The sequence below is a fragment of the Lutra lutra genome, chromosome 3 (genome assembly GCF_902655055.1).
Source record: "Lutra lutra chromosome 3, mLutLut1.2, whole genome shotgun sequence".
Lineage (NCBI taxonomy): Eukaryota > Metazoa > Chordata > Mammalia > Carnivora > Mustelidae > Lutra > Lutra lutra.
In genome coordinates this window covers 139,001,384-139,062,331 of record NC_062280.1, presented here as the reverse complement: position 1 = coordinate 139,062,331, position 60,948 = coordinate 139,001,384, and the positions used below count along the sequence as shown (strand labels likewise).

Here is a 60,948-nt window from a genome sequence, read left to right as displayed (position 1 = left end):
ACCACCTACCAGGGTTCATGGTCTTGGGTGGGTTTGTTCTTGCTTACAGCTGAGCTAAAGGACTTTGAAGGGAAGTACACAGGGGAGGTAACAAGAATCATGAGCTGGATCATTTTCCCTTGTCCCTGCTCTAGCAGGGAAATCACTTACTAAGAGCATTAAAAAAAAAAAAAAAATCCCACCACTTGAAAAGGGCTTGCAAAGTGTGGATAACTCTTCTAAATGCTTTGTGTATATATCTGACATCCCTACGAGGCAGGTTCTCTAATTATTCCCATTTTACAATGGGGACACTGAGGCGCAGAGATGTTAAGCAACATTCCCAAATTCACACAGCTGGTAAGTGGTAGGCCCAGGATTGAAAGCTGGCTCTACCCAGCTCCAGGGTCCATACCTCCAGACTGTCCTGAATGTTTTTTTTTTTTTAATTTTGTTTATTTATTTGACAGACAGAGATCACAAGTAGGCAGATAGAGGCAGAGAGAGAGAGAGGAGGAAGCAGGCTCCCCGCTGAGCCGGGAGTCCGATGCGGGGCTTGATCCCAGGACCCTGGGATCATGACCTGAGCCGAAGGCAGAGGCTTTAATCCACTGAGCCACGCAGGTGCCCCTGTCCTGAATGTTTTGATGTCCCAACATCGAGCAGCATGTAACTTGCTCAGGCACTTGGCCAGCAGTCAGCCATGTAGTCTCAGGCTACTGGATCTCCCTGAATTTGTTTCTTCATCTGTGGAGTAGGGCCTGGAAGAGCTGACTTAGTATGGGATTGTTGCCAGGAACAGAAGTAACGTGTAACATATATGAGGCCTAGCATGTGTTTGATGGTTAATAATTGTTAGTAGCGACATTACTGTGAGTCTCGTGGTCCTATTTGTGCTCTAATATTTTACTGAATCTTCACCAAGAAAACTTTGGAGGTAGGTAGGACTGCTGTCACTAAGCCTGTTTCATAGTGGGTGAGGCTAAGTTACCAAGATACTGAGCAGTAGAGTCAGGACAAGAACCCACATCTCTGGACTCTGCCCCTTGCACTCAGCATACCCTGACTCGCTGTAACCTTGCTGAACTATGGGTCACACCTGCCTGTTGCCAGACACAAGACACAGTTGCCTCCCGGAAGCCTGGGGTAAGGAATTCAACTCTTGTTGCCTTCCCATCCCCTTCTGCCCCTGGGATTAGCTGGGGGCAGTCAGGTCCTGCCCATGCTTTCCTGGGAATGGTTGAAAACACTTAATGCCTCTTGGGCCAAGTAAGGTCCTAGTGAGGGTGAATCACAACATCACGTGTGCCTTCAGCTTTTCTTTATTATCTAGGTAAAATAGAAGCAATTTTCTATTCATCCCCAAATGCAGATGCATAGCCCTTACCCACATCTCCACTTCCTGTCCGCTCCCCTCACCAAGCCTCTGAGAACATCCCAAAACTCTTTGAGGCAGAAGGTGTTTCCATCCCCACAGAGAAACGCCTAGAGGAGCCTTCTGGGTCCTGAAGGCAACTGGCTGAGGAAGCTGGGTGTCTTGCTGTGTTCTGCTTTGCTTCCCTATCTTTCCTAGCTCTGCCCTTCCTGTGATTTTTACATTTTCCCCTCCATCTTACTCTCAGAAAAGCCCTGGGGAATGCCGCTTTTGTTCTATTGCTTCACATAATTCCCAGGGCTGGGAATTAAAATTATTTCCTTTCACAACCCCTGGCCGGGTGCCTTTCACATCCCGGCTGTGTTACGGGGTGATTTATAAACTGCGGGGTCTGGGGCTCTTTCCTCCGCCTCCTCTTCCCCCTGTCCTCCCACCATCATTTAAAACAAGACATTGCACACGAGGCGCTCAGAGGTCAGGATGTCCTCTGAAGTTGGCCACTGGGGCTTTTGCTCAGAGGCGAAGATTCAGTGGAACCATAGTGATGAGAGCATGAAAGCCACTCACCCCTGGTAGAAGAAAACAGAAAAGAGGCCCCACAGCCGGACTTATCATCTGTGGGAACAAACAGGACTCAGTCTCAACGTCGGGGGTGGGGGTTGGCTTTGAACTGAGAATTATAAAAGCACATTTTCCAAACTTGTCAGGATTGTGTTTCATTTCAAGACTTTTATTCTCAAAGGGACCATGAGGAAGAGACGCAGCTTAAGAAGTTTTGAACTGAAAAATGAAAAGAAGTTACTTTTCTTTGTCTCCGTAAAACCGAGTAGGGGAGAAGTGAAGCCGGGGGTTCGTTTTTCCTGCATCACAACAGAGCACAGAAAGCAGATGGCAGAGCATCATTAGGAAAGTGAGGTGTCTGTGTCCACTCTGAAGACGGTTGTCTGTCAGCAGCCTCCACAGAATCCTGCCCTGTCACTGAACTCCCTTCAGGGGTCAGTTCCTCAGAAGCTGAAACGAGACAATGAGGTGAGCCAGTCAGTCAAGCTTCAGACTGGTCTCGGTGGTCAGGGGGTTTCTGTCCCAGCCAGACCCCAGCAAACAGTGTTGCCACCCTGGGTTTCTTCTCCTACCTTCGGAGCAGGATATCATCTTTGGAAGAAGAAGTCCATACAGACCTCAGCCTCGTCGGCATCGTATTTCTTTTGTCCCACATTGTGTCATCTTCTTGGTCACAGACCAGCTCTCTACTTGGACATAACTCACAGAACAGCCCCAAGCCTCCAGACTTTGCTGGTCCTATGATTGTCTTTGAGGTCCAAGCATCAGAATCATACAGGCCAAGGGTCACACCCAGCCCGGCCACGGTCCACGCTTAACCCCTTTGGGCCTCATTTGTCCTCATCTGAAAAGTGGGGAGATGCTGATTACACCTACCTCCCCAGGTTGTGGTAATAAGCAAAGCAGATGATTTACAGAAAGTGATAAACATAATGATAACACAGAGTACAAACTCAAGATGCTGGTTCTTATTCTAAGTTTGGAAGGGAGCCCAGAGAGAAGGTACTGGAAAAGAACTACCTCGGGGATTGAGCCACACAAGGAAGGAGGGAGGGAGGGAGCAGGACTCAGAGAAAAAAAGGAAAGAAGAAGGCTGTTGGAAGATGGTCTCCACTTCATCCTGCTTGCCCTGTGGTGTCACTTGGAAAGGTTAACATCTAAGATTTTCAAGTCATGTATCATTCCCGCTTCTTTTTCTTTCTTTCTTTCTTTTTTACACTGATCATTGTTCCAGAGACATTTGAGTTCAGAGAGGTTCACATAATAGATTTGTGGCTCTAGTGCTCTAGAAATCAGGAAACACAGGAGGAGCTTCTCACTTCAGCTGTATGTTCCCAGATTAATGAATGATGTCTTTCACCAGAAGGGGCTCTTAGCACTTCAGACTTCTAGAAACTGGATCAGTGATTCACCTTGTTTTCAGATCCTAAAAGCTATGGTTGGTTTTCAGCACAAATAATTTGCTAAGGTACTAGTCCCTAAGGAACATGTGGGAAAATTGGGGCTGCTGGGTCTGTCCCCAATCTCTCCCATCTCTCTAGCCCAGGATGAGCTGAGAATTTGGGAAAGGAGCCTGGACCGCACAAGAAGGGAGATCATGGGCCACCTAGAACCAGCTCACTGGGCCAACTCTGGGTGATGAGTCATATGGAGTACACCACTCATGCATACGTTAGGGCTACTCTGACAAGGAATCAGGGTTCGGAAGACCCTAAAATGTGGCATTTTTATAGAGTCTGGCCAAAGGGGTGTTCCTTCAGTGGAGATGTCACTGGCTACATATTCATTTGAGCTCTGTAGTATGTCCTCCCCCTCCTCCCCCTGAATTGCAAAATACTGAATCATGGTTAGCAATATTTTATGCTCTCCAGAAACTGTTAATTATATGGGTGCTTTTGGTTTTTTTGTTAATTCTCTATGAGTTTTATTATTCCCAAACCATTTATCCCTTTCACTTTGAATCAAAGTTTATTGTGATAATGGCTTTTCTTTGAAAAATAAGCACTATTACCATTTTTAAAGGAACACAATTTTTCCAAAATGGAAATATGCAAGATTAGTGATAAGGACAGTGTGTTTGAAAAGTTTGCGATTGGTTTCATTGTGGTATCATGGCAAATAGAGGGGACAAGTGTTGATTACAGGTAGAAATGTAACTATTTCTGTTGAGAAGACATGGCTACCCCTGCTCTGTCACTGCCCATCAGCACTAAAAGGGGCAACTGAACTCTCCCCATCTAACGTCCCCCCATGCCTCAGTTTCTCCAGTTGTAAAAGGATTACTGCACCATACATTTGCCTTCCACTGAACTCCTAGAGTTGTTATGAGAACCTATAAGAGAACACCTCCACGAGATAGTATTGTGAGTGCCGAAATGTGGTTTGTGTCTTTGGAATTGTACAAAAAGTGGGAGTCACCCAAACAAAAATACAAACCAAACAAGAAAGGGTTGGAGTTACTAAAACAAGGGATTCCAACAAAGGAAACCTTTTTCTTTAGTTATCCACAGGCAGGCTCTGTGTATGATGTGCCCCTGCTTCCAGAAAGCACCACAATTACTTTGTGGTGAAGACGACTCATCTGTTTTCTGGCTTTACCTCTCACAAAGAATGGAAGTAAACTCAACACTAGGAAAGAATATCTCACAGACCCTTTAGCCTCCCTGTTATTCAACACTTTCTCACGTTTTCCTTCCTCCTAATTTCTCTTCTCAAAAAAGTTTTCAACTTACTCCCTCCCACCCCCCACCCCTTCGTGTCTCTTGCTCCCACAGCATATTTTTCTTTCTTCTAACCAGGCCTTTTTTTTTTTTTTTTACTTCCTCACTTGTGTCTTAATTGTGGTCCTCTTTCTCTTCCATTTCTACCCATGTTTCCCTTGCACTTTTATTAAACTCTCTTCTTTCCCTTTTCTGTCCTTGAGGAAAAAGTCCCTGACGGACAAGGAGAAAAAAAATGGCCAGCTAGCCTGGTGTTGGGAGAATAGCGATAGCATTATTGAAAACTAACTGACCAAACATGACCTTGTCAATTTGAGCCAATGCCACCTGATGATTCAAACAAGACTTGATCAGTATGGAATTGCAAGACTCTCCTGGAATTTCTACACATATATATATGACATTTTACCCCAATCAATTCCACACTCCAGATGGTGGAAGAATTTCCTTGTTGGAGATGAATTCTCACTCATCATCTTTTACTCTTAGAAGACTATGGCTCACAACCCCCAAGGACCAGCCTATTAGTGCCACCATCTTGCTACAGTTAAAGCTCATTATTGGGCATACTTATAAAATGTGGTGTCATCATTAATTAAGTTTTCTGATTGAGAATTCCAGTGTACATCTTCTATCTAAACACTAAAACTCAGGTTGAACTTGATTAGTCTCTCTCCAAAAATTCAGAGGAAACGTTAAGACTCACAGAACATCAGAGACATCCCAGATGTATTACAAATTTTCAGAAGTGCAAAATAATTGGAATTTCCACTTGATGCGATGCAAAATGTGACTTGAGATGTGCAGCAAACAGCATGAGTCACGTGGGAAAAAACTGTACCACATTGGGCACATCGTGTCTTCTTAGTTTCCCTCTTCTGTTTTGAAATGTGTTTAAATGTTCAAAGGAAAGAAATTCATGACCTCCCAAATTACAAAACAGTGTATGTGTGACAATCCCAATCACACATGCACCATGGGACCCTCACATACATAAGTTTGGCAGATAGGCCCCCGAAATTTGGTATTAGTCTCTCCAGGTGATGGAATTATGGGTGATTTTGCTTTCTTCTTTGGATTTATCTGCACTTTTTGGTTTTAAGATAGTAATAATAATTCAGTATTCCTTCTATAATATAAATGAACAAATAATCTTCAGTTGAGCAAACCAGCACAACCCAAGAAAGAATTAAAAGCAGCACAGAAACCCACTTCAATAGCTATTAAAAATGAATTAAGTTGTGGTAGAAGTCATCTTCCCCTGTTTGGAAAATAACCATTGCTTAGGCGGCGTTGTCAAATATGAAATTGGGGGATGTCATAGTTCAGCGGTGAGAACAAAGAGGAGTTTGGGGAAAGGTTGCTGCCTTGGGAAATACACGAGTACTTTGGGTCACTGGCTGGTCATTACAGACAGGACTCTATGAGTCATAAAGTCCATGACATGGGGTTATAAGAAGGAATTCTTACATTTGTGATGGCAATAATTCCTGGTCTGCCTTCTTCATCTGTATCTAATCTCCTAGATAGAGTAAGATGTGGGAAACCAAGTCTTGGTTTCAGTACTGATTTTCTATTATTGGGGTGAGGTCTTTGGCTTGAACCTTAAGTCTGACTCTCTGTTGGGTCTTCTCAGTCATCCTCAAGACTTCACCCCATTTGGATGCTTCCCACATGGGTCCTGCCATCGGGGGTCCCTTCCCACCTGTGCCTCTCACCCTGCACGCTTTCCGGCCTTTACTCTGAATGGTTGTCATGTGTGCAGAAACAGTTTATCTCCTCTGACTTGGTTCCATCTGGATTTATTTTCCAATGAATCCACCTGCTCTGGGGGGAAGGTCAGGCTCACCACACGGTACTGTTTGTAGGTGTGAACAGAGAAAGGGGCCACGAATTCTAGAAGTGAACTTTTTGAGGGGAAACTCCACCAGTGAGAGAATTTTAACCTTGTTATACAAATGGTGCAATGGGGTCTCCAGGTTTGGTGAGAGTGGTTGCCATTCTAGAATCACCCTCCCCTTTTTCTCCTATCTCTATCCATGGGCAAAAGGGGCCATGATCTGGAGGAACCAAATCTCCAGCTTCCAGAAGCCCCTGCATTCTCCAGAGATCAGAGCAGAGGCCACCCCCTTGATCTGCCTGTTCCTGCCATCACATATTTGTTAAGCGAGTGAATTCCTAATATTAGGGTCCCTAATTGACAAAGCAGTTGGCGCATGGGTCATGTCTTCCACACTTCACAGCTTCCAGATAATACACAGCATCTCATACATTCCTCAAAAGACTGGGTAAAGCGGGCATTCTGCTTTCGGGTTGAGAAAGTGAAGCAAAGAGGACTTGCCCAAAGTGACACAGTTGGTTACTGGGCAGCAAGCCGTGGACATGGGCCCAGGAATTCTGATTTCAAGCTAATTCTCATTCCATCATGATGGTGGTCCCCTAGCCTGGCAGCTCATCAAAATGCCCTTTGGAGATGGTTAACTAATAGACCAGAGTTGACAGACTCTCTCTGAGCCTTCTGAGTCACTTCTGGGGAGAGGCCCAGCCATCTGAGTCTGACAACTTGCCACCCATTGCCCTCCCATGCCGACCGACTCCCGAGGCCACATCCCCGTCGATGATATCAAGCCCGACAACAAAGGGCTTTAGAAGCCCTCCCTGCCGCTGACAGTGTCCTTCCATTAGTAAACTCCTCATTTGCCCAGAATTGGTTCATACGTCTCAGGATCTTCTACTTTCTTCTAGAAAGACTGAGGTTAAAAACAGCTGTGCCTCGGGGATAAAAGGCACTGCATAGGACTATCGTCAATGGTACTGTAATAACACAGCCTGGTGACAGACGGGCTACACAGGGGTGAGCACAGCGTAACGTATACACTTGTCCAATCGCTGTGGTGTACCCCTGAAGCTGTACCCCTGAAGTCAACTCTACTTCCATATTAATAAATAAATACAAAGACCAGCCCTCTAGCAAAAACAAACAGAACAACTCTGCCATTCGTCAGCCCCGACTAGAAAAGGTTGGGAAGATCTGACTGCCAAGCTTACGAAGGCCTTAGCAAGGCCTGCGGCTGAAAGGCCTGGGGGCCAGGAATACAGGCCCAGCCTCCTTACGCTGCCTGGCTCCCAACCAGCTGGGCCCCAGCTCCCCAGACATGTCTGGGAAAGGCACTTGTATTGTCAAAAGGCTGCAAAGCAAGGGACAGGGACCTGCCAATTAAGTGGCCGCAAACTCGGGCAAGACTCACTCACCAGGGGGCTTGCTGGGGGTGGGGAAGTTCTTCCCATTAGGATTTGAGGGACTCGGCAAAGCCCGCAGCAGGTAGACCACTGAACTCCGACTCCCACTACTAACACGCTCCAGAGGAACAATTAGGAGCGGGTGTAAGAAGTCCTCCAAAACCGACCTAGCCTGCCATGAGCCTGGCAAGGGGACCCCCCTGGACTGATTTATAAGAAGGGGTCACCTCCAGAGAGGAGCCTGGGCCATGTGCCTGAATGCTGCACGCAGGTCAGCCTGGAACCCATTATTCTAATTGTCGGGAGAATCAGGAGACAAGTTGAAGCAAGTTGAAATTTGAAAAACACATTAACAGGGGTCTGACGAGATGCCAGAAGAGCCTGCCAGCAGGGACAGCTGGAAGGCCAATTTTTGAGTCAATACTGAAAGGTGGTCGCTCAAATATCTGAGTCAACACACACTGATTTCTCTCCGGCTCAATACTCCCGGTTAATTGCTCCGGGGAGTCTCCCCCACTGACACATCTAACACCCAATTCCATAGTGGAATCAAAGAAAAGCATGGTATTGAAGTGCAAATGAGGTCCTGGGTGCAGCCAGCAGGCTTGGGTCCTGCTGGAGGGTTTCCTATCACCAGGGCAGACACTTCCTGCAGAGATGCAGTGAGGCACCCCCTTTGCAAGAGGGCCGAGGGAAGTGGTGAGCATCGCATCACAGCTGGCCCTCAGAGAGGGGTCTCTGGGGTTCCCGTCTCGCCTCTGCAGCTCCCTGTGCTGCTAAGGCCGACATATATGTTTCAGGAGTGGTGGTCCTCATGGGGAGCGGAGGCGGGGGGATGCCTGCTTCCCGCATCTGGGAACCAAGTCAGAGGGAAATGCGTGCCCCCGGAAAGGGATCCTAAGTTTGGCAAATTTGTGAGGCTAATGGCCAATGTGATTGATGAGGTGAGCCTAGAGTGTCTTCCCGAATGCTTAGAGGTTGGGAAGCAGGCAGATATCGGAGGCAGCAAGAGCCAGCAGCCTAATCTTCGGGGTCCTGACAGGTTTTGGCTACTCATGGAAGCACTGTCCCATAACGGGACCCACATAGGGGCCAGGTGGGATGGCCCCAAGGCTGGAGGTAAGAATGGGGGCTCCTGCAGTGACCGTCTAACAGCCCTCCCCTCCATCAGAGCTAAGCATGACATTGTGAGATGCAACCTAAAACCTACAAGAATTGAGATCTAAATCACAAGGACAAGGCAGGCCCTAGGAACAGGTGACATGAATCCTTCAAGGTGAGATTCTAGGTCTGCTGCCAATCATCACAGATAAGGAAGAAGCCTGTGCCATGGTAAAACAAAACTCAAAATTCCCTGGGGAAGCTGTGAAAAGCCATTTCTGATTTGGTAGGTCTGAGTTTGGGTAGCCTGAGTGTAGTCCAATGGCCCGGCTGGCTTTGTCCTCCTTTCCAAGCCTCTGGCTCACACCACAGTTTATCACTGACCCTCAGGGTATGAGTTGGTCCTCACTAAGAGGCCTGCGGATCACACGCAACAGCCAGAAAGCTGCTCAGCTGGGGCCCGGAGGATCCCAGAGTAACATGGCGGAGCCGCTATGAAGCCTGGGGGTCCATAAGCAGCAGCCTACCACCAGGGGGAACTGAAGTCCTTCTGGCCCATTGCTCACATGGACATGGGCTGCCTGAGACAAACAAGCATGAAGATCCAGTCCTACTTCTTTCATTTACTTCGTCTGAATGACACCACCTTTCTGAACTTCAGGTTTCTTACCTCTGTTACAGGGATAGTCAAGGGAGAGTTGTATCAAGTGAGATAAAGTGGGTAAAATGCCCAGCACTAACTAGTTGCCCAACAAATGCCTCTTTTCTACCCATCCAGTTTTCACCCCCAAACTGAAGTGGCCTCAGTTTCTCCTTCTGTGGTTGTTGATATTGGTTTATGTCCAGGGAAGTAGCAGCTGCAGGAGCTACTAAATCAGGAACCTGCCTGAGAAACTTCTTCTTTTTAAGCAAGAAGCCCAGCCCTGCTCAGACCTGTTGGTTTCTTCTGTAGAGGGATCCCCATGTAGCACAAGTCTGAAAAATGAGTTTGTTCATCTTCTTGGAGCATGAAGAGTTCTTAGACCTCCCATCCTGAGCTGGTGATGGAGCAGTCATTTCAGAATGCAAGTGCCAGAGACCTTCTCCTGGGGAACGTTCCCATGGAGTCCCAGCAGCTCCTTACCTTGCCTCTTACTTACTCTCAGACTTTCTGTATGTGACTAGGAATGTTCAAGAGCACTCTGACTTCCTCCCTTACCAATCCCTTCCCCTTCCACCCCTCTTTAGACACATGGCCTTCTTAGTCTTCTTTGAACTTGCTAAGCTCATGTTTGCCTTCAGCCATGGAGCTATCTGGAAGCTCCCGTGATAGCTGCATGACTGGCTCTGGTCTTTCTTGCACACTTCAGCTCAAATGCTTTGGCCCCAGAGAAGCCCTCATTGGCCCTCTTCTCCACCACTCAGTTTTTTATTTCCTTGCTAACATTTGTCACTATCTAAAGTGATCTTATTTTCCTACATGTTGTCTATCTTCCATACTAAAATGCAGGCTACATGAGGCAGGGACTCATGTCTTCAGTTCAGCGAGCACTGACAGATCCCAGCCTAGGGCCTGGTCTCCACTCTCTTGTCTCCCTGGAGCCTCAGCAGTTTTCTAAGAGATGCTGTTAAATGAAACTATGAATTATAATCCCATATGTAAGATGAACATTACAATCTCATGCTGTAATAACAGACTATAATAACATCAAAGAGCGAACATCACTGAGAACCATACAACTGTAGGAAGGGAGGCAATGGGGTGGGGAGGGCAATGCCTCCCAGTAATGGGAAGTCTGCTTAGAGCTTCTCATGCTCCAAAGTCCAAAATTCCCTGGGAGCCCCCGATCAGAGTAAGAGACGTTTTACCCTGTCTCCTCTCAGAAATGAATGGAAGGGTGCTGATCATTCCCTCGACTTCAGATTCTGGGACTGAACTGGAAGGAAGTCTTCAGGCATCGGGACAGCATCCAATGCCAAGGCCAAGGTCTCAGGCAACACTCAAAAGATACAGTCTAATAAACATAACCATAATGTCTCAAAAGATACTATCTAATAAAAATAATCAGCTCTTTAACAGACAGGCGCTGCTGCCTTGCCTCAAAAGCTTAATCCCCTCTGGACCCTCTTGCATGAGGTTTCCAGAAAGCAAGAGGGTGGCAGTGGCTGCACAAAGCCAGAGAGGACAAGTTGGGGAGGTGGCGGTGGGGTGTCCCTACAGCAGTTCCTTCTACAGACCCATCCCTGGTCCTTCATCACAGCTCTGTGTCCCCATCCTCCAAACCCGGGGGAGTCACTTCTGCAAACGGCTCTTGAGGAAGCTGAGTGGCTCACCGGGGCAGTTAAGAATAGGCATAGGTGGAAGGAAAACTCCCATTCCTACCACCTTCAGGGACAACCAGAGAAGAGAGTCATAGGGCCTACACTTTGTCACTGCTCCGAGGTCGCTCTGACTCACTCTGTAATGGAACAGTGCAGAAATCTCTGGCACTCCTTGTTCACAGGCGGCGTGCAACTGAGAGCATGGTGTCCAGACAAGCCTTGTTTCATGGGTACCGAGAGACCAGTATGCACTAAACAATCCTTTGTAGGGGGGCATAGAGAACCCTTCCAGAAGGAGGGCCCCCCGCACACTTGGGGTGGGGAGGTGGGTGGGTTGTGTTCAAGATGCAATGAGCAACCATCAGATCATCCTGCCTCAGGACCCCAAACTCCATCTGTCCCCATTTGGCTCTGAGCCACACCTCCGAGCCCAAAGATTCCCCCTCCATGCACCACAGCGCTGCGGGTATATGGAAGGCTCTGCGTACTCACCGTCTGCCTTGTCACTCGTCAGGGGCAGCGGCTCACTATCCTCGTACCGCATGATGGCAACAGTCTTACTGTCTTGACCTCCTGGAGCACTTGCGTCTGCAAACAGGCATGCGGGGAAGGACAGTGAGAATGGCTAGCCGGCTTCACGAGCTGCAGAGGTGGGGTCCTTTCTTTGATGCCTCTGAACATCAGTCTCCCCTTGGGTATTTCCTCGGGTGCCCGATGTATGAAGGACCAACTGGATAGTGGTTCCAGTTGCTGGGGGGATGCAGGACACTTAACATGCCTAATGCCTTCACCAGCTAGAAGATGAAGGAGCAAATGCACCTGCTTTTGAGAACAAAGGGGAGAAAGAATGGTTTGAGGAAGAGCACTCCGGGGTGCCATCCCTTCTTCTGTCACTTCCTGGGTGTCCCCTCATGCCAGGTGGGTGAGGAGCGCGGGCTCATGAGAACACAGGAGGGTCACTGCTGAGGCCTTCTCACCCTGTCCCCCTGCCGTCTATCCACAGATGAGTGCTGGCTGCACTTCCAATCTGCTCACACTCATTTTCTTGGTCTTCCTCCCACACCTCCCCCAAATCACCCAAAGAAGCCAGTGTGTGTCTCTTACAGAAGATCCTCGGAGGAAAGAAGCCAGTATGGGAAGAACAGTAGCATGCATATTAGTGTTTCTGCATCCCTGTCCTCCATCCCTGGCTTTGAGAGACTCAGTCTTGCTGTGTGGGACAAAGTCCCTTGGTCCCTGGAAGTAAATGGGGTTCCCGCTCTTGGGGCCCCAGCACTACACTGCAGTGGGGATGGGAGGAACAGGCAGTGCCTTCCCCAGGGCCAGGCAGCTGAGGCTTATCTAAGCAGAAGACCCTCGCCTGATGCGGAAAGGGGCAAGGGAAGCCAAGAGAAGCATGGAAAGAAAAGAAAAGAGGCCGAAATCTTTCCAGGTTCTGCACACAGGGTTGTGCCCTTTCTCTGCACAGAGATTCCTGGCCAAGAAGTTCAGGCTGGGGGCTGATATCAACCCAGAGGAGCAGGTGACTTTCCTTTATCATAAGCCATACCCGGAGGGTTACCTACCCAAAGTGGGCCTTTTCCCAGCTTGCACGGAGAAGCTGGTTAGGGTCCACAGGGGCTACCCGTCCCCTTCCTTCACCTTCTGAGTAGAATTCTGCCCTGTCCTGGTGTGAAAGCCTCTGGCTCTGTCTCCTCTCCCACAATCAGGTGGTAGAACACCTCTCCCCATTTATATTGTCCAGTTCTGACAACAAAAAAATTGCTCATCCCTTCCTACCCATCCTCCCTGTGGAGAGGGAGAAGGTGATGTCATGGGCGAGGCATCTCGAGCCTAGAAATTCAGAGGCCAAACACTCTGTTAAGAGTGGCTTATGGTCTTTAGTAGCCAAAGTTATTTCTAATTTTTAATTTACATCTTTATATCTTGGTGTCTTTAGCACTAAAATGTGGCCAAAACCCATCGCAGCCCACGGGGATATTAGCATATGCCAAAAACGCTATGAAAACAAGTCTAAAAGTTCTTCCAATACCCATCTCCTTACTGGTATAGCTCACTTTTTGAACTAGTAACCATGATTCATGTGTCCCAAAGAGACATCCTGCATGTTTTAGCAACGAGAAAACTCTGGATTTCGAGATTTTCTTTTGCAGGCCCCTGGATCAGCTAGAGATTAGCTCCTGTCTAAAGGAATCCATTTCCTCCTCCAGTTTGCTTCGGAGGCTCAGGAAGGTTTGCCTTGTGCTACTGGGTCTCCCCCCTGGGGTCAGCACCTCCCTGCGTTAACCAGGGCAGATGGTAAGGAGTCCCAGCCACTTGGGGTGGAGGGCAGCTAATGGGGACCTCCTCATCGGATTCCAGCTGCTGCTGTGTGTGAGTCCAGTGAGCCTAGTGGTGATCCCCGGGCTGGCTTAGTGCTCTGTTGTTTTAACCTAAACTCCCTCTCCTGTCATTCCAGGAGCTGGGTGAGTCACAGATCTCGTCCTTCTTCCCAGCTTTAGAAGCCAGCAGCAAATGAGGAAGGTTGTGAGGAAAGCCCATTCGAGGCTGGGGAACAGGGAGAGATTCTAACATTGTCCCCCAGCTGCAGGAGAGGCTGATGGGAAGAGCCCCTTTCTGGGGCAGGAGAGAAGCTGGAAAACAAGTGCAGAAGGGACCCTCTAGGCTGGGCCCATCAGCCCAGCTCAAGGAACATCAGACTAGCCAGGATGCAAGGGTTCATCCTGGTTGCTCTGATCCTTGGGATGTCGAGGGATAATACCCTTGCTGGGCCTGCATACTTAAGGGCCCCACTGAACACATCCCAAGTTGTTAGTGGAAAAAATATCCAACACCGAGAGGTAGCTTTTCCTTTATGCTCACCCTTCTGATCAGGCAGGCTTTGAGGTCTGCCCATGATCTCGTCCTCTGAGGCGTGCAGGTTCCGGATCAGAAAGTACGTGGTCATTTTCCCTTTACCTTTCACTTCAATTTCACCCCTCTCGATTATTTCAAAGCCTTGATTTTCCAGAGCGCTGCACAGAGGGGTAAAATATGCACCAGTTACCAAAGATCGGAGGTCTGCAACTTGAGAGTTGGCTACAATGGAGAGGGTGATGCAGGAGAAGTCTGGGACGTGGGGCACACAATGGATTGTGGGAGGGGAGGGTGACCGCAGGACACTGGCCAGGCTGGTTAAGTGGGGCAGGGAGGCAGCTGGGGAGAGGAGGGACCCTAAAGTGGCAGAGTGAGAGCACAGGGGACCCACCCAAATCCTACCCCACCTTCCCTCCCTCCAACACACTGCTCATACCCACAGCTGCATGTCCTCTCTGGCCACGCATGCACCAGCCCTGCGTGGTTATGAAACAGGAGGCTCCTTGGAAATCAGCTCTCTCCTTTCCAGCCTCCCCAAGCACCCCATTACCCCATGTGGTCAGCATGCTCATCCTCACCCCCCAAGCTTTCTCCATGGCTTCTGGCTGCCAAGGAACTGAAGGGAGGAGTATAGGGAGGGGACCATGAAAAGAGACAGAGCTATGGGATAACTGGAAAATGTTTGCTTGTTCATTTATTTACTCGTCGCTGCCGGGTATTGGAGAGAAACCACAGAACAGTGCGTACCAGCCATGTATCAAATTCACGGTCAGGTGGGTGCCTCAGGCAGCTCTTGGCACTCACTGACCTCCCCTTGCCCTTGACCAGTTCCATGGAGATTTCAGACTCTCACCATGCTCCTCTAGTTCCCCCACTTGGCACCTGCTCTCCTCACTCTGAGGTTTCTGACTCTGCCTCCTCCTTTGTGACCTTTGTGATTCTTCTCTAAAATTGCAGCCACTGATAGGCAAGACCCCACAGCTTCTCACCGCCCCCGGCCATACTCCCTTTTTCCCCAGTCTCTGAGGCTGAGATGTCTTGTGCAAGAGCGCCTGATCTCTACTCCCTTCCCACCACCTCGAGGGCTGGCCACATCAGCCACTTCTTCCCTTCTCTTCAGTTCCCACCATTTGCATCTTCCCCTCAACCTACTAGCCAGCTAAGGTCTCTTCCATCCTAAACAGAAGGAAAAAACCTTCCCACTTTATTATTTCCTGCTTTAATCCCATATACTTTGCCAATCCCTGCTTTAGATCAGAAGCTCCTTGGGAGCCAAGGTGTCATACAGGAGAGGCTCAGGAGTATTTACTCTCTGACACAGCGTCTTCTGTAATCCAGGGCGGCACGGAAGAAGAGCCATGGCTTTCCTTTACTACCTGCATCCCAAGGCGGCTAGGCACTCTGTGTGTTCTGGAATTAGGGAAAGTCAAAGGAAGGCATGAATGCACAAAGGGCTACCTGTAGGCAGTGGGGCTGAGGTGCACTTTGTCGGGGAGCCCATGACTTTCCATCCTAGAAGCTGTGTTCACAGTGTCACCAAACAAGCAGTACCGTGGCATCTTGTCTCCCACCACCCCTGCCAAGACCGGTCCCGTGTGGACGCCCACTCTGATCTGCACAGAGAAAACCTCCCTGAAACAAGACCATCGAATACTCCTGCTTTTCTTTTTAAACTAAGGTATAATTTATATAAAACAAACAAACAAAAAAGATCTCAAGTTATTAGCTCTGGGAGTTTTGACAAGAGCATAGGGCCCTGTAGCCACCACCGAAAATCAAACACAGCCTACTTTCATGACCTCGCAAGATTATCTTGTGCCCCTTTCCAGGGAAGCTCCAGCCCTCCTTGCAGGGGTGACCACTCTCTTCTTTCTTTTCCCAAAGGTGAATTTGCCTGTTCCTTACAAGAAAAGGAGCCTGTCCAACGCCGAGTACCTCCGCCTCATGCAGAGTACGACCTCATGTATACTGAAGGCTATATGAGTGAAATAATAGATTTCGAAGAGTCCTAATTTAAAAATTATTGAAACGGAGGCACAAAATGTTTCAAGTCCTTTTCCCTACTTCCTTAAATAAACCAACATGGTATGTTGTTTCTGGTGGAGAGTCAATGATGTGCCTAACCAGGTCCCTCTTATCTTAAACTTGATAACATCTTTTCCTGTTTTCTTCTTGGTAAATCCACCGGGAGAGTTTCCAGGAATGCATTGTTTAATTTCACTCTTATTGGTGTAGCATTACAGTCATCTCCATAGCTATCTCACACATATACGCACGCGTGCGCGCGCACACACACGCACACATGCACACACGCACACACACACACACACACAGATACACCCTATACACACACTCTATTTACACAGCAGTATATTTTCAATAATTCAGTGGCTTTATTTACAGCCCTTTAACCAAAACTCAGATCTCTTATCTGACCTTCTTATCTCATTCCCTCATTCCTTCCCATCTTGATTTTTTACTGGGGCTTTTTTTCCACAGATGTATCTGTGTGTTTACATGGACCGAGTATTGTGGTTGTGTCCTTCCTGCAACCACCTAAAGTCAGCTTTTGATCAGAAGGCTACAGTGGGCACGACCACCAGAACGTGCAGCATTTCCCAATGTCGGACTCATCGTGAGGGTGAGTGGAATGCGGCTTCAGAATCTACTACGGAGGGGCTGTTATTGAGAAAAATTGTATTCTATCTTATAGTTGTCTTTATTTACTCTGAGTTGGCTGGGTAGCTTATCTTGAAGATCTGACTGCCAGAAAGAGAGAAGGGATTACATTTTAAACCCCAGAAACACTGCTCTGAAACATCTCAGGGCTGCTAGGATCTGCTGAGCAGACAGAAGAGGATGCTTACTTTTCATCTCCAAAATTATCCATCTTTTAGAGTGTGAACAAACTTCCATACTTGGAAGAGTAGGTTCCTGGGAGAGAGGTGAGCAGATGTCTTGCTCAGGGCCACGTGGCAAGAGGAAAGCTATTCTAAATATCTCAGGGCACCCTGGTGTCTCAGTCTACTGCTGAGGGCATTTACCCACTTCAGCCTGACTCCTGAACCTTCGAGAAGGCATGTTGAATACACAGTTTCCTTTGGGGTGGGAAGGCTATTCAGCAAACCTGAAACACTTGTGGAACTGAATGCTTAAATTAAAAACCTGGAATTATTAAAAAAACAAAAACAAAACAAACAAACAAACAAAAACAGCTATCAAGATGGATTGAACCCTGCAGAGTAAATGGAGAGTTGAGCTCAACACTACAGACAAAGAAGCTTGCGGTCAATCACATGAAAGTTCCAAGCTCCAAGGCCTTCTCTGAAGTTGAAGAGAAGCTGGGATGATGATAACCTTACTATTATCTCAATGACTTAGAACGTGTGCAAGAGAAGACAAGAGGTGGAGAAATTACCCATTTTAACTACTGTAACATACCCAGTAACCATCTAAACAGACAAATAAGCAGAATTCTACTTTTTTGTGCATGAAATGCTTGGTATTCAGCAAAATACTCAGTTTCTCTCTACCTGGATGGGTTCTCCGGTAATAGGATTCATGACTTCTTTTGCAGAAATTCTCATTCCCAAGGCAAAGTTAGCCACTCTTTGAGCATGGCTTCCAATGGGCACCGGTACGCCCCCCACCACCATGTAGGCATCGCCTATGGTTTCCACCTGGAAGGGGAAAAGAAGCATTCAGCGTGTCTCCTTAATGCATTAAACATATGATTAAATATTTGTGTCATTTATCTTGCATTGACAGAAGGACTGCATTAAAGCTGGTAGTTGTTTGCCAGGAGGATGAGGAGCATGAGGGAAGGAGTGAGAAGAAAAATGGTTCCACAAACAACCATGACAGAGCCCAAAGCCCTTTCTGCTTCTGGCAGAAACAAGTTCCAGAAGATGAAGCTCCTGGGTTTGTGTATGACTATGTATTAGACATACGTTATTTAGATTGGACTTTTTGCTGAATTCAAGGGGTAGAATTATTCCCTGGGAAAACAGGGTACGCTTCAAAGATGCTTTAGTGCTGAGAATTATAAAAGGATTTCTGCAAAGACTAAAATTCCTAAAATAGCTCCAATCCCCTTTTAGCTCTACCTGCTGACCTCACTCCCATCCACACCAAACCGCAGACCAGGGAGGGTCCGGAAAGCTGAGTCCAGAGCCCCTGCCCTTTCTGGGGGTAGCACACCCCCATGGTTCACAGTCACTTACTTTGTAGACCTCGTGGACACTGGTTAGTCTGTCAAACTTGGAGTACATGGAATTCAGCATCTTCACTATCTGGATAGGTTGGCAGGCAGCACAGATGTTAGTAAATGTCACCACATCACTGAAAAGAATCGTGCATGTTTTAAACTCCCCTGCAATATAAACCAGGTGTCAGTGACAGCCCAGGATATGGAATAATAATGAAGTCTAGGTGCAGGTGTCCTTTGGAAACCAAATCTGACTGTGCCTTGGGGAGAAGGAGCCAGATGCCATTCAGCCAGCAGACCTCCCCCGAGTGCCCACTACGAGCCAGTCCTCATGCAGGGAGAATCACCTAACATGAAACAGACAGGACCTCGGCCCTTGAGGAGCTCACAGTCCAGTGGAGGAGACATACGTGTCATCGAACACCCTGTAAGGTGTGATGAGAGGCATGGGAGGGCAGAAACGGGTTGAGCAGGCCCTGGCTTACAGAGAAGCCCTTGGCAAGTGGGCTGAGGCAGAGACCCAGGGGCAGGGCGGAGTACTGCCCACCACGACAGCAGAGACTGGTCACCACAAGATGGTGAGTTCTGCTCTCCGCGTATGGCGAGAAGGCCACCATATCCTCAGCACGTGGTCCCAACTTGTCAGGCTGCTTCCAGTCCTGCTAATTTCCGTAGAGCAGCTAGACGACCTACTTAAGTCAGACCCCCAACTCCTCTGCCTTACATCCATGACTTCTATCACACTGAGACTAAAACAGAAAATGTTTACCATGGCCAGTGAGGGGCCTCCTCTGTCCCCACCACCTCTCTGGCTTCACGTCTCCACGCGCTCTCTCTGGTTTACTCCACTCCAGCCACACTGGCCTCCTTGGGGTTTTTCAAGTGCCTCCTGCGTGGGGTCCTGGCACTGGTTGCTTTCTCTCCCTGACCCCTCTTTTCACAAATATCCAAGGGGCTCTGTCTCACATCTCACATGTAAGCACCTTATGAGAATTTCCTTTACCACTCTATTTAAAATAACCGTCCGGAGACCCTGTCCTCTTAGCCTCATTGCTGCCCGCAAGCCCAAATGCCTTACATATGGGATTATATGGGATTGTTTAATTGCTCATTGCCTGTCTTCCTCATTGGACTATAAGCTCCATGAGATGAGAGACCATTTTGGTCTCTGCTATATTCCCAGTCCCTAGAGCGGGGCCTGGCACATAGTAGATGCTCAGTAAATATTTGTTAGATAACTGAATGTATGACTCCTTGAACACAGCTGGGTATTGTCTGTATTATTTATACCTTTGGTAATAATCTCCTGTTCACGTAACTTTCTCTTCCCTTTGGCTTCTGGCCTACAGTTCTTCTTCAGATTCTCCCTACCTTTCTGATCTTGTTTTATATATTCCAGTGACTTTTCTTCCTTCTCAAATAATAGGTGTTCCCTAAGCTTCAATGCCTAACCCTCTTCCCTTCTCACCTCATGGCCCCAGATCACCTTATTTATAACTCATACCGCCCGTGATTAACCACCACCCACATTCCCAACAACTTCTAGATTGATAGCCTACCCTGGAAATTTCCATTGAGTTTTCCCTACAATTCCTAACTACCTACTGGTCATGCTACATGGAGTATCCCATAGACATTTTAAACTCAGCTGCTCTAAAACCGACCTTACCATCCTCCCCTCAAACCTGTTCTTCTTTCCGGTTCGGCCTTAAAATAAATGTACCATGTGTCTCTATGCTAGAAACTTCACACTCAACCCTGACCCCTCCTCCCTCTTCCTTTCTCCTTTCTTCTTGGTCATGAAAATCCTGCTGATTCCCTTCCCATATGTGGGGTCTTAATTCAGGCATTAACCATCGCTCACCTGCACTGGGACAGGCTTTCTGTCTGTCTCCCTCTTGGGCATTCACTACCCTGCAGCCAGAATCATATTCATCAAACTAATCATGAAACTTTCCTTCTAAGTAAAAGAAACCTCAGGGAATCCTCCCCTGAGCCTCGCCTTAAGTGTCCAGCCCCACCTGGCACCGCTCTGCTATGTCCCCCCACATCCTAGGGACAGTCCCCTGCAGACGGTGTTCGTGCTGCCCCACCTTTGCTCCTGTCATCCCATTCTCCTGCAATGCCTCATCCTTCTTCTTTTTTTTTCTGAAATAGAATATCAAGGTTTAACTCAAGTGTCAGACACTTCATGTAAAGCCTCATGGCCCCTGACCCTGTCTTTCTCCCCGACTTCTACTTATTATTAACTTCCCTAGCATCTGTATTTCCATACCTTTGCAACACAAAGCATGAATTCTGGAGTTAGATGACTTCTAATTGATTTTCAGCTCGTTTACTCATAAACTGGGGTGAACATAAATTTACAAAGCTATTTGGGATAATAACACCCCCCTCACAGAAACGTTCAGAAAATTAAATGAAATGGCCTGTATGAAAATGTCTTTTCCAGATCCTGGAGCAATCAGGACTATTAACCCACACGAGTTTCCTTTTCTTTGGTTACCCTGTCCCCCATGAATAGATCCTGCGTATAGCTGCCAAACCCTCAAGACCATGAACTTCTTTGGGTAGAGACGGGGCAGCACCCTGAAATTCAGTAGCTTTCCTACAGATGTCTGGGGGCAAACACACACCCATGCCAGATGGAAAGGGAGTTCAGAGTAAACACTCCATTCTCTCCTCCATAAATGGCTTGCTCTCCCAGACTGGTCCTTCAAAGCACCCAATGACTTATGTAAGGTGCAGGTGTGTTATTCCTGGTCCGAGCACAGAACTTCACTCACGATCCCCAACAGACAGGCCAGGGTCAGGCCACACTTTCAGGTCTTAGAGAGTGTGATATAGGTGGGCATAGTTGACGGGCATTTTTATTTAATCCATATTTCACAACTGTGTTCTTTCCATTATTCTTATTGTTGGGAGAAGCAAACTGAGGCCACATGGCTTATGTAACCAGCCCAAGGTCATATCACGAACGAGGGACGGAGCCCAGTCCAGCCCTAGATCTGTGCGTGTTCAGAGCCTGCGCCCTGACCGCAGGGACGCACCACCTCCCTCGTAGAGGTCGCCCACAGGGAAGAGAAACTCTACCTGCGGCAACCTTCTTGCCCTCCTTCAGCTGGTTGGCCACGTGTTCTGGCAGCATGGCATAAAGCAGGGTCTCTGTTTTCTTCTTTTCTATGGCCAAGTGCTTGGAGAGGATCCGCAGCTCCTCTTTCTTCCTCTCCAGCTGGTTGGACAGCTCAATCTCCGCCAGTCGCTGCTGGTTCAGGAGGATGAGGTCCCTGGTGGTGTCGTGGGGGGCGATGTCGGAGAGGTGCATGCCGCGTTCCTCCAGCTCCTGCAGGCTGCGAAGCTTCGGAGAGCACATGTATATCATGCAGCCCATGGCCTCCATCCAGATCATCTGGCCTGCCAGTCATGGAGAAAAACACGACAACAGAGCACATCACTGACAGGGGACACAGCTCACCAGATCGCCACCCACACAATATGCCCTTTCATCCCCTGCACAGTCTCACGCCCTCCCTGTCAGTCCCATTTCTTGAGGGCTTTATCCATACTTCCTGTCTCCACTTACTCTTCTTCCCTGTCTCACGGGTGCCCTTTTTTACTTGGAGGTGGCCCCATCCCTGCTTCCAAGCCACTTACTCCAGCACAAGTCTGTCTCCCTCACCTCCTGAGCCCCCCTGCTGTTGGGTAGTGTCATGCAGAAACCCCCTCCCTGAAACCTCACTTCCGGAGACTTCCCTGACACTGCTTTGTCTCTGAGATTCCCCCGACTTCTTTCAATTTTCCTCTTTTTTTGCTCATCCCTTCAATGCTGGTGTTCCCCAGGGTTCTGTCTTGGTATTCTCTTAGGATCCCACAGTGGCACCCTACATCATGCCGACGAGAAATCTGAATTTCCAGAGAAACCCTGCTTCCTGGACTCAAGTGCATATTTCCTTAAAAAGAGATGTTTATTATTTCACTATAAAAAGAGTTATGCATGCATTGCAGAAAATGAAAGAAGTCAAAGAAAACAACAAAAGTCGCCCATAATCACACCAGTCAGGTAATTACCAAAAACGGGTTTTCTGCCATCTTCTTTTTGTAATCTGAATTTTGCATTTTAAATATATAATAGATATATATCCTTCCATAGCATAAATACAGATATGCATCATACTTTTTTTGCTGGCTGCATTGATTATACCATGTTTTATTCAAGCAACTAGCTAGCACTGATTATGTTATGTCCCTTTTATCAGTCTATAAACAGCATGGCAATGGCCAAGTCTAAGGTAAGTCATTGTGTATAATCATGCCTATTCTGTTAAGGATGTAATCTTAGAAATTGAATTACTGAGACAAACAATATGCTCACTTTTAATGTTTTTGGATGCATATTGCTAAAATGCCCTCTAAAATGATAGCGACAATTTATACTCCCAACAGCAGTGAATTTTTTTAAATTACTCACCTGTATTTACACATGGTTACAGCTGAACTCACCTTCAGTCCCCTCTGCAGATCTCCTTATTTCCTTGCTCCTCACCCCTGCTATGAGCCAGGCACACTATTCTAGGTATTAAGGAGTCAGCAATGACTCAAACTGGCCAAGTCCCTGACCCCAAGGAGTTCACAGCATGTCTTTTCAGCTAGTTACCCAAGTTACCTAGTTTTATCACTCAGTTACCCAAGCAAGAAAGCTAATCATTAGACTCAGTATTCTCTCTCTTTTGCAACCTCTACATCCAATCGCCAACTTCTACCTTAATTCTTTCCTGAATCTGTTCCTCATGTACCACCCCGGCACCACCGCTTGGGTCCTGTGGGGCTTTAAAGCTTCTCACCAACTCTCCCATGGCAGCCTCCCGCTTGCTATGCAACTTTTTGAAAAAAACAAAAACTCTGCCTTGTGCCTGTCTGAGCAATGGCCCAGATGGCAGAGAGCGATGGGGGAAGGGGTGAGTTCCTTACCTCGGAGTTTGAGTGCGGGCTGACTTTTCCATGCCTCAGGCATCCTTTCTCTTCGTGCCTTCAGGACAAATTGACTGTTGATAAATTTGCAGATGCTGAAAATGTTGAAGGTAACTTGGGGATGAATGATGGAGAAATACTCATCTAATCGAATCTTCTGGGTTTGGAGTCCTGGGACATACTTCTGAATATTCACTCCAGCTTGCTTGACCCTCAGCTATCCACAGAGGACAGATGTGAGACCAGGAAACAGAAAGCAACCTGCACCATGCACTTCCCCTTGGAAATACCACTCTGTATCCTCTGTGACTCACTAAGGAGGAGAAGGGGTCACTAATGGAATAGATACCATAGAAGTAATAAATATTATTTTAAAAATCAAATCTGTAGCTAATCTCTGAAAGAGGAAAGGATAGTATAGGGTGCTCAAAAGCATATTTCTTACTAACAAGAAGCAGATGTTCAAAGTCTCAACTGGGTTAACAGTTCTTCTCTAACTCTGTGGGATTTCTCTGTTTCTGTCTCTTTCTGTCTCTCCTTGTCTTTGACTCTTCTGCCTTCCCTCCCTTTAGAATCCATTAATAAAGAAATTAGCAAATTCTGTAGCTTAGATCTGACACCCAGACCCCAGGTGAAGGAGTCCATCACAGATGTGAGGAGATATCTTCCACTGCTGCCTCCAGGGGACACACAGAAGGAAGAAGCAAAATGAGTCTCCTGTACATAAAATGTCCAATGTCTACATAATCTGCCCATAATACTTAACATCACTAACCCCGGGCTGTCTGTTAGGCTACAGAAATTGACTTAACACTGTAGAATAACTATCATTAAGTTTTCTGTGATTCTTAAAAAGAAAAAGGAGTTTTCAAATACATCAGAATTTAAAACATTAATAGTAGCAATAATAACATCCTCGTAGCACCAGGGAAATGCCAAAGCATATTGCTTTATCATTCCCTAGTTGTTTCTTATAGGAGTGTTTGATTTCCTCAGTTAGATCGATTCTTTGCAAGCAGAGAAGACCCTCAAATGAGTAAATTTCATAGAACCCTTATCCAGCAGTCCACTGGAGGTGATGATTCCAATAGGTCTCTGATGATTCCAACAGATCAAATAAATATCAAAGAAAATCACAACTACCTGAAGGCATTTTAACTGATATTTTTGACCAAATTTATTTTGCCTCATTGCCCTTTAAATGAGCTTGTAATCAGTTGACATAATTTTAGCCAAGGAAATTGACAACAACCAAACATTTTCCATTAATGGTCATCCTTATAGCTCCCACAAAACTGTGGCATGAGTTGGCACAGACCTCTTCCCTGCTTTCAAGCTGTAGAAAGAGAAGCTTGGTGGGATTGAGCCTTCCATAATGGCCACAAGGACGGCAAGGACCCCAATCTAAAATTTCACCCTGTCATTACTGTGTTCTTTCATCTCTCGGTGTCGTGAATTTTGGTGTCATGTCTTTTTTCTCTAATGACAAACTTTCCCCCATGCACTCCCTAGTCTAGTCTCCTTGGTGCTGTCCCCAACCCATACGTATGGAGAAGATCCTGCACTCTGGTTTCTGGAGGACGCCAAAATGAAAAAGAAGTCAATGGCCCGTCACACCAGGCTAAATCCTAGTCTCCCAAACCCTGGGGACTCCTCAGGGACTTGAAAGTCCCCACCAGCCATGAAAGACTATACAACATATTCCCTTCCCAGCTTATTCCTAATCCAAGCGACAGAGGGAAGGGGCCTCTTACTGATTCATCGAACACAATGTGGAAAGGAAAAGCATTGCAGAACGTCTTCTGTTCAATCCAGAGCTGCTCAGGATAAACTGGCACGAAGGTATTCACGAGATGCCCTGGGTGTAGAAAAAGAGAGTCCTGCTCACAGGCAGCTCACGCCACCAACCTGGCACAGAGCAGAGCTCGCTCGGGATAGCGTCTTAAACGTTCATGGGCAAAGAGCAGTCCCCACTCTCTATCACAGGCTCCCTTAGCATCTCCAGATGGCCACAGCAATTCTTCCAAATTAAAACAAACAGAAAACTTGCTACCGGGTTGAGAAGTACCCCCCTATCCCCTGCCAAGTTTCTGCCCGACGCTGAAGAGTTTCTGGGCCAATTGAGTACGTCTCGCCATGCAAACAGAGCCGGCATTGAAACGGTGACAGCCAGACAATGAGCTAGCAGAGCAGAGCGTGTGTGCCCGGCCCAGCGTCAGGGACATTTGCCATGGAGCTTTTTAGACTGACAGTTTTGGGTGGCACATGAAAATTTAACCAACAGCCCTATTTGGCAGGGGGTAGAGATCCGAAATGGAGCCTTTTTGATATGAAAATCTCCGAGACAAAGGATGTCAATTGCGTGTTTGACTTGCTTGCCATGGCTTGAGGGACTCAGAATGCAGCCTTTTGAGCCCTGCAGACCTCCTCCCAGATGCATGTCACCAGGACCTATGGGGCAAGACGGGGAGGGCTCTAGCTCCGGGCTCCCAGTGGGGCGGGGCTCCCATTCTGGCTTAGTCATTAGTGCTGATCATGGGATGGGCTCAGTGTCAACAAGGGCACCTTCAGAGCCTGACGCCTTCATTTTTCATGCAGAAGATGGAGGACCTTGTTCAGGGCCATACAGCGCCTCAGGGACAGAGCCAGAAATCTGCTTTCTTGGCTCCTGATCCAGTGTGCTTTGCACTACTGGACACCATGGTTATTAACTGCAGACTTCTAGATCAGAAGTGCATCCCAGTCGCGAAGGCCCGAGAAGCTATAGAAAATGCATTGTTTTTGAGAATATGTCAGTGCTCATCCTCCTTCCTTTCAACACAGTCTCCACCTAGGACTGATACCCATCCTCTCTCCAGTGGCTTTCCCTGATTATCGGGGAGCCTGTGTCTCTGCGTCACCCAGCACAAAAGGGACAAAGGAAGGCAAGCTAGAGTCTGATGTCTTAAAGTTAAAAATCCTGCCTCCAAATCCAAGCTCTGCAGAAATCAATGACATCATAATCATGGAAGTCTTGACCCATTTGTGTGCACCAAGCCATTACTCTGCTCCAAGAGTCACAGTCAGGAAAACAACCCACTCACCTTTTCCAAACATGACTATGCTTCTCACAATTTCCCAGTGTGATTTCTTCACAGGACAGACAGAGACACTCAAATATTTCTCTTTCATCCTAAGGAAAGCCGCCTCCATGGCCTGTAGGTGACAAAAAGAGAAGCACGTGTGTCTGGTCATGGGACTGGTCATGTGCCTAGAGGTGCACAAGCCCCATTCTGCTGTAATCAGGACCAGTGGAACAGCAAGGCCATGCAAGGTCAGTTTTAGCAAGACTTCCTTATCCCTAAGATTTGTATCTAGTTAATCTTCCTGTTGCTTCTCTGCCAAAGGCAGCAAGGCCTTCTTACAAATCTCACAATAGGGCTGGCAGGAAAATCACATAAGAACATCTTCTCTTCTTGTGGTTGAAGATTCTGTAGCCAACAGACTCTGAGGGGGGCTTTGAATGCTCTAAGACATAAACACTGGGTGCTCCAGGAGACACAGAATCATCGGGATGCTTGCATAAGCTGTGTGGATATATGTAGTTCCTAAGTAGAAAACATTCACTCTACAAGTTGGAATTGAGGCAGCCATCACAGGATCAGGAATTGACTCCAGACTCCCAACTGGTCCCAACTCTAGAAGTGGGTGCTAAGGGCTTGAAAGGTCAATTTATTTTAGAAGGATTGCAAAATAAGCCACAAACCCAAATGTCTGGCCTTCATATCAGTGTTTTTAGAGGTGAAAATGTTCCAGGCTGAAGTTCATCCCTGAAAACCTCCCAGTGTTTTATCCAAGTTTTCTTAACCCAGCCGTTCTCAACCAATAATGATTTTGTCCCTACCACTGCCCTGGAGACATTTTTAATTCCCACAGCTAAGGAGTGGGGAAGCAGGGTCCTACTCATGTCTGGTAGGTGAGCTAGGAATGCTACTAGACGTGCACAAGACAGCCCATCATAACAAAGAATTATCTGGCCCAAAATGTCAATAGTGTTGAGGCTGAGAAGCTCCCCTTAAATCCACGATTAGAAAGTCCATTTGGTTCTTTTCTTTGCATCGATTGTTCTGAGACTGGCATTTCCACTAAGAGGATCTGTGCTTCCCAAAGACATAGCAAACCCAGTACCTCTTGGTCTCTCAGGATGTCCTGATTGTCTTGTATCTGGTTTGGTTTTGCCCTTCTCATCTCTCTGTGAGACTTCTGCACAACCAGAAACACAACATGCTCCTTCTTTCCTGTCCTCTCGTCTTCCTTACTCATGTCGAGAATATCCATGGTCACATCAGTGTCAAAAAAGTCTTTGGCCACAGCCTCAATGATACCTACAGCAGAAGGACACTTTACGGTGAGGGATGGCAAGAGGCAGTTTTGCCACCAAAAGTTATAATCAAGTTAGACTTTAGATGAATATCCCAGAGTTCACTAAGCCCAGGCCCTGCATCAAGACAGGCAACAGAGGACAGATTAATAAAATTAAAAATAAAATAACTTCCGGGTAGAGGTTTAAATTATATATGTCTGCATAACGAATATAGCCCTGCCACTCTAATTTCTAGTTTAACATCTATTCATTTGTTTGTTTATTTCAGGAAGGCATTGAACTCACTAAACCAACTCTAGAAATAATGTAAACAAAATCTAGTTATAAAAGCTTTAAGGACCATGTTCTAAAAAGAGGTGCTCTGGAAATCTATCCTGGGGTTATAATGTAAGCATGGGAAAATTGTGCATGAAAATGTTCACCAAAGCAATAATAAGAGAGTAGTATCGACTAAAAATTCAACAATAGGGGACTCATTATTTACAATATGGATTATCGCTCGGCAGTTGAAAATGAGTTTAAAGGACCATGTGGAAACACAGAAGGATGCTTTTTCTCCATAATGCCGAATACACAAAGAAAGGTTGATACAAAATAATGTATGCAGAATCATCATAACTATGTAAACATGTAGTTCAAAATGTTAAAATAAAAAATGGAAACTGTTCCTTCTCTTGGCACCTTGGGAACTTATTTTAATGGCCCAAAGTCTTTGGGAGTAATGATCAAGATGACAAAGAACCAGATTACGGAAGAGCTGGGTGGGCTATTAGCCATCCTGGAGAATCTGTGAGGAGAACTCCAGAGACGTCATATCTGTGGGGATGGTGGGGCTATTCCCATACCTGGTACGATGTGGCACAGACCACTCCTATCAGAGTAGTAATGGAGAAGCATTTTCCCATCTGCTGCTTTCTCCACGCGGAACGATGGTGCGTTCATCTCCTATTTGAAAGACATGACATGTTTCTCCCCGTAAACCCAAGTTGTTTAAATTATACTTCTAAGGCTTTGTGCACAACAGTACTTACCCATAACGACACAGAAAGCTATATCTCCAGCCCCTCTCCAATCATATAAAATCCACCATGGTTTTTGGCCCCTTTTGATATTATCCCTAATTCCCTAACCCACTCTATATGCAAGTATTAGCTCTCTTTTAAAGAGGAAGAAACAGGCTCAGTGGAGTCAAGGCTGAAGTAAGGGTGCAACAAATATGGACCCCAGTGAGCCTTCGCACACTGCGCGCTGCTTCTAGCCACACCCCATGGCGGGCCAGCTGCTTGGCCTGTGAGTGGGTGACCATGGGTGTCTTCGCCCTCCGAAAGATCAGGCGCTCAGAGCGACTTAGAGAAGAGTTCATCTCTCATCCTGGAAGTAACATGCTGTCTGCTGTGTAAGATTGCACATTTGGAAAATCAAGATATATCGGAAGAGATCATCTTTCTCTGGGAACAAATGTTGACATTCAAGTATGCACCATCTCATGGTAGCTATATGTCAAGAAATAAAGATGGGGACATTGCCTGGGGGAGTCTCTGAAAAGAAACAGCCTCCCCCATCCAACCTTGATTAGTAGGCAGCTCAACACCCAGGCTTACAGCTTGTGGTCCAAGTGAGGGAGGAGACTTAGGGAGGTGGGTTCCTACCATGATATCATGATATTTGCTTTCTTCTATGGTGGGAGGGTTTCTAGTTAAAATGAGTTTCTTTAAAAATATTATATATATATATATATATATATATATATATATGTATGTATATATATATATACACACACATGTATATATATAATTTTTAAAAATTTAAATATAGAAATTAAAGAATTAAAATTTTTTAAAGAACTTAAAAAGAATTTTTTAAAAATTTAAGAATATTAAATAAATATATATATGTATATATAAAGAGGATTTGAGGCAACACATATAAAAAGCATGTAATAAAATAGGAAATTAAAAGTTATTTAAAAAACTTTGCCCAGGCCCTGCATAGTGAAAAAAATAACAGAGTCTGGAAGGGCTAGAAGGAAAATTCACAGCCTCTTGCTATCACTTCCACCTTCAGTCCTCACCCCCAGCCTAAGCTACTTCCCAGAGACGCTGCTCAAAGTCTGTGCTTTTAATTCTACCCAACTCTCTGAATAGTAAGATAATACTTTTGTCTTTTTGATTAAAATAGACTTTTTTTATGGAAGTGGAGAATTAGGGCAAAGGGAAAATAATGGGAAGCAAACAAAGCATGATCTTTGGGAAACAGGCTTATGTGGGGTTGCGTCCCAGCTCGGCCACCATAACCTAGCAACTGGGGCAATTATTTGACCTTTCTGGACCTGTTTTCTCATCTATATCATGAGAAAAAATAAGAATACCTAATCTTAGGAGTGTAAGGAAGATAATTCAATGATTATAAATTACTTAGCCCAACGTCTGCCTCATAATTAGCACCCAATGAAAGTTAGCTAAAAAAAAAAAAACCAAGATTAAAGGCACAGCTATAATCAGAAACGTATGCCTTAAGGCTTTGACAGATGACTAGAGGCAGACATAAAGAAAAGTCAGCATTATCTTATTTTACTTGTGCCTAGAGAGACAATCTAGAATGTTCTGCCCAGTATAAAGCTCGATAGCTATCAGGTATCACTGCCAGTATTTAATTACAACTTGCATATTAAAACATTTATATTTTTTATTCATGTCATCATGTGCAAAATACCCTCACTTACATCCTGAGAAGTTCTATTCTTTTAAGATTTTATATATTTATTTTGAGAGAGGGAGAGAGAAAGAGAGGGTGAGAGGCACAGGCAGAGGGAGAGAGAGAATCTCAAGCAGACTCCCCGCTGAGCACAGACCTGACTTGGGGCTCGATCTCACGACCCTGAGATCATGACCTGAGCTGAAACCAAGAGTCAGACAATTAACTGACTGAGCCACCTAGGCACCGCTGAAAAGTTCTGTTCCTTAGCATTGGTTTGGGCACGTGAAGGAATGACAGATGGCTACCCCAGAGGAAAAGTATTAGGAGTTAGGTGTACAAACAACGGGCTGGGACTTCAGACCCTCAGTTCCATCCACCCTTATTCATTAAAGTGGGAGTAAATGGTGGGCACAGTATCTGGAGCATAAAAGACGTTCCATAATTTTTTTTTTTGGTTTAATGAATGAATGGGAGAACATTAACATTCTCCAGGACTGTGATTTGAGGTATTAGCCAAATTTACAGGTGAAAGATGCTATATTAAAATATGGGACATTATTGAAGGGGCCCAACTGTATTTCTTTGTATCCTAACAGCAGTGCTTTCGCTAAGAAAATTTAAAGGAAGTTGCCATATGAATTATTATCATTTTTTTAACTGGCCATATGGAACAGAGAGAAAAGGGAAAAGAAGGAAGTTATTATTATTTGTGAAATGCCTTTTCTAGACTGAGCACGATGCGGGGGACTTCCGCATGTGCTCTCTTATAATTCACACAATAATATGGGGGTGGATTTTTTTTTTTTAACTATTCATTCCTTTTTGTCTCTGTGTTTGCCCAATGCCTACAAAAGGCTTGGCACCGAGTAGATGCTCAATACATACTTACTAAATGAATAAGTGAGAAGCTAGAGGTCCATTGAGGGTACTACACAGCTAGTCAGCTGGTCAGACAGTGTGGTAGGCCCATATGACCCCATTGTCAGAGCTCCTTCTGTTCCCTCTGTCCTTGAGTAGTTCACAAGATAGCAACAGGACAGCCCACCTACTCATCCTACTTGAAGTCAGTTAAGGCTTCCAAGCTCCTTATTCTTTATGTGAACAACAGAGAAAATAATCATTTTCCCATTGAACACGCAGAAGGGTGCCTTATGGTTGCAGGGGCATTTAGCTTAGATACTCCCATTTTATCCCTATGACAACCCTTCAAGGGCAGTTATGAGCATTAAATATAAAAATAGGGAAGAAAGAGCTTGGTCAACTATCAAGAGTCCTAAAAAGAAATATAAATAATTTTATATAAAATAATCTATTATCAAAAAACAAAAAACATAAGTGCCATTTTGCCTATTTAATGGAGCATTTTCTTTTCTTAAAAAAGGAAAGGAGGTCTAGGCGTTTGGATTTCCAACGATGCCTACAAGGTAGAAAACCAAGGGAAGAACTCCAGAAGGATAGATCCCAGTAGGGACATTAGTTTCTCAACACCACAAGCAGCCACCCCGCAGGTCACTCATCGCGGGATGGTTTCCGACTGTGGCTCTGGGCCCTGTCAAGCCCTTCCTTCTGATACGAGAGAAAATGAATCTGGCTACAGAAGCTATTTATCAGCTCCATCCAGGCCAGGAAACCTGAGGAGCGATCTTGCAAATCCACCAAAACCTGATTGTTTCCCAGCCTTCGTTCCCACTGGGATCAGTCTTCCAGATTTCATTCCAAAGCCACACCAGCGACTGTTGGAAGAAGCTGACCTATGTTGCCAAGTTGACCTCTTCAGCTTGTCCTTCTTTGTTGCCAGCCAGTTGATCAAAGTGGCCAATAGGCATTCATTGTCCCATCCTTCCAGACACCAGTACCAAGGATTCTGCCCACCCCTGCACCTGCACCCCTCCTGGGGGCAGGGCGACGATGACCGAGGACTGCCTCAGGCATTTGCTCCCCCTTAGAGCAACCAAGATCGGCCTCAGATAGTCTTACCTGATAAGACAGTGCGAGGTAACTGTGGAGGGCATCAAGGTTTTCAATAAACTCCGTGAGGTTTCCGCCCAGTGTCCGTAACATCCTGTCGTAGCCAGACATCTTGCAGAATTTAAAGAAGTATTCTCCAAAGAGTTTCAGAATGGCTTCCATGGACACGCCTGTGGAACCCAAAGCATAGCCCCAAAATAAAAGCACCTGCAAAGTGTTCATTCTCATTCAGGCGATCTTCCTTGGGCTCCAAAGTGTTCACATCCTGCCCATGGGTTACTGAGCAGGTTCCAAAGGGTTCACTTTCCACCATGAGGAAGACAATGAGTCCTGACACGGGAACATGAGATTCTTCTAACCCTACCCCAGTCTTCTCTGTGGTCCCCAAGGCATAAATTCCTCTACAGTCCAGAAGCGACAGCTTCCCATCCCTATACTGGCTGACTCTGTCTTCCAGAGCCAAGTTTGCTCTGCGCAGGGCTGTGTATGGCCCCCTCCAATCTCCCCTACCACCGCTAGATGTCTTTAAAGACAACGGCTTGTAAATGAAATGAAAAGCTATCTCTGAGAAACAGCTAAGAAACAATATGGATGAACCTATCTTGATTTACCCAGAAAATGATGCCGAATGCTTGCAATGATCTCCCCTTTTCCTCTTGTCCTCTCCCCATCCCAGTTTCCCCATGGGGTGTACTTTGCACACCACAACCTCCATAAAGATTTCTCTGAATAGCCCACGCCACACTGGGTACTCTTCCTAAGGGTTGCATTTTACTTTCTTCCCAACTGTGAAATTCCTGAGAGGCAGTGACCTCATTCTACACATTTTCTGAGCCGGACACAAGGTAGGAGCTTGATAAAGACCTATAGGTAGATTGGTGGCCTTTGCTGGGGCTGCTGCCACTGTCTGCACTATTGCAATAGACAGAATGTGATTGTTTGCTTTATAGAAGCAGAAGTCTTTATTAAAGAAATTTTATAGTTCCTGAAATACTCATTAATCATTAAGTACTCAATAATCAAAATCATCAATTATTTTTCTTGGCGCATGCTGAAACCTTGTAGGTTAACTAATCTTATTATCATGTCCCCTTTTTTACAGGTGAGGTGTCCCCTTTTTGAAATTGAGAGTCGTCTTTGTTAATGGACCTAAACCAGGGGCAGAAGCTCTAACTCTAAATTTGGTGATTTCTTTTTCTTTTTTTCTTTTTTTTAAGATTTTACTTATTTATTTGACAGAGAGAGAGAGTGCAAGCAGAGGGAACAGCAGGCAGAGGGAGAGGGAGAAGCAGGCTCTCCGCTGAGCAGGGAGCCCAATGCAGGACTCAATCCTAGGACCCCGGGATCATGACCTAAGCCAAAAGCAGACACTTAACCCACTGAGCCTGCCAGGTGCTCTGCATTCAGTGATTTCTATACCACATCCCCCAGTCTCTAGAGCAGCAAATAAACGAGAGTTCTCCTCAAGAGTAAGGACTGCTTAAGGGCCGTCATCACTGACACAGGAGACAGGACATCCCTTGATGCTGGTGGCCTGGTGTGTCTGTGAAAGAACATTCTCTTATTTCCTGTGATGTGGCGACTCTGGGAGGTCTTGGGGTCTGGGACAAGGCCTGGAAAGCCCAGGCTCACGGGAGAACTGCGGAATTTACAATCACCACACTCCCTGGCTGGATCCTTGCAGGGCTCTGTGGTGCTCTGGCTGAATCTGGAATTCCCAGCAAGGGGCTTTCCAGGTCCCTTGAGCTTAAGGACAATTCCTGCAGGGGTGGCAGGGGATCAGAGGAGGCCTGGGTACTTCCCAGCCTCTGTTTGCTTCTTGAGATGATCAGAGAAGCAGATTCCCTATGGCTCATTGTTCACACCCAGACTCTTGGGCAGATAATTGTTTTGTAATCTGAGCAGGAAAGAGCCCTGTTCTGAATTGGTCTGGTCTTACCAAGGGTGAGTTACACATACATTCCAAAAATATATTACCCAGGTCTTTTGAATCAAGACAAAGCTTGGGAGGGTAGAGGGTGGTAATGGCTTGTGTTAATTGCCTCTTTTGGGTTCTCTGCTTCTGGGTCCATCCCAAACTGGATGCAGGCAGGCTTGTCTATAAGAGCAATCAAGGGCCACCTGCTAAGCCACAAAGAACTGAAATAAATTCCACTCAAGTCCTTTCCATTGCTTATAAGCCCCTGGGAGAAGAACTGAAAAGTGCATGGACAGGTGTGGAATCATTCTTTCCTCTTTCCCCCTTCCCCCTCCCTTCCTGCTAAATCTGGCTGATGCAAGCTGAGAGAAAACAACTGTGTGTGTGTCCCATGGGCTGGAGTGCTGAGCAGGTGCATCCTGTTACCCGCCAGGAAAGCACAGATCCCAGAGACCTCCTTCTCCTGGGAACCATACTCAGGAGGACACGGCTGTTGGCAAACCAAGCGAGGTATAGCAAAGTGACAGTGGCATCCTTGTGTGGAAAGACTATCTGACTTTTCTCTTAAATCTGTAAACCTCCAAAAATCCATGAAGATGCTTGTTCCAGACCCTGGTTATTTTGTTCCTGGGCACCCAGCTCTATTCATAGGAGAGGCCGGCTGGTTCAGAGACTAATGGTGCTTGAACACAGATCTCGAGTTTGAGTGTGGCCTCTTCTATCCGTGCTGGGTCTGGGGCTTCTTCTCGGATTTCTGATTGAGAGAGCTTGTCTAGCAGAGCACAGGTCACTTTTAAAAACCAGTGTTTTTAAAACATTGTGTTGTGTTGTTACACAGTTTCAGCTCAGTGAACTTAGGATTCCATGAGTTCTCTAAGTCACAGGGAGTCAGGGAAAAATAGGAAATGGCAAGAAAATGAGAAAACTGAAAGAGCCATAGGTGCCTTAACATATTTTTTGATGGTGCAAAGGAGAATCTGTAGTATGCTTAGCATTTTATCTTTTGTGTAACAGGTCAGGGGAAATACGGAAATATGCATTTATCTGTTTATTTGTGCAAAATGAAACACCAGAAGGATAAACCAGGGACTTTTGGGATTGCCTACCTACAGGGCATTGGTGGGAATGAGGTAGAGAGGTTAGAAAAACTGTGGAGGGCAGGGGACTGACATTGCTCTGAGCATAACTTTTTGGACAGTTCTGGTTTGAGGAATCATGTTAATGACTCATATACTGAAAATAAAGAAAATAAATACGGAATAAATAAGGATAGGGAAAGCTCCGAGATACAATTCAAACAGAAACAGATTAACAGAACAGTATGGTAACAGAACAGTTTTGAAAAATCTAATTACCCAGGAAAAAAAAAAAAACCAGTAACATCTGAACATAGGATTTACACTGCTCTGTCTTTAGGCTAAACCCAAAACCAAACAAACGAACAAAAAACTGTAAACAAATATTTAACTGTAGTTAGTAGGTTTCCTTCCCACAATGGTGTTGGTAAGCAATTCTGAAACGACTTTCTGAACATTTGAGGATTAAGGGTGTAAGTAAATATATTGTGAAAAGTGGGGAACAAGTTCCTCAGTGTATGAGAAGGCAGTTACAGTTATGGAAGGGGAAAGAACAGAATGAAGTCTGTGAGGTAGATTAGCAAATCTACCATAATAAGACAGTAAGACTCATCATGCTATTAGATGGATAGATGGAAGGATGGATAGATCTATTGATCAGTTGATCGGGGTGTGTGTGTGGTCAGAGCTCCTTGGAGAAACAGTAGATTTCAGAGCTGGGGCAGGGAAGGGCTAAAACAAGCCTATAACATCTAGTCATCCCAGAAACTAAAGAAATAACCAAAGAATCAAAAGGACAAAGAGTCCAGCTTAAAGGGGCTTCCACTGGTTCAATCTTGGAGAATTTGAGCATCAAAAGAAATAATGAAATCAAAGAATCATAACCTATTTAAAAAATAATAGCCAAGGGCTCATATTGATATAAATAAATGGGGAAGAGGGGAAAATCCTTTCTTTCCCAGTAGAAATCCAACTAATAAACATAAAAGGAACAATATACCATTTGGCCACCACCGTAATAATGGTTTCAGGCAAGAATCACCAATGAGGGGCGCCTGGGTGGCTCAGTGGGTTAAGCCGCTGCCTTCAGCTCAGGTCATGATCTCAGGGTCCTGGGATCGAGTCCCGAATTAGGCTCTCTGCTCAGCAGGGTGCCTGCTTCCCTCTCTCTCTCTCTGCCTGCCTCTCCATCTACTTGTGATCTCTCTCTGTCAAATAAATAAATAAAATCTTTAAAAAAAAAAAAGAATCACCAATGAGTACTAAAACTGGGGAGGGAGGAGTTTGAGAAGCAACTAGGTATTTGCATAGTCTTAAAGTATCTTCTCACAAACTACTGATTACAAAGGGAAAGACAGGACCGATGTGGTAGAGAAACCTGGCAGATCCCTCCTTAACCAAGCAATCAAAGTTAACACCAATAACAGGACAATGGGACAAAAGGACATCATATGTCCCCTGCTACAGTGACCTGGGAAGGACAAAACATCCCTTCTGTGGTCTTGCCACCAAGAAAGCACAATGTGAATTGAATCAAGAGGAAATATCAGATAATCCTGAGTTGAGGGCATCCTACAAAATAGCTGACCAGAATTTGCCAAAGATAGCAATGTTACAAAACCCAAAGAAAGATCCAGGAACTTTTCCAGATGTCAGAAGACGGAAGAGATGTGACAACTTCCGCAGTTCAAGGTTTTCTTTGTTCTAAAGGATGTCACGGAGACAACTGGAAAAATCTCAATAATTTCTGTAGGGTGTGTGATAGCCCTACATACACGTTCATTTCCTCAGTTTGGTAGTTGTATTACAGTTACGTAAGAGAATTTTCAGGGCTAACGAGACATCATATCTGCAACGTACTAACGATTCAGGGGAAAAAAATTACAGATAGAGAAGGATGGATCCAATATAGTAAAATGTTAACATTTGGGGAATATGGATGAAAAGTATCTGGGAATTCTTCGTGCTATTCTTGCAAACCTCCTGTGAGTTTGAAATTATGTCAAAGTAGAAGTTTTTGCTGATTGTCCTAAAAAGACCTTAGTAAATCTAATACAAAAAGACCACAAAGACCACATTTATCCATGGCCAGCTGAGATACAGCTGGATTCTGGGCCTCTGTAATATTATGAATTTTGTTAGGTATAATCAAGGCATTATGATTATGTTTTTAAAATGTCTTTATCTTGTTAGAGACTCATACTGAAATATTTATGGGTAGAATTATGGGAAACCTGAGATTTGCTTTAAAACATTCCAGCAAAAACAAAACCAGAAAAAGGGTGGAGGGACCAGAGAGACGGAACAAGATTGGTGAAATATTAATAATTATCGAAGCTGGGGCAGGGGCACACGTGCTTGAGAATACAGTTCTCTGTGTGTGTGTGAGAGAGAAAGAGGCTAAAAGGGTTGTTTGTTTTTGTTGTTTTAATGGAAGGCTTCTTTGCTGGCAGGAAAATCACTGTCAGGAAGTGTCCATTTTCTAGATGCTTGGCTCCCCAGAAGAGATATGAAGCCTTTGAAGTAGGTTTTCAATTGGAATGATGTCTAAACTCAAATTTTCTGACTTAACAAGCCTGGCTCTTTGACATCACCGGGAAATGTTACTTCTTCCTGGGTGATGGCTCAAGGGACTAGAAAGAGCAGAGGTGGGCTGTCCAGGGTGGGGGACATGATACCTGTCAAACCCTGCGTGAGGGCTGACGGGCAGAGGAAGGCCACAGAGCCACAGCTGCCTGAGCTGGGCCTTCTGGACACAGGGCCCACTCAGGGCCGCACCCCCCAAGACCCCTGCCCACCTCCCATCGCCTGCATACAGGGAACAAGAGCCATTCCTCAGAGTGACCCACCCGAGGGACCCAGAGAAGCACGTGCTCTCCCACAAGATGGGGACGTGTATGCAGTACATTTTAGAAAATTTTCCATCGAAAATGGAAAGACTAATGTAGCCAAAGGAATAAGCTTCTGATAAACTGGAAAGAGCCATTCACCTAGAATATTCTCCTTCTCAAATAACATCACCAAAGCCAGGCCTGAGATAATAGGAGAAATCTTGTGTGAGTAGGAGGAAGGAGCTTAAGAAAAGCAGGAGGGGCACCTGGGTGGCTCAGTGGACTAAGTGTCTACCCTCCGTGGCTCAGGTCATGATCCCAGGGCTCTGGGATCCAGCCCCCTGGCCTGCTTCTCCCTCTCCTTCTGCCCCTCCCCAGCTCTGCTCTCCCCCAACTACCCACCTTGTCAAGCTCACATTCTTGTTAGGGTGCTCTCTCTCTCTCTCAAATAAATAAATAAAATCATAAAAAAAAAAAAAAGAAAAGAAAAGAAAAGCAGAAAGCAGCTACACATGTGAGTACCACAGGTTGCAAGGAGGAAACAGACTTTAAACTGGGAGGGTGGGGGTCCAGAAGCAGCAGGACTGTTCACCAGCCCGCAGAGGAAGACCAGCTGGGCCATAGATGACACCAGCTCAGGCGGGAGGCCCTCCACAGCAGATCACGAGCTGCCTTCTTCCCGGCAAACTTGGGAGCAGAGGCTTGGCCTAGTCAGGGACCTCCCAGGTAGGGCCAGGGGAGGGGGACAGGGCGAGGGTCTGCTCTGTGGAGTATCTGCTCTGGGTGAGGCGCTTGGCTTGCGGTATTGTACTGCATCTTTAGGACAGGCGCTCTGACGTAGGGGCCGTGGGTGTCATGGCTGCTTACCGATGGGGAGTTTGGCCCAGGTTACGTTAGTTATTAGGGTATGGTACAGCTGGGGGGTCACCCCAGTCCGTCTGATTCCAGAGTCCTTGCTAGAGAGCCCATGCCCACCAGTCATCAGCTGCTTGGAGCTGTGCGCTTGGAAACTGGGCTCAGAACCTGCATGCCAGAGGTCAAGCCCTTACCATTGGGGGCGTGGTGGGGGGATCACCTTTCCGGGGCAACTGATCCCCCCTCAGAGGGTCATGGTAAAGATCAAACATCGTAATGCCGGATTTGGGACTTTGTAAATTTTACATTGTTGTTCTTATCTTAAAAGAGGCAAGTGCCAAGAAGGCTTGCTGGCATTTGCCGCTTGCTGACTGTTGAAACGTGTTTGACTATTGGTCTCTTAGCAAGCAGAGTCTAGACTGACACAGCTGTGCCAAATGGCTGTTGTGTACTGTTTTGCATTTTGTCACTTCAGATCACTAATAACCCACTTACACACTAAGTAGGTACTTATTCATACCCAGAACAATTCCTTATGCAATGCTTAACCTGCCATCTGGTCCTATCCTGAATTCTGCTCATTGAACGCACAGAGCTATGTGGTGGCAGAGTGGTCTGGAAAAGTCCCAAAAATTTGCTTAAAGGTAGGCAAATTGCATTCTGGAGCTCACTTGGAAAGCAAAGCATTGACTAGTGGTAACTGAGCGTGCTTTTCTCCTTTGTCTGAGGGAAGAGTTTGTCTCAACTGACCAGTGTCTTTTGTTAAACAGTTAAATGTCCTTCCTTTGGGGGCACCTGGGTGCCTCAGATGGTTAAGCATCTGCCTTCAGCTCAGGTCATGGTCTCCAGACCCTGGGATTGAGCCCCATCTTGGGCTCCCAGCTCAGCAGGGAGTCTGCTTCTCTCTCTCCCTCTCCCTCTGCCTCTCCCCCTGCTTGTGCTCTCTCTGTCTCTCAAATAAATAAATCTTTAAAAATAAATTGTCCTTCCTGTGGACTACCTTCTGACAGGCCATGCTCTCTCTCTGATTCATGGGACATATACATCAGTGTGTGTGTGTATTTATGTGCATGTATATATCGAGAGAGAGAGAGAGAGAAACCTACAATCCATGTCTCCCAGAGCCTCCTGATTCCAAGACGCCTGCATGTTATTTACTCAGTTTGCATCCCACCTTTTTCTTTTAAAGATTTTATTTATTTTTGTGTTTGAGAGCACAAGCAGGGGGAGCAGAAAGCAGAAGGAAAAGCAGGCTCCCACTGAGCAAGGAGCCTGATGCGGGGCTTGATTCCAGGGATCTCGAGATCATGACCTGAGCCACCCAGGCGTCCCACATCCCAACTTTTCATTTGAAAACACGCTCACCGTACTTATATGCAACTTGGCATAGGCCAAGAGATGTTACTGAGATAAGCCACAAGAAGTTAGAGAGGAATCACAGTGAAAGACTCTGGCTTTTGGTAGAAAGCCTCACACATTATAAAATCGACAAACGTCTATAAAATCACTGCTGCTTCCAAATGTATCGGGTTGGTTTGGAACTATGAAAGCCTGAGGGGCAGGCATGGGAAGACATCTCTCTGCGAACAGAACTGCCACCCCCAGCAGTGTTCATAATCACACACAGTTACAGAATGGCCTGGGCATGATATCAGACGCAGGAAATTGTTCTTCCTGGAGATGTGAAAACTTTCTCAAGTTCCTGCTTGTCTGCTCGGGCTGCTGTCACAATATACTATGAGCTGGCAGCTTAACCACAGAAATTCAGTTATTCCGAATTCTGGAAGCCTGAAGTGCGAGATTCAAGTGCCAGTGTGATCAGGTTCTAGAGAGTTCTCTTTCTGGCTTCTCACCATGTCCTCACATGATTGGGGCTGGAGATGTGTGTGTGAGAGAGAGAGGAAGCACATGCCCATGCTTCCTGAGAGAGAGGGCTAACTGTCTGAGACCTCTTCCTACGAGGGCACTAATCCCATCGTAAGGTTCCACCTTCGTGACCTCAGGGGAACCTCATTATCTTCCAAAAGCCCCGTCTCCCAATTCCATCACATCGGGGGTTTGAGCTTCAACATATGAATTTGGTGGGGGTTGAACATAATTTGATAAATAGTAGTTCTCAAGGAAAAGGGGATTTAACAAATCTTGACAAAGATCCACTCTCTAGAGCCTTAGGTGACAAAACTGGTTTTGTAAAGGGTAGATAGTGTTTTCAGTTTTGCAGGTCTCTGCGGCAACGCTTCAACTCTGCCACGATAGCTCAAAACAGCCAGAGACAAGATGTCAACACATGGGCCCAGCTGAGTTCCAATAAAATTTTGCTTACGAAAACAGGCAGGGAGCCAGATTTGGCCCAGGGGCTGTGTATGGTTTACCAAGCACTGCTCAGAATGGCTCCAGAACATTATACTATAGCCATTTAAGGCAAACACCAAAGCTCAGCCCTACTTTTAAGCGACAATAGCCAGAGACACCAAACCTCGAAATGTCCCTGCCCCCCCTTCAGATGCAGTTGACATTCGCTGAGTACCTCCTTTGGGTCCCAGATGTTGCAGAGGGCCTCACGTTTCTTGTCTCTTTCATCCTTTCCTTCCCATGACCATTTGAAGTCAGTATTTCTTTTCGAGGAGGAGATCAATGCTCCATGAATTTCTATCCCTGACCCAAGGTCACACCAGAAACCTACCCCTGGCACTCCTAGAATGGGGACTAGAGGCCCCCTTGGCAGAGGGCTCGGAACCAAACGGAGCCTGCTTGATGTAGCCACTACTGTCTCCTGCTTCTGGGAAGCCTTGAAAGAAAATCAAAGAAAGGATGAAGGAGAGCTTCATCCTACCAGGCAGCTCAAGCTCTGTTGCTCTTCTCTTTCCTAAGCTCTGTCAAAACTCCAGCTTTTGGGTCAAGTCTAGAGCCACCTCCCACCTGGTGATTTTTATTCCTTCTGTCGGAGAAAAGGAACCAGACACTCCCCCGACTTAGCTGGGAAAAGGGCGGCCACTATAAAGACTGAGATTTGTCCCAGAGGCCCAGCAGCCCCCACTCAGAATCAGGGCCGGCCTGCCAGACTGGGGGAGGGCTGGACCTCGCCTATGAGCGGATCAGAATAAGGAAGGCGTCTGCCCGCACAGTTTGAAAAGCATATGTAATGTCATAATCGCATGTTCTAAAATATTAAAAAGCAATGTTTAAGACAACAATCTCTTTGGCAGGTATGTTAAACAAGAAGGCCAAGAGGCTCACTCTGGTGTGGGCGAGCTGTGGTGTGAAGGCAAGAAGGCTGCTGCCTAGGAGGTGAGCTGGGTCTCGAAGGTTCGTCTCCAGGCTCCCAGCTCCAGGTGGGTGGCCTAACACTCTAAAGAGTACACACACTGGGGTCGGACTCCTCCTGAAATCCTGACTCTACCCACTTTTGGATAGCCCAAGCCCAACATCCATTTCCCCTGGCATCAGCTGTTGGGGACGCAGAGGGACTGGGGCTCCCTAAACAGGTCAGACAGGGTAGAGCTGCAGTTCACAGGTGCCATTGATGTTCCCCAGATCCTGGCCCATCTTCTTCCTAGAAACTCTCTCTGTGAACCTCTTTGGAAGTGGGAGGGGTGGTGGGTGCTCAGCTGTGATTCTGAGACGCCATGTGGGCCCTGTCTCTCCCCCTCCTCTGCCTGCCTCCAAGGACCGCTAGAGAACAAGGCAGGGCGTGCTGGCTGCTTCTGGAGCCTGAGCTCCAGGAGCTGCAGGAGCCAGTGAATGTTTCATTTCGGTACCTGATATCCCGGCTCGGGACACAACCTTGTCTCATTCCATTAGGAGGTGCGGCTGGCAGGTGACCAGGAGCTCAGCTCCCTGAGCCTCGCAAGCTTCCCCCTCCCAGCTTTGCGGACAGTTGGGGCTTCTCCCCGCCGCGGATACCTGAACAGTTTTCTGCCTCTGGGAATGACCAGGAGCATGAGCAGAGACACAGATGTCAATCAAACTGCCGTGATGAAACAAAGGGAAAACATGTGCATGAGGTTAAAGCTGGCACAATTTTTTTAATCAGAGAATTTCCCTAATAGTCACAGGAAAGAGAAATAAACTCAAGGCCTCACCCAACACCAGCACTTTACAAATCTGCGTTCTGGGGAAGCCACCTGTCTCTGCAGGCTTCATGTTAACGAACCGCCCTGACGTGTTCCCCAGCACATGTGCTGGGCTGGTCACTGTGTGCCTGGGGCAGACTTTTACCTGAGACCTCCCCTGGAGGAGGTCCCAAGGACAGAAGGCCAACTTTCAGGACCCTCAGAGACTCCATGACAAACAGCTGGAAACCACAGCCTCGGCTGCCTGAGCCCCTGGGGGCTGCATGGGATCCAGCCTTCAGCCTTGCTTCCAACAATTCTGTCCCAGGGTCTAGGTGTCAGGCGAGGAAGCTGACACACGGTCCGCCTGCAGTAATCCCTAGATGCCATCTCACCACGACCCAAGGCCACAGTGCCTGTAGGGGTAGCCTAAGGAAGTGCAACTAGGACCAGAAAAGAATGTTGTCAAAGAACCCGGAAGCACCAGGGGACTCTCTCGGCTTCCGGCACCCAGCCGCCTGGAGCCTGGGACAGTAGAAACTCCTTCCTCTCCAGGCCCCAGCTCCGTGCGGGTAAGAAGGAACGGTAAAGGAAAGGAAGGTGTGCTGGTTTGAAGTGTCCTCCAAAACCCATGTCTCCTTGCAACCTCCAAATGTAACCTTATTTAGAAATAGGAAATTAATACAGAGAGAAGGAAGGAAGGAAAGAAATACATTTCGGTAGCTTATTATTATGCCAGATAGCACCTCTGACATTTTCACATATGTCATCTCATCTAATCCTCAAAATAACTCTGACGGGTAGATATTACTATTCTCATAGATCGATGAGAAAACTGTAACCAAGTAAGTAACTTGTCTTCAGTCATTAAACTAGAAAGAGGCAGGACTGTATTCTCTCTCTGTCCTGAACCCCTCCCCATCCGGGCCTGGGGAGCGAGCAGGTTAATATAATAAGCCATCCCTTGCTGATACGTCCATGTGAGGAATCACCTGGGAAGTACAAGTGCATTGTAAGTGGAACCATCCACAATGGGCCCCCCATTATGACCCACGGCAGAGCAGATGGGAAAGAAGGCCCTCAGCACCCCCCCCCCCACAAAACACACGAGCTCTGTTTCCAGATAAACACAAGCATGGTTGGCCTAAGAGGATTCCCAGAGCTGTTCCCCCCGACACCCGGAGATCGTCACGGTGATACATTTCAAATGTATGACTATCTCTGTCAAGGCCATCATCAAGGCCAAGCATGAGAGTGCTGATACAGATGCTGACACTGAGAAGGACCCTCACGATTTTTGTCTGTAAGAAGCTCAAGCCTACTCAAATGGAAAGGATAGGTGACAGGATGAGGGCGGGCCCTAAATCCAATGCAAGAAGAAGAGGGAGATTTGGACATAGAGACATAGACACATGGTGGGGAAGATCGCACGGGAGGATGGAAGCAAGGAGCGGAGTTACGCTGCTCTAGGGAACACCTGGACCACCAAAACACTGCACATTTTCCACTGCACATTTTCCGCTAAAACGTGTCTGTAACCCCAAAATCAGTACCACCGAGCATTTGCAGTCATTTAGGAGCAGGTGCAGAGAAGCAAAAACTCTTCGTCCCCTAGCACACGCATTCCTAGCTAAGGTCTAATGAGGCAGCACTCTGCGTCCTTATCTCATTTCGCATACTGTAAATTAAGTGTCCTTTTTGCAATCCATTTCGCATGCTGTTTTTACACATTTGTGCTTTTTTTGCTGGTGGTGTGCTGCTGAAAATGCCCCAAGAACAGCATTGAAGGGCTGCCTCGTGCTCTAAATACAAGAAGGGTGTGATGTGCCTTTCAGACAAAAGATGTGTGTTAGAGAAGCTTCGTTCGGGTGTGAGTCATGGTGCTCCTGCCCATGGGTCCAATACTAATGATATATATGAAATAAGGGATCTTGAAACAGAAACACACAAAACAAGGATCTATAGTTAGAACCTGAGCGATGGATCAAGACTGCTAACTCGGTGTTCGCTGGGACTTAACCGAGCAGGATGGAGGATGAGAACTAGTTGTACTGTGTGACGGCAGCCCTAGGAAACCCCAACAAGCCCTCTTCCTCCTTACCCAGAACTCTGCAGGCCTCTTGGATGAGTTTGATGGTGATGATGTCATCATACACCGTGTAAGTCATGAAGGCGTCTTGCACTTCAGCAGAGGCTCTGAAAGAGAAATCACGGGGCGATGAAAACCCAGCAGCTGGAGCTCTGCCTCAAGCATATACCTGCTGACCGAGGAAGATATGAGAGAGCAAGAACACTCTTGATCGCCAGGAATGGGAGGCTGTGGAAGAAGTCTTCCCGGACCCCAGTTTGGGCCAAGAGCTCTCTTCTCACGGATCCACAGTAGACTACATGTTTCCCTAGTTGGTGTCAAGTCTGTCCTCTGGACTGTGCTCCTTGAGCATGGGCTTGTGACTTACATTGATCTTTGAACCCTCAGCAGGAGGTGCTGTACTGGGCACACGTTAAGAACCCAGTACACACTAGTGAACACGGAGCTCGGCAGTCCCGGAGCCTCATTCTCTGAAGAGAATGAGCAGCTGCTTGAGAGTCTCACTGTTTCCAAACGTGGTTAGCTATGCTTTAGGAGTTATGGATGGACTTTAGTCTTCTAGCGGTTAACCAAACCCAGTGAAAAGTGGCTTAACCTGGGAGTCACCCTCTTGGCTCATTCCTTGTGTGAACCATTCAACTGCAGTTACCAATTCCGGCAAGTCAGGGGACAGGAGGCTGGGCAGGGAGTGCTTCCTGGGAAAGGGAGGTTCTGCTGAGACTGAAGAATGGATGGGCAAAGACAAGCATTCTGGACAGAGCGAAGAGGCTCCAAGGCAGGAAAGAGAATGTTTGAAGAACAAAGAATAGTATAAAACATTTGAGTTTATCCCGGCTCACTTTACAGAATCTCGGAAATGGTAGAAGTGTGACATTTCCTAATTGTCCAATTCCCCATTCTTTACTACCTCTGACTGCTAATCTTCTAGTTTATTCTTAAAGGCTTCCAGTGACAGGAAGCTCACTCCTCTGCAAGGCAGCTCATCCCATTTACAGACTGCTCTCTTTGATAGAAAGTTTTTTTCTTATGTTGAACCAAAACCTACCTCTAGACCCTTATAATACCTTCTATTTATTAGGCGTCTGCTTTTGGCCATGGAGATGACAAATCATTTGTGATCATCCCTCTTACTATGGAGGAAACGGAAGCTCAGAGAGACTGTCTGGCCAGGATCTCCCCACTGACATGTGAGGGACCTGGGTTCTGAGCTCTGAAGCCCACAGCTCCAGCACCTTGCCATCTGCCTTGTCGCTCCCAGGTTCTGGATCTGCCCCCTGGGCACATACAGACGGGGATGCTTCTACCCCCAGATACCAGCCCTCTAATACCTGAAGATCCTTATTCATTCCTAAATCTTTTTTTCCCCCCTCTTAGCTAGCCACTCCTTTATCTCCCTGGACTTCATCCTCCTCACTGTTAAGTGGGAGAGTGACACTTGTTCCACACTTCTGACAGGAGTATTGATGAGGATAAAAGAGAATAATGGGAGTGAGAAGAGAGAAAGAGAAACACCGCACAGAGGCAGCGGGGAGTGGATATAGTAGTGAGAGCACAGAGATGACAAACTGTGCCGGGGACCACCCAGCCGGGAGCCAAGACACCCTGATTCCAAATCTACCCTTAATACAAATGAGTTCTGAGGGAACATTACTTTCTCTCTTTGGGCCTTGATTTCCTTATCAGTAAAGTAAGGGAAGTAGTTGGTAAGATCAGTGTTTTTTAACTTTTTCTTTTTTTTTTTTAATCCGTGCTCCCCTCCCGCCCCACACACATTTGCTAGAGCTTCTCAAACAGCCCTATAGGGGCCTTGCCCTGCACTTGACCATCACTAAACAAGAAGTTCTCTGGGTTTCCCTCTACCAACAAGATTTCTATTTGGGTCCCTGTCTGTACAGTGGTCTCTAAGCATCGTCAAATGTTCAGAGAAGCTGAATGCTGGGCCCGGGGCCGACAAAGGATGCTGTTACCCACCACCCCTTGCAATGATCTCTGCCATATTGTCATCACCCTCTATCTACTACCCCAGGGCCTCTGGGCCTCTGTAAAAACGTGCACCTTGCTTCAATGCCTATGAGTCAAATAGAAACACGATGAGCAAGATCCAAATTGAAGCCTGACATGGTATCACTATGTATTCAGAAGGTCCCGGAAGGGATTATGTCATCACCAAGACCCTTGGAAATGTTAACAAGTTCTGTGCCACCTTCCAGGCTTCTGGTGGGACCACCCATTCCTCCCTGCCTGGGTCTGGCAGACTCTTCTTTCCTATAGACTGAACTGATAATATTTTAGCGTCAAATATTGATTTGGTTTATATATATGTTGCACATTTCTGGGATGCCAGACATTCCCAGACTATTATGATCACACAGGAATTGTTAGCCTTGTTTACTGATCTCTGTGATCTTGCGTATAATACTTCCCAGAGAGTTGGTGTACATTTGCAATACGCGGTCATTCAAACCGCTCTAGTGAGACAATACGTTCACCAAGAATAAAAAATAAATAAGTAAACCAAGTGATGACTTCCCAGTGAGATGGCAATACCTCTGATAAGAAGGGAAGGAGAAAAAAATGGCCATCAGAAAACATTTTGAAGGGACACCTGGGCAGGTCAGTTGGTTAAGCACCCACTCGATTTTGTCTCATGTCATGATCTCAGGGGTGTGAGATTGAGCCCAAGTCATCAGGCTCACACTCGCAGTGGGGAATCTGTCTGTGGTTCTCTCTCTCCCTCTCCCTTTACCCCTCTCCCTCCCTGACCCTGCTTGCATTCTTTCTCACACTCTCTCTCAAAAAAGAAAGAAAGAAAGAAAAGAAAAAACAAAACAAAAGGAAAGAAAGAAAAGAAAAGAAAGTGAAGGAAAGGGAAGGGAAGGAAAGGGAAGGAAAAAACCATTCTGAAGAGATTGGGGGGTTAGAGTAGCATTGTGAGAAATGAATAAATTTGATGTTTCCAACTCACACTAAGAGGAGCACATTTCGTATCATGTGAAAAATACCAACCACAGAGGTGACCATATAGACACATATTCAGGGGCTCTGACAAATTAACTGGAATAATCAGCCATTAAATGTATTTTACTTTTTAGTTAGTTTTAATTAGAGATACCCAAAATAACTGGGCAGGAAACCAGAGCCAGGCTGCCTATTCTAGAATAACTTGGGGATCAAAATAAACATACCGATTCCTGGGCCCTGGAGGTGGTGCCTGGAAATCCATATTTATTTAACCACTTGTCTCAGAGGACTCTCCAGGTTTGGAAACCACCGCTCAGAAACACTTTCTAGGATTCAGTCTGGCAAGGCCACACATGACAAATTATAGATCTTACATTGTTCAGCGTTACAAAACTGAGGTAATGGTTTCTAAGAGTCCAGAGTGAGCCATAAAGCCCACAGGAAAAATAAATAGCACATCGTAGCAAGTTTCAGGCCAAGAAAATGGGATCAATTTTAAGCCATTGGAAATTGTTCCTTCAAGAGCTCCTTTCTGGTAGGTAGGAAATTCCTATTACAAACTTGTGTGTAACCATGTGACTCAAGGTGTAGTTGGGGAAGAAGAGGCCCTAGGAGTTACATGGCGTCATGACCTGGTATCTTGGTGTCGTGACCACATGGTATTTAGAAGTCCCAGCTTGCCCATCTAGCCAAGCCTCCAGCCAGCTTCTCCAGCTCCAGAAGGCCTTTGTGACCAAGTCCAGACTTGTTGGTTTAACACATGCCACCTAGCCTCTGCCCCCTCCCTTTCACCTGCAGCCACCTCCCCTACTCATTCCTCAAGGTGCTCCAGGTCCCTGTGACCAGCCATGCCCGTTCCTTCCCACGGAAGGACAGTCTGGCCAACTTGTGTTCCTCCTTCCCCTCTTAGCCTGACAATCACCAACTCTGGTCATTATGAGCTGCTGTCAGATCCCAGCACCCCTCCTCTGAGCTCCTGAGTCCCCGCTATTTACCTGTCTTAACGCCGGCTGCACCTGTAACTTTGATGTACCTGTCCCCAGGCTTCCTGGATGATGGGCCCCAAAGAGCAGGCAAATACCATTTGATTTCCCGTCTTCAATACCTAGCATCGTATCTGGCACACAATAGCAACCCGACAGGGAGTTATAAGAAGTTTACAAAGGGTGAGAGACCTAGCTTGATAGAGGTATATGTTTCCACCGTATGTGAGTCAGTAGACCTAGGAACGAATCCTGACCCTACCAGAGTCGATCTGGATGACTTGAAACAAATCTCGCTGTGCCTCCATTTCTTCATCTTTGCAGTGACAGTGTCAGGTTAGGTCAACATTTCTGTAGAGAATTTGATGTACCACCCTCCCCAGCCAACACACAATGTGATTCACTTGAGAATGACTCTGGCTCCCAAACCAGCAATTCTCAAGGTGTGTTCCATGGAACACCTGGGGGGCACCCTAGGAAGCTTTTCAGGGTCTGTGAGGTCAAAACTATTTTCATAATAAAATTAAGACATTATTTGCTCTTTTTCTTGGTAAAAATGTGTTCTAATGGCTCAAAAGCATTGGTAGGTAGACCTGTTAGGGCCTTGGCACGGATCAAGGCAGCAGCACTAACCTGTACCAAGTAATGATATTCTTTGCGGCCACACACTCGTGGTAAAGAAAAACAAAGCTGGTTTCACTTCAAATCATCCTTAATGAAGCAATAACACTGATCAATTTCATTACATCTTTCGAACATTCAGCAGGACAAAGCGGGAACTACAGAAAAGCACTTCTGCTGTCTACACCAGGAGGATGGTCAGCTCAAGGAAAAGCACATTTATGATTGCTTTGTGAGCTGAATTTGCCCCTTTTCTCATGGAACACCATTTCTACTTGAAAGAACCACTGACAGACGGACAACGGTTATTCAGAATTGGATATTTGGCAGACATTTTCTTAAAAAAAGAACAAAGTTAACTTGTCACTTCAAGGAAAATAACTGACAGAATCTGTTGCCAATGATAAAACTCAAGCTCTCAAGTGAGAATTGGAATTTTGGAAAACTTGCACCTGCTACTGTGAGCTCATTAGCTTCCCAATTCTTAGAGGCTTTGATGAGAGTGTCGTGATATTGACAAATGTGATTTTGATATTGTATAATGCATTATGGCAATATTCATAAGATCTGCATAACTCAGTCAGCTAATATTTTCCAAATGACTGATGCACGATCGTTCAAAACAATGGCAAAAGATATTCCAAGGTGCGACAGAGGCCAAAGGATTCGCCCTCAACATTGTCACTGATCTTGGAGAAACTACCACTAGTGGAGCTTTTTGTGAGGTTTAAAAGAACCTCCACAGAGATCTGAAAAGAGCCTGAAAGTGCTTCCTCCTTCTACATTTTCTTCATAAATTTCATCAGAAGCCACAAATCACAACAGATAGAGTACAAAAAATGGAACCCAGCTATCTTCTACCAAGTCAGACATGGAAGCAATTTGCAAAAAATATAAAATTATATTTTATAATAATATATTTTATATTATTATTATTATATTATTATATTATATGTCATATATAATATTATATTAATATTAATATATTATATTATTATATTATATTTTATAATAATATATTTTATAAAATTATATTTTATAATATAAAATATCATTGTCACATGAACAGGCCAGGCACAAGCAGCCAAACATGCAGGGAAAAAATGTCTCTCCTTTCACTAATTGTTTTATTTGGCCGATAGTTATTTTTCATAAAAATGGGCTATTTACACTCACATGTAATAGACTTATTATTGCCATTTTAGGCAAGTCAAGAAATAACCATCTACTAAAATTTCTCTGGTTTAATTTCCAGTAAAGTAAATGCCAATAGATAAAAGCTCTCTGGGTCTTCAACTGTTTTTAAGATTAAAAAGTCTTCCTAAGGCCAAACTGTTTGAGAACATCTAACTTAAACCCAGGGTGAATCAGATTTGCCTTGGGAGCTAAGGAAGCTGAGGCTTCTGGGAAAGCAGCAGCTCTGCCCAGCCTCCCTCGTTTGGAGCCACCCAAAGCGGTGGTCCTTCCTTGGGAAGGTAGTGGAAGGACCTCCCTATATGCCCTGATGATGTTCTTGGGTGCCTCTGGGAGGAACTGCAGGCCACCCAGCCCCCAGAGCCACCTCCCCTAGGTAGACTCAAAAGCATCTAGACCTTCATGTGACTCCCACAATAGGCATCTGAAGGAGAGGCTGCAACTCCCTGACTGGGGCCACCTTCTGGCAGAGAAGTGCCAGCAGAGGGCAACTGGGGACAGAGGGATGAGACATGCAGAAGTAGGTGAAGGGCCAGGATTCTCCTAGAACTTGACACCAGCAAAGAGGCACACCTTGCTAGAAACGGCCTAGAAAGTTATAGATGTACAGAAAGACATTTGTCTCTATCAATAAAAATAAAACACAGTAAAAACAATTTTCAGCCAACCATGTTAGTGGAATATTTGTTCATTCTCTCGATGGAGGATGATCTCATTACACCATTGTCACATGAACAGGCCAGGCACAAGCAGCCAAACATGCAGGGGAAAAATATAAAAGTGGGTCAATAATTAATGATAATGGATACACGTTACCTTTTGGACATTTGATGTTATTGGTATCTGTCAGCTTTTAACTTTTCCTCATTCTAAATAAGTACTCACTTTTGTAGCTAAATTTTTATTTGTAATTTTATATTATTTTTTAAAAGAGGATCTCCAAATTACATAAGTTTGAGGCCTTATAATATCTGTTTCTACTCTTGCTAAATTTATCTTCCAGGTAGTCCTGCTAAACAAAAATGTTTCTCAAGCTTGACTTTCAACAGCCTTTATTAGAAAAACAGTTTTCTCTTTTGCATGTATAATAATATCACAATGTTAAGTATTTTTTTAATGTTCTAAGCCCTTGAATATGACAGTATGATCTTTTGGGGAGTAAGTCACCCCATCGAGACTTACTAACCAACTTGATTTCTCAAGGCCCTTGTGGTTCTGATGACATGATTTTAGGCAGCCAGATAAATCAGCAACTGTGCTCATGGCTCAAGGAGTAGGAGTGAGGAGATAGGCAGCATTCCTTGATAAAGGTTAAAAAATAGAAGCTGTCTGCTTTCAGCTACTTTTTAACGAGGCCTTATTTATGGGAAAAGCAGAGAAGATGGAGGGAGTGGGTGAGGCTTAGTGAGTGGCTGGAATGGAGGAGGCAGAGCAGAAGGAGGGTGAATGGGAGCCCTCCTAATTGTTTCTGGCTCAGTTTTCAGTGTATTTGAAATGATGTTTTTTAAGATATCAGGATGTCAAGAGCTTTTCTTATTTAGTAAGAAGAAAATCCCAGAAAAGTAGAGGCAGGGGCCCTTGAAATTTTTAGGTCATAGAGCTCTTAGGGATTCTGATGAATAGCACCTACCCTTTGCCCAGAAAATACACACAGACACGTGTACACATTTTCAAAGATGATCTCAGATGTTCTCAGAGCCTCTCCATTTACTTTTCATTTATTCGTCTTCCATTCATGGATACATAAATCATGCAGCTCTCCATCCCTTCCCCCACACACTTGTTTACACAGTGGAGAGCCATTCATAGTGGCTCTACCCAGAACCTCTTCTCAGGGACCCTACCGTCCAAAGTTCACCTGATGGGTCCAGGAATGGGCACATGACCCCTAAGGCAGCCCAGCAAATCCTCTATCTCAGGTGTCTGGTATTGAGACACTGAAAAACTGAGTCTATATCAAATGATTGTGATCTCTTAAATTGAAATGGCACATAGAAAAAAATGGGAAGGAACAGAAATTAAGAAACTTGCAGAGACAGCGAGGAAAATAGGGTGAACATGAAAAAAGGCACGGAGAGGGAAAGAGGCGCACTGAGCTTCCACGTCCTGAGTGATCTCTCTGTGCTTTCTGTAGTCGAGCTCTGTGAATCCTACTAACGCCTCCCTCTGACTCTTACTAACTTCCTTAAACTTTAGCTCACAGAGTGAATTGCTGATCCTTGCGAGCAACATCCTGCATTAAGTTCCAGACGCTTCACTTGTGTCAGTCATGCTAATCTTCACAAATGTGTGGGGTGACTACCATTATCATCTCCATTTAGAAGTGAGGACACCAAGGCTCAGAGGCCTCAGTTACCCATTGCAATCTGAATAAAATTCCCACTTCTTTCCATCTCTAGCCGCCTATGTATTCTGATCCTTAACCATGTCTCCACTTTTATCTCCTAAGCAGACTCTCGATCATGATACTCCAGTCACACTAAGTTTTCTTCTGGGTCTCAAATTTACCAAACTCAAGTCCCACCTCAGGACCTTTGCACTGGCTCTTCTCTTTGCCTAGAATACACATGCTTTCCTAATTCAAAGTTGGCTCCTTCCTGCCTCTCAGCTCAAATATCACCTTGGTAGAGAAGCTTTTTCTGACCATCTCAGAGAAACTGACATCTTCCACTCCTGGTCACTATCAAGTACCCTATATTTTTATAGGGTTTTAGTATGATACTTGCTTTTTTTCTGCCCCCAACCCCATACTGGAATACACATTCCAAGAGAACAGAACCCTCATCTGTTCCCTTCACCACTGTTCCCAGTGCCAGGAATTCTGTTTGGCACATACTAGGAGCTAAATAAATACTTGTTGAATAAGTAAACTTGCCCATGTCAAACAGCTAGTAAATGATACAGGCAAAATGTAAAGGCTGATCTGACTCCAGAGGCTTTACTCCTCCCAACCTATTAGCTGTGCCTCATTGTTAAGTCCTGATAAAGATTTTAGCCAGAAGGTTATAAAAGAATGGTTCATAATTAGAAATCTATAAATCTAGGTTATATGAGAGAGAAATAAACAATGCAAGCAAAGGAGGAGAAACATCTGTTTCTGATTATATCATATAAAATTTGTCATAAAGTCTGGAGACATACTTCATTTTACCTAATCATTCCTTCTTAAAAATTTGTGTAGGAATTGATGGGTTTTCTTTTTCAGCTAAAATTCTATTTTAAAAGCACCAGGGAACTTGTTATTTAAATGCTGCCTGAGGCAAATCCTTTTGCACAGCAAATGATCTTGCCTTAATTTGCATTTTATAAGCTGAGTTTTCTGCACTATAGTTTTTTTTTTTTTTTAAATGAGTTCTAGTATGATGCGATTTTTGTTGCTGGTTGAGTTGGTTAGGTAGGCTTTGCTTTTGGTTTAAGGTTGCATTTCCAGTGCGATCACATACGTGTCTAGAGCTGTGTATGCAAACATACCCTTGGAGACTCAATTAAGCACAGGGTTGGTTCTTCAAGAGTAAAGGGGGTAAAAGCCTAGCTGCAGATATGGCCTCCCTGGGGTCTCTGTTCCTGGACATCTCTCTCTCTCTCTGATTCTCTTGTGCTCTTTCGGACCCCGGCTCCCAGTGTCCTATCGTCCTGGAGTTCCTATGCTTGCAGGGCTTCCTGATGGGCTATGCTGTGAGAAACGCTCCTCCCGGGCAAGAAGAGAAATCTACATATCATTCCCACAGTGAGGGCACACCCAGGATCTGAAAAGGAAGAAATCACTTTCATCTACTCACACAAGGAAACCTATTTTTTTCCTGGATTCACAAAGATGCACTGACCATCTTAACCGATCAGGGTTCCCACAGCTAGTCCCGGTGCATCTTTTCCATAATGTGGGGGGACACAAGCAGCCTTCTGTGAACAATGCCTCTCAGCCGTCGCCGGCTAAGGACTGAACACGTTTATTGTCTTACCTCCACTCATGTCTAAGTGCTCCCGCTCTATCGGGTTATCTCCAGTTATTTCTAGAGCCCTGGCCTTTCTCCTGGCCAGGACAGACTCTACTGGGCCACCTGATAAGCTGAGGCTAAAAGTTCTAACCAGGAATTTAGATGATAAAAGCATCGTGGGTCAAAAATTAATCACCAAAAATCAATCCCCACTTCCCTCTTATGAGCTGGTCACTAGTATTTATGGGGGTCCCAAAACAGGGCTGGACAGTGCCCCACACTGGCAGTTGGAGAGACCAGTCCGAAAAAAGAACAGAGTCAAAGCCATCCACCAAGTGATGCTAATATTAGAATACCAGGTCTCCTTCTCTGGGCACAGAGAACATCTTAAAGGAGCATCATCTCTTTAGGACAGAAGACATAGCTACTTGACCAGCCCCGAAGTAACGCCTATTAATGTCGAATGTGGTCTAATTCTAGTGTTGTACCTGCGTATTTGAGAGGAAACAGCACTTACTGAGTACCTACTGTGTACTTGGGGATCGATGTTTCCACTCAGTCCTCTCCGAACTCTGGAAGATTGGTGCCGTATTCCCCTTCTCTCAATGAGGAAGCAGCTTTAGGGATGTACAGCCGCCTTGAGAACACACAGTCCCAAACCCAGAGCCAGGACTCCAGTGCAGGCGCGCAAGTGCGCACCCTACAGCTCTCCCCCTCTCCCCAACCCAGCCGAGGACCCACATCTCGAAAATAAGCCAACAACAGGCCTCACCTTCAATCACACACCTCACATTCGGGGAGTGCTTACTACACAGGCATTTTTTTTCTGAGCACCTTGTTTGCCCTATCTCGTTGAATGCTTGCAACAGCCCCTATCGCTTAAGACTTCCAGGTCCTTGTTTAATGCTGAAACACCTGGGTCACAGTGCAGCTAAGGGACGCACCCAGGGTCCCATGGACTAGAGGGGAGGCAGCTGGGCTTTAGCCCTAAGGCCTGTAGCTCCAGAGTCAACAAACTGTGACTTCCTAGGGCCTCGCAGCCACATCCTGGGACTTCTCACAGTGGGCGTACCCACTTTGTCAAGCTGGTTCCCCGCCCACCCTGCAGGTCTGCCCACACCCACCCTCCTTCGCTTCCCCCTAAGACTGACCGCCCCCTGGTAGGGGCCACTAGCCCTTGGGCAGACTGACCTGCTCCTCTAGTTTGTGACAGAGCAAAGGGACCCGGTTTCCCTCACTAATCCCAAGTTCCAGGTATAGATGTAGTGTTCCTAGATGACTGAATCACCCAGGCCAGATGGCTTACTCAGTTACTGGATTCTGCCCTACTCTTCGCAGAGAGTAGCCTTGCCCCGTTCCACTGGGGCTGTAATAAGGTCATTATGAAGGGGTCCTGGCCCAAAGTAAGTGCTAGGCTTACTATAAGATAAGACTATTCTTTTCCTTCCTCGTCTTGCTCAGTTTACTCTTTACAATATAATAGCAATTTAGAAAGACTGACTTGGAGTCTTCAAATGCTTCTCTCCCAGGCAGCCTAGGGGGTTGGAAAGGGGCCCTTCAAGACAGGGTCAGGACACCATACCCTGGCCTTATTGCCTACTTGCTGTGCACTCTTCAGCAGGTCACTTAACTCTTCCGGGCTGCAGTTTTCTCATCTGTAAAATGAGATGCTCGGGGCCAGATGATCTCTCAAGCACCCACTAGTCTAAATTTTCTCTAATCACAATTCAGCATTTCTCCTTAAAATATTTAGAAATGAGTATTCTTTGCCTCTGTGAGGCCAGAGGTACTTGTTCCCACCCAAACCTGTGGTGCTTTTAAGAAAATTACCCTAGAGATGCTGTGGAAATGGCCTGGGGCTGCCTTTCCAGAAAAGGGTCAGACACAGGACACATAAACAGTTGGCCACCGTGCACAGTGTGGAGTAGGGACCCCAGGGCTCCGGGGCCTGCCTGCCTCCTCCTAATTTAGCCCCATGATCGCAAGTCCCCTGCACCCCCCACTCTAAGTAGCTTATTTGCAAAATGGGAATAGGAAGGAGTGAGGGTATGTTTGCGCTAAGCATTTTAAACTGTTTTGACATTACAAAAGCCATTAAAAAAATAGAGGAAATTTGGTATTAAGGGAAAAAGTCATTGAGCACTTCATCTTTCTAGTTTAGTTACTAGTCATCACTAGTTTGGTCTTTCCCTTTTCTTCATCAATGTGATCTAGTTAGTAACTATGTAAGTTCATGTCTTTTTTGTTGTTATTATTTTTTCATTTGAAAAAATGAAAAAATATTCATTTCATTGGTCTTTTGAACTTTATTTTGACATAAAAGTTTGCAGGTTGCTTCATGATTTTTGCAAGAATCACATATAATGATGCATACTTCTTGTCATTCCATTTAACTTTTGGGTTATTTTTGAATGCTAAAGATAATTTTTTCTTTTATTGCTTATAAATATAATGCTACATTTCATCTTTGTGTGTGTGTATAGATAGATATATTTGTTTCTGAGGGACTAGATTCTCAAGAATAAATTCCCTAGAATGAAATTACTGCTTTAAAGGATTTCATCATTGTTGCAGCTTTTGGGACATTGGTCAAATTGCTTTCCAAAAGGGCTGCACTGACTTACGATGCCATCAGCAATTACCCATTTGGCTGCAACTTTACCAGAAATGGTTGTTAATTATTTCAACATTTTGTAGATTTCATAGGCAAGGCAGGGCCTAATTATTTCAATTTACATGCTGTTGATTAACTGGGGAAGCCAATCATTTCTCCATATTTTTTTAATCTTCCCTCTTCCCAGGACCAGGAAACCTCAGAGACCCATCACTCCAGTCTTCTAACATTTTAAGGCTGGGAGCCTCCAAGGAGGCGGACAGATAGCTTACAGGAGTCAGACAGGAGACCACTCAAGAGGTAAGTAACGGCGTTCAGCATTTGCTGGGTGGAAGCAGAGAGGAAAACTGTAACAGGTAACTAAAGAATGCCTAAAGAGGGGGGCGCCTGGGTGGCTGACTCTTAATTTCAGCTCAGGTCAGGATCTGGGGGTCATGAGATCAAGCCTTGCAGAGGGGGCCCCATGTTGGATGCTGAGCCTGCTTGAGATTCTCTCTCTCTCTCTCTCTCTCCCTCTCAAAAAAAGAAAAGAATCCTAAAGAGGGATTCTGGCTAGACTCTAAAGGAATACCCCCCTTCTGTGAGGTTTTGACAGCTCATTTTATGTACATTGGAAGTAATGTGGTTCTTTTTCTTCTGTAATCAAGAGGAGCGAATAAGAATTTATTCATGAAGTTAAAGGTAGAATACTTACTCATGTGGGCTGGGTTTAGGAATTGAGACAAATACCTTCCTTAAACACAGATACAGTATAGCAGATTTTTTCTGTATCTAGTTGGTATGTTTAAAGTACTTGAACTGATGTCCCCAGTAATAACCATCTGTCTTAATCAAAAAGTTAGTAAAAAAAACCCATGACCTTTAAAAGACTGGAGTCTTGCCACCCGGGATTCTCCATCTTTCCTTAAATATACTTACTTCAATTTTTCCCAGGTCTCTTCACCAAATTTCTCTGTCACAAGGGATTGTAGACAGGTGTTGATAAATCCATACTAGAATACAAAACAAGAGGGAAAATGTGGATAATGAAGCACAGAATCCCCAGTCATAGACATTTGAACAGTTTCTTTTAGGAAAAGTGCAAAGGTATCTTCTTGAGAAAATGAATTATACTTCTTCCCTCTTTCTTATGAGTTTATTGGTTTGACAGTTCTGCTTCTTCTCAACTTAGAGAAGTCGTTACACAGAGAAAATCTAGGAGCTAAATTTAAAATCAGACTAGAATTAGAAGAGGTTCACTGTCATCATCTCCAAAATGGGAAATCATTTCATTAGAACAAAGAGTTCAAAACACAACAGGGGGCATGTGGTTGGGGGTTAGAGATGGGGACCAGGAAGGGCACTCACCTCGCGCCATGTCAAAAAGGCAGCGAAAGGATGATTTTCTTTTCTTTATAAAAATGAGTTGGGGTACCTGGGTGGCTCAGTGGGTTAAAGCCTCTGCCTTCAGCTTGGGTCATGATCCCAGGGTCCTGGGATCGAGCCCCACATCGGGCTCTTTGCCCAGCAGAGAGCCTGCTTCCTTTCCTCTCTCTCTCTCTCTCTGCCTCTCTGCCTACTTGTGATCTCTGCCTGTCAAATAAATAAATAAAATCTTTTAAAAAAAAAAGAATTAAGAAAATGAGTTAGAAATGGTGTGGTTGTGGAGGAAGACATCAAAAATGAAGGAAAATAAAGGGAGAAAAAACTAACAAGAAAGAAGGAGCAATGGGATTAGCAGAGTTTTCTACCTGGTTTGCTTATTAATCTGTGATCTTCCTTCTTTCCTCCTTCAGATAAAAAAAAATTTTTTTAATAAAAAAGGGCTTATCAATGCCTCTTCTTGGTGAAGGGGAGTACAATCCATGCAGAACACCTAACTCAGGGGCTGTGAGGTTTGGATTAGATTTGAAAGCACCAAGGGAACTCAGTTAAAACAAACAAACAAACAAACAAAACTTCATCAAATAAAAAAATCCTTCTGTCTCACAAATATCAGGCTCAAGATTTATCTTATAAGTGTGGATGTTTATGTATGGGGATTTCTTAAAGGGAAAGAAGTCAATGCCAGCAAGAAGAAGAGGGCTCTGAGCTCTAAGAGCTATTTCTAGGAACAGAATGTATACTGTGCTTGGCTGTGTTTCCAGCTCCACACCAAAATGTAGTCTTCTCCCTTCACTCCATCTCATCCTGGCTCCACGTGTGCCTCCAACGTGTGACTCATTGACAAGACCACACCGTAGCCTGGCATTTAAAGCATCTCTCGAACCACCGAAATTTATGTTTCCATGATTTCCTGCCACTGCTGCCTCAGGCTTACCCAAAACACCTTCCACCTCTCCCCAAATACAGATGGCCCTTCCCTGACAGTGTTTCCTCCCCCATTGCTCAGTCACTCTGTGGCAAGTCTTGGCTCCATTATCACCTTGTTTCTAGAACCCATCCCACTTCCTCTGCCACATACTGGCTGGCATTCCCTGGGTCCCAGACTCACCACCGGACCCCTCTGTGTCCTTATCACCCCAGGATTGTTATGTTACCATATCTCATGTGCACACATGTATTTCCTGTTTATCTATCTACACACCCATCTATCAACACACCTTTGTAAGTTCCTTGGGGTCAGGAGGTAGGTGCAATTTATCTGTATTTCAACTAAAGCTGCAAAATGGCATCTGGTACATAGTAAGTATTTAATAATACTTACTGAACAAATGAGTACTGAATTGAAGCCTGGAGTTTGAAAGCATGAAAATGTTTGAATACCTCCAGGCATTTCAAATCAATTCAGCGTTAGCAAAGATAGCAACTGTTTATCCTAGCTATGTTGGCAGGAGAATACCGAGGCCAATGAAACTATCATGCCTGCCACCCAAGCCTCATAGTGTGTGACAAGAAAGCGAGGCCCAGGGGAATCAGCCGGTGGGTCATAACCACATGGGATCACATAGCTCAAAGTTTAAGGACTTTAGGGTCAGTAGGTCGTACACTCTAGGACCAGCGCTGGGTCTTCAGCATTCGGTGGTCTCTGAAGTCAGTGGCATTGGTTACCATTTGGGGACTCTGAACATCTAGGTCAGAGAACAGCCCCCTCACCTTCTGCTGGCCATAAATATGCTTTCTCCTGAATGTTCAAATCGGGGGACTTCTTCCACCCCTGGAGAGAGCAGAGAGGCAGGGGACAGGCTGGTCCTACGTCTGTGAGAGGTCTTTGGTACGTGCCTCTCGTGCACCAGCTCACGGGGAGTCTCACGGAGACCCACTCCTTGTATATTTGACGGCCTGACTGGAATGGGCAAGAACGACAAATAGCTCCCAAATTCTCTAACACTCAAGAACCAGTACCCTTAAACCAGTTACATCATTGGCTGGTAGCACCTAAATCTTTTGAGGGCTCCTTGGATAGTAGCTGTGGTACCTTTAAGAAGCATCAGTGTTCAAAAGAAGCAATTGTTTCCTTTTTAGAAAAAGTCAGAAAATGTTAAGTCTAGCTAAGTATTTCTC

At 45.7% G+C, this 60,948-nt stretch overlaps 1 protein-coding gene across 1 annotated transcript; it reads right to left on the bottom strand.

Moving 5' to 3' along the window:
- Nucleotides 1-2,062: 2,062 nt before the first annotated feature.
- Nucleotides 2,063-45,236, bottom strand: LOC125095361 (guanylate cyclase soluble subunit beta-2-like). Its single transcript, XM_047721688.1, has 14 exons — nucleotides 45,170-45,236; nucleotides 32,346-32,506; nucleotides 28,517-28,616; nucleotides 27,476-27,672; nucleotides 26,392-26,503; nucleotides 25,063-25,166; nucleotides 23,309-23,525; nucleotides 21,434-21,754; nucleotides 18,357-18,505; nucleotides 17,667-17,813; nucleotides 15,592-15,746; nucleotides 14,140-14,291; nucleotides 11,770-11,865; nucleotides 2,063-2,365 (listed from the first exon to the last, which is right to left on the bottom strand). Exons 1-14 carry the CDS (start codon nucleotides 45,234-45,236, stop codon nucleotides 2,220-2,222), a joined length of 2,124 nt encoding a protein of 707 aa, XP_047577644.1. The 3' UTR covers nucleotides 2,063-2,219.
- Nucleotides 45,237-60,948: the final 15,712 nt, after the last annotated feature.

Excerpts from the sequence above, each read along its gene's own strand:
- LOC125095361 (XM_047721688.1), bottom strand. The coding sequence starts at position 45,236 with ATGACTTACACGGTGTATGATGACATCATCACCATCAAACTCATCCAA. Across the intron at positions 32,507-45,169 it reads AGAGGCCTGCAGAGTTCTGG|GCGTGTCCATGGAAGCCATT; the intron begins GTAAGGAGGAAG and ends TGGGTTCCACAG. Across the intron at positions 25,167-26,391 it reads CATAGTCATGTTTGGAAAAG|GGCATCTCGTGAATACCTTC; the intron begins GTGAGTGGGTTG and ends TTCTACACCCAG.